Source organism: Haplochromis burtoni, unplaced genomic scaffold, assembly GCF_018398535.1.
Source record: "Haplochromis burtoni strain Fernald_Lab_line unplaced genomic scaffold, NCSU_Asbu1 Contig_439, whole genome shotgun sequence".
Taxonomy (NCBI): Eukaryota; Metazoa; Chordata; class Actinopteri; order Cichliformes; family Cichlidae; genus Haplochromis; species Haplochromis burtoni.
Window position 1 is genome coordinate 290,619 of NW_024582800.1, and position 72,089 is coordinate 362,707.

Sequence of the window (72,089 nt, forward strand, 5' to 3'; positions counted from 1 at the left end):
TTCAAGCGATATTAAAATATCATTTTTATCATATTTGCTTCAGTGGTTGTGCAATCATTCGTATGAGGCCCATTTGGCCCTGCTGTGGAAATTTGGCGAATGTTGCATATTGGAGGAGCTCTGCTGATATTAAAATCTGCAGATGCCCACCTGGTGTCAGAAGGGGTAGAAACAGAAGAGTGTGCTGTCTGGACTTGGAGGTGTGTATATCCATCTGTTCGTTTAAGTTCAAGGTTCAAGAAAATGAAATAAAAAGCATGTACACGTGTGCATACAGGTGATGGCCTGTGGTCTCTTTTTGTTAAAGGAGTGGGTTTTTTGTGCTTGTAGAAATCATAGATTTGCTCTTTCTGGTCTTTGATTTTTAGATGAAAAGGCTGTTTTTCTCCACAGAGGAAAGCGACAGCTTTACCGGTGTAAGGTCAGAGAGTCGTGAGAACTACAGGCAGACGGGCTAGAGATTCACTATATCGCCTCTGGCGGTGGTGGTGTGTGGGTGAGTGTGAGCTGTAAAGGTGCACTGGGTGTGTGTCTGTGTGGTTTGGATGTGGAGGTGGGTAGTTCACACCTGTTTCTTATCGTAGTCTGTATGTGTGAAGACTGTCTTTTTCTTAAAGGTGTGTATATGTCTGTGAGCTGGGTACCTGTTTCTTTGATTGAACAGGTGGGCCTTCTTTGCATGGGATCCAGACAGCCGATCCGCTGCACAGCTGACTGTGGTCAGGCTTACTGTGCGCAACACACAGGCTGTGGTTCAGGTACAGATACACTGTGGTTGGATGCTGACTTTCAGGAGTCGTTTTTCAATGATTTTGCTATGATTTTATTTCACAATTGCCACATGGTACAAATATTGTTTTAAAAACAAGTCTTACTGCTTGCATTAAAAATGTGTAGCCACTGTACATAGTTTGAGAGTACAGAAAAAAGCCCTGGCAGTTAAAACACACAAAACTAACAATGTAATTGTATTTGATGCAACATAGCTTACATAATAGTACGGTTTTTACAGCTTCAGCCTCTTAACCTACTTTACTTGGAAGACAGTCATCAGACAAACTGGGACGTTTATCTGAAGGTGTTTCTACAGTTATTTCATAATCATTTATTAAAACTGAATACGCCCTTTTCAAAGTTGACACGTTGGACTGCCAACAAGGGGAAGTACAGGTGTTACTCTGAAAATGGTCATTGCAATGACATCCCTGTAAAAGTCTTTTGTTTGTGTGATCCAAAAAAGGAGATTAGACACACGAAAAAAAGACACCACTATACAGGCAGGTTAAAAGAAACTAGGCCATTTTTATACATATTGCACAGTGCCATTGCTTTTTCAACAAAAAGTTAGCAAAACTGTAGAATCAGTGTGTAAAAAAAACTAAACACACTCCATGATTCAAATTCTCGTAGTAACACTTTCAGCAGGAATAACTGGAAATATGTTTTCTATATGACTTTCTCTGTCTCTCACTTCACTGCGGGGAAATTTTGGTCCATTTTTTGCTGCAGTTCACTGAAGTTTGCCAGCATTTGCTTATGCACAGCATTTCAATCTGGCAACATCTTGATTCTTTTCTTTTTCAACTAGTCTGTAATAGATTTGCTGATGTGCTTGCAATCATTTTTCTGTTGCATGAATTAATTTTTGCTAAGTTTTCACTGTCAGGCAGATGACCTCAGATTTGAGTTTTTGGTATACTTTGGTATGCAGAGGAGTTCCTGCTTGACTCAGTGACTGCAAGGTGCCCGGGTGACTACAAAACAAGCTTAAATCATCACCCTCCACCACCATGCTGACAGTTGGTATGAGGTGTTAGTGCTGTTGTGCTGTATTTGGTTTTCACCAAACATGGTACTGTGCATTACGGCCAAACAACTCCACTTTTTCTGTCCAAAGGGCATTGTTGTGGTTTGTTCAGATGCAATTTTGAAAAGCCAAACTGCGCTGCCATGTTATTTTTAGAGAGAAGAGGCTTTCTCCTGGCAAGCCTTCAAAACAAACCACACTTGTTCAGTCTTTTTTTAATTGTGCTGTCATGAACTTTAACATTTCGCATGCTGACTGAGGACTATAGAGTCTGAGATATAGCTCTTGGGGTTTGGTTTTTTTTGCAGTTTCTCTCAGCATTGCATTGTGTGATCTTGGGATGAATTTGCTGGGACATCTATATCTGAGAAGATAGTGTTTTCCACTTGTGAGTAATCTTTCTCACTGCAGAGTGAAGGACAGATGATTAGAAACAGCCTTATAACCCTTCCCAGATTTATGAGCAGTAACTGTTACTAAAATCATTACCGATATCTTTTCTCCTTTCTAATGTGTGAAAACACACCTGGCGAAAAAAACTGCCAAAACTGCTGTTAAAAGAGGTGCTTGCACTTGTTTATGATCAGTTAGTGAAGTGCATTTAATTACCCTCCATGGAGGCAGTAAGGGTTTCACAGGAAAAAAGAAGCGACTGCATCTTAATTTTGTTTCAATTTTTGTTAAATAAATAATGACACAGTGTAATATGCTACGTGTTGTAGTTCATTTGGGGTTGTATTTACCTCATTTAAGACCTGTTAAGGACCGAATTATATTTAATATGTTTAGAAATGTAAAAACTTACTGTATTTTTACCATAAATGTATATGGCTTTTTGACAGGCTTATGGAGTTTTAATGTTTATGATCTGTGGTCGCATTAGGGTCTAAAAGAAAGTGAAATTTATTTTTACAGTGCAAAATGTTAATTACGTAATTAGTTGTAAAATGTAAACATTTAATATCATCATATGATTAATTCTTAAAAACCAGCACATTACATAAATAAATTTTTTTTCTGCATGATATAACTTGCACACCGTTGTTTACAAAGAGCACTTACATGGAGCTTCACACTCCCAATAACTTCAATTTGTGAAAAAACAGAGAACGTAAAAGCTTTCGTTTCATCATTTATAACGAAAAGAAAGAAAATAAAACAGAAAAATAAGTGTTTTGAAGCTCTAAATGTATATAGTTCTGTTTTCTTCTTGTTTAAGGGTTTTGATTCCACCTCCCATCTAGACCGGCAACTTACTGTCGCTGGTACAATCACAATTAATCACAATTAATATTATTAGCATTACTAGTATTCCCTGAATCGCATTAGTGAATAAGAGATATTTCTAATAATAAAGGTTGTAACTGAGACTGTCTCTTTAATATGATAAAACATAAGAAACCCTTTTCCTCAGTCTTCCACAGAAATGAGCGTGAAGCTAAACCAGTAAGCATCACTCGGTCACCTGTAGCCTCCTGCTTCTCCGCCCAGAGTGACTCTGGGAATTGCAGTTTTTCAGGCCACCATACTACGACAGCGGAAGTGTTTTGAGCGTTCGCGAGCTAGGTCACATTGATTCAGTGGGGGTAATGTTTTAAGAAAAATCATCGCAATGGAGGCAACAAATACAGGTATTAGTCCGTAATGCTCTCAAATGCTTTTCGTGTATTTCGTGGCATACTTTTAATCAAAGCTGTCCGAGTTAGCTCGTTCTTTATTGGCTGTATTGAACTGTAATGGACCTGAGACGCTATAATAACGTTACCTAAATGCACTTAATGTCGCCACTCTAAAGGAAAATGCTGAGTTAATTACTCATAAAGGAGAACTTCTGTGTCCAGCGTCTCAGTTAATGGTCCTAAACATGCCTCGCCTTTAGCTGCGTGCGGTAATCCGCGTTTAACGACAGTTGAGCACAAGCACGCATGTCTCCCACGTACACCTATGATAATTAAGGGAAATCATATTCAGTAGGCTTGATGCGGTTGATGCTTATTGTGATGCTTATTTGTGATACTCACATTTGCTTTGCTCTGCCGTGTCAGAGGAAGCCCATCTGAGGCATGTGGAGAAGGATGTGCTGATCCCCAAGAAGATGAGGGAGAAAGCCAAGGAGCTCTGTGCTGACAAGGTTGAAGGTGGGATTTTCTCCTGTCCACACTAAAGTGTCGCTCAGGAATCGACTTTACACAGCAGGGTCACTTTTTAAGGAGGCCGTTTTGAACTGTCACAGTCAAGAAACATATGCCAGTTCACCTATTGTTCCAGTAAGCCATTAGAGTCAACCAGCATACAACTGAACCCAAATAGAAAGCAGCCATCATTAAAACGTGTGTTTGTGCACTGCCTTATGTCAAACTGCTTTTAGTTTTAAAAAAGCAGAGATCTTGGTTAAATCTGTGCCTCAAAGAGACTTTTCTTTGGTCTTCAGTAAGAATCAGAGTACCCAGAGCTTTGATTGGGATTGACTAGAAAAGTTTGAAAATTCAAGTTGCTAACTATAGCACTGTGATGCTAGTCAACAAAACGAGGGCGAACATCAACATTTGCCTAATTTCACAATTGGCAGTAAGATGGAAATGGAAGTAATTGAATCTAACTTGTCTACTTTGTTTGTTTTTTTTTAAATTATTTTTGATTTGCCACAGTTGGAAAGGTATGGGTTAAAAATAGAAATGTATTGTAACCAATGGATGTACTGGTAGCTGCTTTATCTTCAGGCCCTGGGTATATCCTGGTTCATGGTGACACTACAGTGATTCAGCTGCACAGTGATCATAGGTACCTAAATATCTCAAGTTCTATCAAAACCAAAGTAAAAAAAACAAAACTGACCACTGACCACTGACTTGAGTACATGCCATTGACAGGCTAATTAGCTTAGTGTCCTGTACATCCATCACGTAAACAAACTTTTTCTGTTTTTTCTTCTTTTTTTTTTAAGGCTGGAGCCTATCCCAGCTGTCCCTGCGTGAGAGCCCAGTTATACCATGTGTAGGTCACCGGTCTTTTAGATGGTTAGCACAGAGAGATACATTCACACCAATGGCAAATTTACAATACTTGGAAAGAGGGAAGGGTGTAACATTGCTGTTCTTAATTTGTCTTTTAATGCAGGGTTGTGAAAAATGTGGCCCACAACACAATTTTATATGTCAAGAGAGACTTTATTTTATTGGACAAACCATGCAGCCAGTCACACGCAAAGGCAGATTGGGATCATAGCATTAAATGAAAGAAAGGAGGAGGGCAAGTTCTGAAGACAGCAAGTGTAGTGGTTCAGGCCAGGTACACAGAGACGCAGGGAAGCTGGATTTAAATGCAAGAATGTCAGGAAAAAGTGAAGAAATGAGTGAAAACGTGAAGTGAGCAGCATCTGGCTGCATTTCAATGATCTTGGGTTTCACAGGCCTGAATGTGCGCTTGAAGCCATTTATAATTCTTAACTTGTTTGATCTGCTGCTCACCACAATCAAGCACAAGCAGGAATTTTGGACTTTTAACTGTATTTTCAAAAGTTTTACAGCTTTTCATACTGATAAAAACCTCCCTTATGGCCATTCATACTACACAAAGTAATAGGCAATAAACAATTAACCTCTTAAACCGCAATGCTCCCAGTAACAGAGGCAAGAAGGAGAGCATCTGCTTTAATGGGATTTGCCACCAGATCTGTTATTTTAATATAGACCCGTGTGGTATCCACAGAAATGTTAAAATCTCAGCTAAAAGCTTACAAAACAATTTCAACAATCACCAAACAGCTAAAATAGTAAACGATTAAACAGCAGGTAAATAGATTCGGAAAAAAGATGTAAAACCAAAGGGTGAATCCCCCCGTTCACCCGACGACATGTACATGGACATGCCGTCAGGTGCTGAAAGCCAACATCTCCCAGATTCCAGAACCCACAGGTCTCATCACTCTCCAAACAAAATTCAGCTGAACGGCAGCAAAACAGACCAAAATCCTGCTTTATGTTTAAAGAAACACTTTAATGAATCCTCACTTACTTTTGCCGTCTTGCTTCCACCACGATAAAATCGCACTTCCTGCACAGCTCTATCTCTCTGTGTGCTTCAAGACTAGTTTCTCATCAGAAGTCTCTACTTTCTGCTTTATTTCCTTGCTAATAAGGCACCAGTCTGCCATTGCATACAGCGCTGTTGGCCACTGTTTTGGGGTCCCCCCCCCCAAAAAAAATGACCCCTGACAAGAAAGCCCAACTCCTCCTACAATTTAAGTCCAAAGACTCATGCTGACAGCATATCACAGCAGCCTTTTCTTTATCATGTAGAAAAACATTTAAATATGTAGTTTCTTTGCACTGATAGAAAAAGGCGTTTCACCTGTCCGGTCCACTTAAGATCAAAGTGAGCTATATGTGGCCCTCGTGTAAAATGAGTTTGTGTTCACATTAAAGCAGGGGTGTCAATCTATCAATCTTTTAGAGAAATGACTTGATGTCATTGCAGACACTGAGGGTGAGGTAAAATGTTGTAGTTAATGCTGTTCATGTTATACAGTGGTTAGCTTAGCAACTCAGCAGTATGCACAGGAGACATGCCGGGGCTGACATGCTGGTGTTTGCTGGTGTTTCATTGTTTACACAGAATTGATCTGTATGAAGCATGATTTGGGCTGGTTCAAGTAACTTCAAGGTTAACATTGGGTTTTCTGTTTTATGAAGGCGATCATTCCTTACTTGGGTGCATCACATGGTTAGGGAATCTATCCAAACCTACCTGGCCCTGTGCGAAACATAATTAAACTTTTAATTTTTTGAGCCCTGTTATATTTGGTGTAAAAATGAACACATCGTTTCATAAAAAGTACCAGCCATCGAACATGGTCTGCGCCTGCTGCTGTTTTAGCACCTGGATGAGTTGCTGCGATTGATGGAGTCATGAATTGTGCTCTCTAACAAATCTTAAAGGCTCTTAAGTTCAATTCAAATTTCTCCAAAGAAGAGTGGGTCAAAATTCTTCTACACCCACAAGTCAGCTATTCACCTGCTAGTCATGCTCTCCATTTTTATTGGTCAGATGCTGTCAGCGCCACACCTTTAGTGTGAATGCGCTCGTTGTTAAAACCTGGCTTTCCTCCCTGACTTAATATCAATAATCACCTTCGTCTTGATGGATGCTCAATCATCCAGGTAAGTAAATCTCCAAAAGTTTATTCTGTTCATCTGGACTTAGCGGGTTTTTTTTAATCAATTTTATATCCATCCATCCATCCATCCATTCGCTTCCGCTTATCCTTTTCAGGGTCACGGGGGGCGCTGGAGCCTATCCCAGCTGTCATAGGGCGAAAGGCGGGGTACACCCTGGACAGGTCGCCAGTCTGTCACAGGGCTAACACATAGGGACAGACAACCATTCGCACACCTAGTGGCAATTTGGATTATCCAATTAACCTATCCCCACAAGCTGCATGTCTTTGGACGGTGGGAGGAAGCCGGAGTACCCGGAGAGAACCCACGCAAATACGGGGAGAACATGCAAACTCCACACAGAAAGACCCCGGCCTGATGGTGGAATTGAACTCAGGACCTTCTTGTTGTGCGGCAACAGTGCTAACCACCGTGCCACCGTGCTGCTTTTTATTTGTTTTTGTTCTTTAATGTCTCTGTAAAGCACTTTGAATCACCTTGTTGTTGAATTGTGCTATATAAATAAACTTGCCTTGGCTTCAGTGGGAGAAACGTTTCGCTGACTTCCTAGCGCATTGTTCCTTCAGTGGGCTGGTTTCAGTCATTATGCAAATGTACTGTTTATAAGATTGGGGAAACCTGCAGTCAGCTGAGACTGAAGAAGTCACTTGGATGAGTGACGAAACGTTTCTCGCACTGAAAACGCTCCGTCCCAATGAACAGAATCAACTTTTGGAGAATAATCACCTTTGCGTGACCACTTAGCCTTGTTGCTTATGTTAAGTAAAGCCAGATGAGAGGGGTATGTTGCTTTATATTTCAGGCCTTGGGGAGCTCATTGAAACATGACAGCAAAATAATTAGACGCCATCAGACTGATAGAAGAGTCTAAGAGAGGCTTCAGGAATGGAAGCATAAACTTAAAGCGTTATCAAAACGTTGTTCTTCAAAATGGGGACTGCATGTGGCGCTGCATGTTGCTGCCCCCATTTTTGTGTCATATTGCAACACTGCATCTTTCCTTCCTCAGGAATTTACTTTACTCTTGACCTTCTTGAATCAGACCCTTCTACTTCTTCTTCTTTTCAGTATTGAGTAGCAGGCTAATTGGCATTACAGCAGTTGCCTCTTTATCTACACAGACGCACGCACGCACTTGGCTACACCTCTGCTCCAGTGTGCCCCGTTTACTGCAGCAACACATCAGCCCGACAGTCACGGTTTTATGTGGTTTTTAGAAATCTGATGACAGCTTCTATGAGCTAGGGTGTACTGCTCACACGAGGAGGCAGACAGAGGTGATGGGACATACATGGCTGGGCTGTGGGTAGTGGAAACCCCCCTCACATTACAAGTTTCTCGTCCCACTCATTTTCACACCTTCATCCTCCGCCCTCAATCATCTATTCTGTCTGTTTGTGTCTGCACTACTGGGCTCCTGTGTGTGTGTGTGCGTCTGTGATTGTGTTTTACAAAGACAGTGCCAAAAAAAAAAGAACCAACACAATCTACAAGTATGTTTTCCTGTGTTATTGGTATCTGCATATATGCCTCTGCACACCCCACAGTTGTGTATTGTAGGCTTTGTTGTTCACGCAGATATGTAGCACTGACCTGTACAGAACTCCTTTTGTAGTTTCACCTGATGAGTTTTCCTACTACGCTGATGATTCATGTCAGGACTCACATGCCTTTCAGAGTCTTAAGTTTTTGAACAACCCCCACACGTTCATTTTGATTACTGTTGTGTTTTTGCAGAAAAGCGATTGGCTGCTAATTGAATTCCTTAAATTTAAGGTCCAGATCACAAAATCAAAAATGTGGACAAAAGGTGGGGAAACAAGAATGAATGAATGAATGGATTTTTCAGTTTGTCGGTTAGAAATGAATAAATCCTGCTCAAGATCCTAACATTTATTTTCTACCATAACTAATTATGTATAAGGTCTTTTTACACCACATCTTCCTCTAAAGTACCAAATCTCCCGAAATGTTCAAGCCTCATGCTTCTGCTTTCCACTAACTGCCACTTCTGCGTCGGTAAAAATGGCAAACCGAACGACCTCAAAGCGAAGGTGGCATCACACTTTTCTTCAGAAGGGCCTCTTTTCGCATGAAACCAGTCTCGTAGATTCGTCTCCTTATCCTAACTATTCATGTGCGATCAGAAACGCAGCCTCTATTAGTGCCGTGGGACAGGGATGAGGCGCTCTTTGATTAGATTAGTCGCACAGTTCTGCTTCTCTAAATTGGTTTTGCAGTTAGTCTGCATCCTCGTGAAAGAGTGTGTGATAACCATACTGATGCCGCAGATGAAGGTAATTACGATGTCAGCTGTTTGAAGGGGACACAGGGGCAGCGGTTTTAATTAAAGCCTCGAGAAAGAGCTTGCTAACAAGGTGAAGACTCACTCGTCGACACCTTGTTCAGTGCCTTTAATGTGGAAAATACCACTAACAGGGGCATGAAGTCACTGTTGCATCTTTATAGAAGAAGGGCTTCTCGTTTTGGGCTCCAGTTTTATTTTCCGGGCACAGGCACCAGCAATTGATGTTGGCCAGAGAAGAAGGAAGGCAGCAAAGGTTGAACATATCTAGTAAAACTGCAACCATTAGCAGCAATTCTTAAGTTTAACATTTCTGATAATATCTAGTCTGATTTCTGGAAAAGCTCCACTTGTTCAGTTATTGTAAATAACCTCGTCTATCTCCAGGCCTCACTGGGCACCGTGTTCAGTGTAGCATTACCTATATTTAATTCTTGGGGGCATAGACGTGTGTATATTTGAGGATGGTGGGATGACTGTTACAGGGCTAATGTGGGAGCAGTGCGACCACAGATATAACCACTCTGTGGATAGTACGGTTAAGTTCAGTCCTCATATGAACAAGGAAACATGGGTTTCGGTTTGATAAGAGGCTTGGCAGGGTGACTTCTGACTGGGTTCCTTCTCGTGGAGATGGGACCCGTCTCGGTTTGCTCGTAGCTATTCGTTTTCTTGTTTGCGGTAAAAAGGTAGGCTCTTAATTGTGATTTTTGCTTTGAGGTTACTGTACGCATTGAGCCAGTTTCCCTTTTTCTTTTTTTCTTTTTTTTGTTGATTTGTCCTTTCTGACTTCTACACTCCTCTCTCCCTCCCTCCAGCCTTCAGCCACTGCTGTAAAGAGTCTGGTTTCTTCATGGTGTTTAAGTGTCGAGGGGAGAACGCAGCCCTGAAGGAATGTCTGACACGACAGTGAGTATTGTGCGACAACACTCATATAGAAAGGTGGCTCCCCATGTGTTATAACAGAATCACGCCAGTAGCTTTTACACACGCTTGCCTACTCTCTCCCACTCCTGTTGACTCTCTGAATTGCCGCCTGTAAAGTCTTAGTAATCTCAAAACCTATCAGAGTGATGAAGGTCTACCTTTTGTGTTCCACCAGCTACCAGGACCCCGCGTTTTTCGAAGAGTGCAAGCAGGAGTACATTCGAGAGAAGCTGGAATTTGAGAGGACGGGGATTCCAGCCAAGAACATGAAACAAAAACTTCCGACTAGCATGTAAAATAACAACACAACAAGCTTTATTTTTAAAGTGTACACAGACTTACACTCTGCCCAGAACTGCAGGATTACGTGGCAGTGCTATGGACAAGTGGTTGTATTTCTTGTAAAGCTACATGCTTATGCGTGAAAGGTGAGTGAAATTATTTGGATCATAAAGAGTGATCAAAATGTCACAAATATGTGATTGTACTGTGATATAGCAGCCACCTGGAAGAGTTTCAGTGCAGGGCAGCACATGGTGCGCAGCTGTAAACTGAGGGATGCTTTGCACCTGTTGAACCACTTGAACATGTGTCTATTGCTCCTGCAGTGACGGCACGAGTGACGAATCTGCACAGTTGCCTTTGGCTGGACCCACAGCTTTGAAATTCACCTGCAGAAGTTGTTGTGTAATAACTTACAAAGGATTTGATTTAAAAAAAAAGTAGTAATGGAAATCAGAGATGGAGATTTGTACACTATAACTTGGAGGTAATAATAAAACCCTGTGTGATCATGTGATTGTTGAAAATATTAGAAAATTTTAAGGGCAGTCAACATGAAATGTTTCTGAATAAAGGTTTAATATCTGTTTAACTCCATCAGACTTAAAAGATGTGTTTTTTATGATGGTTTGCATTTTTCAGCAGTGGGACTAAAGAGTCACACGGTGAAAATTTCCTTTCTGTTTATTTAGTGTATTCGAAAGCAGGATCAACAGAACTGTAAAAATTGTAAAAAGGAAAAAAAAGCTACAGCTGACTCAGTTTGTTCTTTTACATGTTCAGGACTTTTACCTCCAGTGGCTAAATTAAGCTAAATGCATACTTTTTTTGCATTAATAATTTTTTTGTTATGGTTATAATAAGAACCAATTTACCATTAGCAACCAGCATAAGTATGTATTGTATATAATCTAGAACTGCTTATGTACTAATGGCACAGATGGAAAGAGTTGCTATAGAGGTCCTATATTACTACTGCTTTAAATAATAAGCTACAAAATTACAAATTATAAAATTAGATCATTACAAACATTAGCATGTTTAACATGACAATAGCCTGGGATTAAGGTTGATAGTGTAAAATTTTCTCTTATTTTTTTTAAACAATTTTCCCCCTCTACAATTTTGTTTCTAGAAACTAAAATTGTGTTTGAAATTGTGAAACAGGATTTAAAATTTAAGATAATTTAGGAAAAACAACTTTTTTTTTTTTTTTTTTAACATGGATGTGTCAATTCATCATTTAGGCTTTGTGGTACAGAGAAGGGCTTGCTGTCCCCTTTGCAGATATTTAGCTTTAAAAAAATGATTTAATCATCGTGGCTTTGTGTTCAGTGTTCAGTTTTAACAAACCACATAACATCATGCTTGAAGTGAAAACAGCGCAACCTCACGGTGTTGATTCCTTTCATTCATTTATTCGATCATATTTACAAACAGCCGGAAGTGCAGTAAATCTAAAATATAATCCATATCTACTGTACATTGCATTTTGGTTTGCAAATTGTTTACAGAAGTATGAAACTACTGCTGTAAAATAACATTTCTTAGAAATTAAGAACAAAAGACCACAATCATGATACAGATAAGAAAAAACTAAAACAAAGAAACTTACCCATGGGCCTTTGTGCTTTGTGCACCTATTTGTTAAGTCACATCTCATATTTAATCAGGTTATTACATTATTGTGTTGCCCCCAGGACAGGTAGCTCTTAGACATATCAGGCATCTTGGGGGAGAAAAAGCAAAAGCTAAGTTTTGGAGTGTATAACCATGTTTGGCAGAGTACTGAAGCCCACCATATACATTTATACAGATATGCACATTTTTCTCTCAGTTTCTTCTGTTTATTTGGTCTAAGATTCTTCAGTGCCCTTAGTTTATACTTTGTCACTACTGGGAGACCAGAGAGAGACTACCCTCAGTCCTAAACAGCAGGATTAACAATCAGCACAGTGCATAGTTCACATTTTCTAATGTTCAAAATGATGTGCCTAGTGTATGCGGTGCATTCTGCGAGTCCTTCAAAATAAATGGCGTGCTAAGAAACCAGCAATTCACAGCCTTACATCTACATGTCACTTCAGAGGTGAAAAAAGAAAGCAACACAATAGATGGTGTTGTCAGATACCAGACAGACTTGAGTTGTGAAGGTTATGAGAAATCATTGAACCTTCTCTGCCACCTATGATGGGTCATAGTTAAGAAAGCATTAGATTAAGATTTTATATGTTTAGAAATTTCTAAAGGAAAGGAGGATTCAGTAAGCATGGGTAGATTACTTTGATATTAATCCACTTCAGTTAAAAGAAAACTTAATTAGCATTTCAAATTTGGAGCCAAAACCTGTAATTATCCTACAGTCAGTGTATGTATGTCTGTCTTCACCGTACAAAAACAAACACATCAACTCCTTCTACCAACACATCTCCTTCACATGACCATTAGACAAACATGGAACTACATACCCTCTGTAATTTACAGTGATCAAATGTAAAAAGACTTGCATTGGAGGAAGTACAGTTATACAAATTCTAGCACTATGCTGTGGCTCCAGTGATCAACAGCCACAGTTTATGGTGGAAGAGGCCCTATGATGAGATACAGATACAGGCACACTGTTGGATGTGAATATACACACACACATGCACGCACGTGCATGTGCTCACACACAAATTAAACTGCTTGTATGCATACTTGCACACAGTTATGCATGCGCATACAAGGACACAAACATGGACAAACTATTCTGTTGAGGATTTCTCATCAACTTTTTCTCTGCAAAGTCAGAAATGTTCACCGATGCGGTGAGCAGAGATGGCAGATTAATGAGTTTAAAGTCTTTACCTCAGAAAAAAAAGAAAAAGGCCTCATCTGGCCTCGTTTAGTTCCCACAACCAGGAGGTCCAGTCTCATCCGCCCCACAAAAGTGGTCTTATCACATTAAGGCAGGTAAGGTGGTAGCTATGTGGCAGGGTTGGAGAGTTTATTCACTGTTCCATTTGTTTATGTTCCATCAAATTTCTAACAAATATTTATCTTCCAATAAATTATTAATCATCTGTTCTCCCACTGTAACTTAATAAGGCTTGGCCCAATCTGTATGGGGAGGGCTCCTGGGGCTGCAGTTACCCATTGAGGACGAGGAGTTGGACGCAGCGGAGTGTCCCTCCCAGAACATGGCGTCACTGGGTTTTGGGGGACTGGGGAAGGATCGTGAACTGTCATCCAGAGAGGCCTGGTTCAGGGGAGGCGGGGGAAGTACAACGGAGCAGGCGTCGCTCCCAACCAGACCCTCTCCCGAACAACTCTGGGGGGGCCATGGGCCGTTGTACCAGCAGTCCTCCCTCAGACTATCTGGCAGCAGGGTGCCTGACGGACAGCCGGTGGGGGGGCAGGGGCGGCCAGAGCATGAGGGCAGTGGGGGGGCACTGGGGGGACGAGGCACTGATGGCCGAGGAACTGGGGGGTGGTTGTTCTTTTCCACGTCATCCAGACACTGGACGGGAACTGTTGAGGCAGCTGCAGGAAGAGAGGAGGGTGAGTGCAAGAAAAAAAAAGGATGAGGAAAAACGAGGGTAAAAGACAATCAAACGTTAGATGTGGTTGCACAAAACTGCATTTTTCTAGTGAGACCTGCACAGACAAGCACAAATATTAGAGGCAATTGTTCAATTACCTTTTCTATCATTTTGGTGATACTTCAGTGACAAATTTCACTGTTGATTTATTGACACTACTAGCTTTCAGTCATCACTGCCAAGTACTGAAAGCCTTACATAACGAATAAACAAATGCTGCCTGCCTTCATGTTAGACATGTTTACAAGCGATATGTCACTTAGACCAATGGTTCTTAATATTTAGAATGGTGAGCCTTTCATGACGTTGGAAATATTAAATAAAGATTGATCAATCTGACAGATCTTAAGTGGTGATTTTTGGCTGAATGCTATAACTTTGCAAAACCCTGCACGACTCCAAGATGGGTTTTTTAGTAAATCTGGAAACTTTAAAAAGAATAATAATTTTATTGCACTTATTAGCAGTGTTTTACTAGACAGTAAAGGTGTTTGTTTTAATGAATTTCTCTAGCAAATAAAAATAGCGTGTTTTCTGTCATTTTAACTAAATGATGTCGGCAGCACAAATGAAATGCTCTTTCCTCACCCAGCTAAACACGTCTTTTTTTCTTTTCTTTTTTATTTAGCACTGAGATAACAACTCTGTATTTCTTTTCTTTTTTTTAACAAGTGGATTAAACTTTGGTTTCTAAAGCGGTTAAAAAAAAAAAAAAAATCTAAGCTCTGATCTCTAACTGTATAATAGACCTCAGTGTAAAAACAGAACCGGAGTAAAAATCGCACCCTGTGCAGCGGGCGGCGAGTTCCACAATGAAACCTTTGCACCATGTAAAAGTCACCGCTTGGGAATCAGTAAATAACAAAAGCAATAATTAGATTTTGTCCTCGAGAACAAAACCTAATCAGACCTGAACGCACAAACACATTTTCTTTCATTTCATACAAAGCATATCCTTACACAAATCACATGTCCTAATCTCACACAGACACATCATTGCTTTGCTTTCAAATCATCATCTTGAGCGAATAATAAAGTTTAAATGAGAGTATCTGCTCCTGCTTTTTTTTTTCCATACCTCTCTCCATCCACACATCTATCCATCCATCCCTCCCTGCTATGCTTCCATGAGATGGTCTCCTGAGTCTAGGATTTGAATAAAAGTGATTCCAAAGGAGGAACATTAGAAGAATACAGATACACAGTATGACTGAATAAATACATAGCACACCCCCCTCCTCCCTCTGCCCCGCTCCATTTCTTTTGCCGCTCCTGCTTTCCTCATTTCACTCCATCTGCTTCATCTAAGTTACAGGATTACCCTCTTATTCAGTGGAATAAATAGGGCAAGATTTATTTTCTTGCCATATTTCGTTCTAATTTTCACCTCCTGGTCTCCTCTTCTGACACTCCGAGGGAATCGACAACAGAGGTAATCCCTCCTAGGGTAGCATACATCATCACAGAGGGAGGGGAATGGAAGGATAGACCATTTCATGATGTCCTTTATCAAAGTGTTGGAGGACTTTGATAATATCCACAGTCTTATCACACTCTTATACAAACTGCAAAAAGAAGCAGGAGGAGAAAACTTCTTGGGAGGGGGAAAAAAACACTCCCGTTACTGAACAGAAGCAGTTCATTAGTTTCCCTGTTGTAATTACTTCAAGTACTCATTAACAGTGTTAGATCAGCTAAATGTGTTTGTCTCTCTATTAATTAACTCTGTAGTTACATCTACATACAATTGTTGCAATTTGTTTTCTTAATCTTTCATCATTTGTCCTCACTTCTTTAATAAGTTGCAAGCTTTTTTCAGGGGCTTGGGTAAGAACTGCATGTGTGTGCAGATGTGACGTACAACAACAACAACGTAGGGTTTGAGTTTTTCTTTTTAAGAGCCCTCTATGGGAGGTGGACTCTGCTTTGCTAATATAATGGCATGGGGAAAAGAATGAAAACCACACTGAGGTTAAATCAGATGTAAAGCAGATCAAATGCAAAAGCTTAAATAAAATATATAAATATTGGGGAAAAAATGAAATATGATGAGAACAGGATAAACATTCAAGAAAATGTCAAATAAAACAAACAAAAATATTACCTGGTTCCTAAAGGGAATGATATAAATGTCAATTATTTTTAGGGTAAAGACATGAAGAGACTGAATACATTTTGTATGGTTGCTTTTAGGAGGTTCATTTAGGTGGCGACCTACACAACAATGCATTAATGCTATAAAGGAGACTGCTCACTGTACAGGAGCTGAGGTGGTGTGAAAAGGACACAGTGGAGCACAGTTGATTATCACACGCACTAAAACAAACATTAAGCATGGGATGATTTGTATTCAGACACCAACTGTGGCGCAATCCTGAGCTCACTCACATTTCTGCAGATGTGCCTCACCTTGTCGCGTCTCACTGATCAGTGGCCTGAGTTTCCTAATCAGGCCTGTTTGGTGCTTCAGCTCTGAATGGAGACGGCCGACCTCAGAACACAGAGCTTTGTATGTCTGCTGCATGCTCTTCTCCCTACACAATAAACAAAGCATTTCACTTAAATGCAAGTTTCCTCAAAGCTGGTGTTAGAAACACCCAACTGTCAGACAGGATCTTGTGGTAAATATCATGAGCAGCTATAGAGTACGCTCAGGAAAAGGAAATATTTTAGAACAATCTTATTCTGAAGTCAAATTCACCTGTTCACTGAAATTTCACAATGCCAAAATGCCACCCATTATGTCAATTTTAGTCAAAAATTAGTGGATTAAATGTACATATAAGATTAATCTATTAAATAAATTATAGACATACCAAGGTGATCATGTGCTTCTTTGCTGACACAATTAATATCAGTGACTACAGTCAGACAATACTTAAGAGGAAAAACAACAACAAAACTGCTTCAGACAGTACTGGTTGATTTGATGCTTAATCAGCCAATAACATTATCTGTATTACAAACAAGAAGACAAAATAAATAAAAACAGTGATGTATTTAAGGATGGCAACACCTACAAAACAAAGATGCAAAATGTATCAGCACTTGTTTTGAGTCCTAACACCCACCTCACACAGCAAAAAACATGAACAGAAAGCCTATGGTGGAAAAACTAGGTTTTTGTGGTGCTTAAAATAATTAAAAAGGTAGACAAATTATAACATTTTCTTTCTTAATAAATGTTAATAAATAAATTCCATACAGACGTTATGCATGTCAAAATTCTGGACTTAAATTTGACTTGTGTTGAGCACCCAAGTTTAGGGTCTAGCTCTTCATATACTTTTGAGGTTACCTCCATATCATGCTGCAGACATGCATGCAGTCTATGATGAGCAGATTCATAACGCTGCACCCTCCTCTAGTGGCCAAACAGGACAAGTACAATTGAAACTGTGGCCATACAGAGCACTGCATTCACAAGCTTTAGCTTTCAAAGCAAAGACATAAAAACAGTATATTCTGTAGTTTCGTGTAAACAGTGTTCCTACCTGATTCTCTGTAGTTTCATCAGGGCGGATCATTTAAAACTGATTTTTTTGCTTAAGACTGTGCTTTAGGCAAGACTTCCCATCTATTTACAGTTGCTTCGTAACTACAGGTTACAGAAATTATGGTTGGGCACTTTTTAATGATATTCATAAAACACTATACCTTGCATTATACTTTGCATCACAGGTCTGGTCCAAGTCTGGTCCGTTAAGGCCATGCGGCTCCCCCTAAAACAGAGTTAAGTTATGCAAAACAGAGAGTGGAGGTGCAGTCTCTTGGTTGTTTCGGACAACCCTCCCCCCCAAAAAACCAAACAAATCTGCATCCTCCACTCCACAACAACTCACACTTATGTCCGTCTGTCTTTTAAGAGTTCATCTCCCAACTGTTAAAGATGTAGCATACCCACCCTGGCTTTGTCTTCACTACTGTGTTTCCCAGTGTCACCCTGTCTCTCTCTGCCCTAACACCTCTACCGATTTCTCCTCCTTTTGTTATGCGACAAGAGCGTCTCTCATCTCAAGCGCCCCCTCTATCCTGTTCTCTGAAACTCCTTCTTCCCTGTTTCACTCACCGCACTTCTCTCTAGTAGCCGATTGTTCTCCAGTGTCACCCTCTCCAGCTCTTCCTGCAGTTTGTGGATCTTTAGCTCAGTGTTGATCCTTTCCACCTGCCAGGAGTCCTGAGAGCTGTTCAGGCTCTTCATCACTGTGGACAAGCACGCAGAAAAACAGATGAAATTTGTGTTACAAATGGTACAAAAGGCATAATTAATTAAAGACACTGACTTTTACACTTTTAGCAACCAAATATTTCAACATCAGTTTAATCATAGAGCAACATTTTACATTTACATTTTCATAGAAAATCATAGGTAGTATGGAAGTAAAGGAGAATGGCACATGAGTCAAAATACTCGAGCCTGTCCTGTATTTAAATTGTACTTGAATCAACATATATGTTATATATAACCACAAAAAAGCCAAATGTACTTAAGAGTATTGCAACATAAAAATGTGATCATATCATATAAATCAGGTTGCTGGATTTTTTCCCCTACTGACTATATGACACTATTTATTCTTCTAGTACTGTATTAGATAAAAGTGTTGAAATAAATGTAATTGTTACTCTGTTACTAATCACATTCTGGATGTCAAGGGTTCCTCTCAGCTTTAGGAGGATGTAAGTGTACCCTTTGGGATATTACAATTAGTTCCCATTATTTGAAAATGATACGATTTTGCTGGTTTCGTCAGACCTTCGACATTGTCTGCAATGGTTTTCAGTGTGAAGTGGGTAGGATAAGAGGCTACCAAAACAACTGGTGTTTGAGTAAAGAATCTGAGAACCGTGCCATGTTCATGACTGAGCATAAAATAGATTGACAGAAGGGCTGGTGCTGTGTCAGATGTAATGCAGGGGATGCTGGAATATGAATGACTGTTAACGCGCTTTAATGGCCGCAAGCTTCCGTTACAGAATAAGAGAAGTTACTTTCCTCTGAAGGGTGGCTGGTTAAGCAGGTGGGACATCCAGATCGAGAACAGACTGGAGTATCTGCAACTCTACTCCAAACAGGTGCCAGCTGAGATTTTTCAAACTTCTCATCAGGTTGTCGCTTTGAGGTATAATGGGCACACCCAACTAGTAGGTGATCCCAAGGTAGACCAAGAGCTCATAGAAGAGATTATATAGTTTCTATGGTCTGAAAACATGTGGGAGAGAGGGACGTCTGAACTAGCTCAAATACTCTACTGCTACCATGGTTTAACTCATGAAAATGGATGGATGGAGATATTTTAAAGAGTAGATTATTACTTCGATTGTCCGACATAGCTAATTATCAAACAATTTCAGTCCTTGAATTTAATATGATTAAAATTCAGGAACAGGATTCTTTTCCTTGTATTTCATCCAAATCTCATGTGCTCTAAATGTCCACTATCTGTTTCATCAGAGGACAGAACCATTTCCACTGAACAGTTCAGAGACAGCAGGCCTGTGTACTCTACCTGTACCTTGGCTGGTGTCCATTTCTGTCCTCAGCTGAAGCAGCTCCACCTCTTTTGTGTGAAGCTGCTCCATCAGAATCCTTTCTCTCTCACTTGTCTCCCTTTTCTGAAAGAGGAAAAAAAACAAAAAAACAAAACAGACAGTGAGCCAAAGAGCATGAAGGTAGAGTCAGTGTATTTAAAACAATGTTTCAAACTCTTACTTTTGCAGTCCCAGGTGGGCAAAAAAAACCAAACTCTCTTTATTATCCTTATACTTGAAAATAAGCTACTGTCAGGTTTGGAAGACATTAAGCCTTTAAGCTTGGCTGCACTGTTAGTTTATGAGATGTTCAGATTAATCAGTAAAACGCACCAGTTTGTTAAGCTCCATCTGCAGGTCCTCCTTCTCTATATAGATACCTCGGTAAGCACTGAAGGCCTTGTTCACGTACTGGGGCCCCTCTGATGAATGAGCATCTGGCCTGAAAAGCTACAGTGGTGAAAGAAGAAATAACAGAGAAGAAAGTAGAGGAGAAAAAAAAATGTTCAATTTAAAATGTTGCGGTAGGAAGTCACTTTCCTCCCACCACATCCTATCTTGATGGACCAAGTGCTGCAGCACATAAAACTAAAACTGACAGATTTTAAACAAACAAGCTCGTGCTCTGCCCACATGTTGTGCCCAACTTTCGCTTCGGTCTGCAATCGGCATTAAGACCTTTGCTGTTCAAATAACTCACTCTCTCACTATATCCGTTTACTGGATCCTTTGTTCTTAATTCCAATTTCAAGAGCCTTCTTCTCTGCTGAATATGAGCACAGTGTTTGCCAAAGACACACTTCTCCAGACCTCCTTTCTTTTTTAAACAGAGCACATTTATTTCTCATTGTTGGGTTTTTTCTGTTTTGACAACAGACAAACAATATTAATGATGCTGACATGCATACACTCCAAGAGGTTATTTTTCCTTTTTTTTTTTTTTTTTTTGCAGTGAGGTATTAGTATTTTGTGTTTGTCCATCATTCTGAAGTCGTGCACAATAGAAAAATCGTTCATCTTTGTTCATAGGTCACCCTTTGTAAACATTGCTCTCTGGTTGTTTAGACAGCATGATAAGCTCTATGTTCTTAAATTTTGTCTCTCTCTCTCTTTTCTATCCCCATCTTCCCTTTGTTGTGCCATCCTCCTACTCTTTCCTACTCTATTCTTCCATCTATACCTTGTCTTCAAGCTGCTTCACTCTCTTCTTCAGCAGGGCATTGTCTCGCTCTGTCTCTCTCAGCCTCTTTTTGATGTCCTCGTATGCCGTGACCAGGGCAAAGTGGGAGGCGACCGATTCGTCACCGGCACACACCGACACAGGACTCTCAGCAGCAGTGGTGTAGGCTGTCTCATGTTTAAGGATGCAAATGTCATCATCCACTGCTGGGGAATCCATACCTACACAGGCCATATTCTGAGGCAGATAGAAGACCTGGGGGATACATGAAGAACTTCTTTAAATATCCTATATTTGTGTGAAGAAAAACAAAGTCAAACTATATTAGATTTATTATCATATTAAGAAATAAATATTTTCTATATTATCCAACAAACAGTCTACACTGTCAACTTGTTCTATTCATTCATAAGGCATTTAATGTCTGTAAGTAGAATTCTCCTAACAGTCAATGGTCTTTTTAAACCACAGTTTCACAAAAGAAGAAAGCCCCGCCAGAGGTTGACATCAGAAAAGCCCTAAAAACAACGAGAGGTTTTTAGCATCCAAAATCAGTTTGTTCACATATTGCATGCAATTTTGTGCTGGTGCTTCCTATTACCCTTGGGCACTTGACACTGGAATTACATGATTTTGATTTAACACCAGGGATGAATGTACTTGGAAGGTAGGTCCTCTTCAATTACCAACACTGAACAATAAAGGAGTCAGATGTGTAATAGTCTACAAAAGATCTACCCCCCAAAAAAGGCAATTTGCAATGTGTGATTTCCATAACATGTACATAACATTGTGTACACTAAGTTTCTGGCCTATGGCTTTGAATGAGAAGCTGAAAAAGAATTTATCAAAAAGAAACTTTAACTCTGCACATTTACAAAGAAATATCTCACACTGACTTGAATGCCTTTGTTAAAGGAAGTGCCAGCAGAGCTGACTTCCAGGAACGATATGAGTGTTTCAGTAAAGCTACTTGACATATCCCCCACACCCTCCTGGATAATTTCTGCTCGGAGTAGCTCGGTTTCAGAGACGGTGCAGCTTCTTGATGATGTCAGCATGCAATGATGCAGCAAACACACAGGAGCCAAGTTTTTATCACTAAAGGCCTAAGCCTTTAGAAAAATAAGTTTAAGCAGAGTTACCGAATAGTTTGATAGACCCGCGGAGATGAATAGAAACGGAGAAATAGAGAGAAAAAGGAAAACTGCTGACTTTGACGACAGTCGGCATGAAAGCGAAAGCGACCCACAACAAGTACTTAAAAACGAAAGTGGACGTGAATCCAAAACAAGGCAAGAAGAGCGACGTAATTCCGTTAAGACTTCTCCACTTAAAACAGGAAAGCTAACAGCTAAAAAGCTTATCTCAGCTGAAAAAACACAATCTTCCACACAAAGCGACAGCAGGAAACATCTATAATCGTTCTGAAAACAATCAATGAATTTCGCGTGTATACAAAGCTAATGTTACGCCGTTAGCTTCCGCGAACAGTGCTGATAAACACCAAACAACCCTGACGTCCGGTTGTGAAACAGCCAACAATAAGAATAACACAACAATTAAGCAACGGTCTTTAGAGAAACATAAATACATATCGACAGCTACGCGCATCAAAATGATTGATCTATTATGATGATAACGGCTAGCTATGCTTGGCTAACGTCTCCTGGCTAGGTGCAGAAAAAGGAGACGATTATTTTTTATTCTCGACTTTCAGTTACCGTGTTAAACGCTGTCCTCAGTTAGGTATCGACTGACCACATAGGACTGTCATTTAATTTGGAAAAAACAAGAGCTGGTTCAAGGAGAAAACAAAGAGACAAGGCTCGGCACTGGTGCCGTGTCTCGACCGAACTGACAGGTGAGAAAAACAAAAACTTCCGGGAGTCACTCCGCTGCTCAAGTCCTTTCAAAGTAAAAGCACAGTCTTAAAGAGCGTGTGCACTTTCTCACACACTGTTACGATCAAATGATGAAGTATTTGCTGCAAGTATCTGAAAAACTGAGATTTAGGGCTTGGTCTAGAGGTGCTTTGCCGCTTCAGGACCTGGGCATCTTGCTGTAATTAATGGAAGCATGAATTCTGTTCTCTACCAGAAAATCCCGAAGAAGAATGTCTGTCCATCAGTTCATGTGCTGATGCTCAAGTACAAATGTATTACGTGTTTAAAAGTTGAATACAAATTTAATGCCACAAACTTGAGTTGTCATATACATCTGTGAGTTTATGTGTACAACAGTATGCACATGTGGTCTATGCATACACACACTTTAATCTCAAAAATTTGCTGAAATTAAAGTCATAATCTTTCTCAGAATGCTGACTTTTTCCCCAGAATTTGTTTTTCTCAGAATTCTGATGGAACTTTGACTTTAATCTCAGAATTTTAACCTTACTTAGAATTCTGACTTTTTTCCCCCACAGAATTCTGGAAAAGAAGAAAAAAAAGACCTGCCCACTTTTTTCCCCCAGTGGCTCCTCCTCTTCTTCTTCTTCTTCTTCTTCTTCTTCTTCTTCTTCTTCTTCTTCTTCTTCTTCTAAAATCACTCTTTAAAAAATGTGGTTTGTATTTGCTCCAGGTACCTTTTGTTGTAATATGCAATATATATAATCTGAAACAGGTAAGTGTCACAGATATGTCAAAAAAGGAAAGAAAGAAATCAGGTAGTGTGTGTATATTTTTCATGGCACTATATTAATAGATAAAGCTAAAACTTGGCACATATTTTTACTTGTAAATGGTAAATGGCCTGTATTTATATAGCGCTTTACTAGTCCCTAAGGACCCCAAAGCGCTTTACATATCCAGTCATCCACCCATTCACGCACACATTCACACACTGGTGATGGCAAGCTATGTTGTTGTTGTGGTCCTTATATTGATTAAAAATTAGCTCTCTATTGTGTGTGTGTTTTTGTGTTAAATGGACAAAAGAGTACAGGGACTACTTGTTAAGCTAAAGAATGACTTAAGAAACAGGCAAGAAAACAAGTAATGCCCTGAACCATGTTTAAAGGTAATAGTGAACAGGCAATTATTTCACGAGTAGCACGAGTGTTATAGCTAGGGTTGCCGAATCTTTAACTATCAAATAGCACAATGCACAGTCAGCTGGGCATAGCGTAAATATGCACTGTCCATCCATAATCTTATAACAAAAATACTGTAAAATGTTGGTTTTCAGTTTAATCAATACCTCATGTAAAACAATAAAGACAAATACAGTAAATTATAACAGAAGTCACAAGGCCATTTCCTTTGAAAAATAAGCAAAAAGGAAACAAATACTGTAAATACAGTCTTCATTTACCCAGCTTATTCTACTACGCAGACCAAACAAACGACCCCTTCTTTTCACTAATCACGTATTACTCCACACTTGTATGCGGGACAGGCCGTCACTGTATGGAACGCGAAGTACGATTGCGGTCAAATCAGATTTGGTATTTGTAAGAGTGCCATCTGTTGGTCAGAAAGTGACATTGCAGTAACGGTCCGGGGCATTTAAGGTCGAGTAAGGGACAAACCAATGACAGTATAGAAATCAGTTTTGCGCATTATACTGTGGTATACCTTAGTTGCCACTTGCCTAAATTAGGATTATCTTCCAGTGACAATTCCCAAATATAACGGGTAAGCAAGAAAATGAAATAGTTATAATACTAATAATAAATATTTAATGTTAACAAAAACACAGGTTTGGTTCATTTTTTGTCACAGTACCTAAAACTGATTAGCTGCTAGCGCTAATGTAGCCCTTACCATTAGCTTATTGCTCAGGTTCTTGATAACCTTTTGTTAAGTTTTCGTTTGTGACATACATCATGTTTTTATATGTGGGTGTTTCTTTTAATTATAGCGATATTTACTTCTTTATAAAGTGATGTCTTTACAAGCAGTTAACCTAGTAAAAAGCAATTCCCTAATGCCTAGCAGCCCGTCCTTACTGATGTTTGTATTTTGTCAGTGCAGTTGATGGTAACTTGATGGTAAGTTGATGGTGTAGTCCTGAAGGTATCTTAAATATTAGTCATTCTCTATAGGTTTAGTGCAGCTAATTAAAAGTTTTACATAACAAGCCTTAACAGGTTGATATTCATAATCCCTTCACATGATACTTTTAAAGCAGTAGATCTAGTTAGTCTGCATACCGAAAGACTAAGCCAAGCTGATCAAGAGGTTTTAACCTTAAATAGGTCCATAGTAAACATTGAAATTGCTTTATGGAAAGTGAGAGAAGCATTGGTTTTAGCCCTCATGAGTTTTATCTAAAGCTAGTAGCAGTATATGTGTATGTTTGATTAAAATAAGAATTTGATCAACATATTGTATGGGCAGCTGTGGCTCAGATGGTAGAGCGCACCATCTATCAGTTGGAAAGCTGATTGCTCAATTCCTGATTTCTGTAGCCCACATGCTGAAGTATCCTTGGGCAAGATACTGAACCCCAAGTTACCTCTGATTCATGATCAGAGTGTGTTTGTGAATGTTATAAAGTGCTTAGGCATATATAAAATTGCTGTACGAATGTGTGAGTGATTAGGTGGATGAGACTTGCAGTAGTACTTGAAGTGTTGAGTAGAAAGGTGCTTTTTAAGTACCAGTCCATTTATTTATTTATTTCTAACTGATTTGTTTTCATGATTTCTGAAGTTGGGCGTACTCCACTGTGCATTATCCTATTAACTATTAAGGTGTATATTTTTCTCTGTTCACTGTATCAGCTCAGTTGTATCACAGATGTCCTAAAAGTGCTATGTTGTCTTTTGCAGTGTAAGAGAAGCTGCAAAGATCACTGACATGACATGTGAAGAGAAATCTGAGATCTCCATGGCAAAGACACGTCAGCGTAAGCCCAGCATATATTAGCAGTATTTTTTACTCGCTTTCAGAAAAACATCCGTTTAGATTTGGGGTTTTTTTGTGATTTGAAGAAGAAAATGTTCTCAAGATTCATTTAACTGTCATAATGCAACACAAGTGTTGTTTGTAACTGCGTGAGTGGAGGTGGTATCATAAATACATCTCACAATTAGAGTTCTCTTTATTACAGGCCACTAGATTGAAATAAAGATTTCTTTGCTGTCCATGAGATCAGGATTTATTTGAGGCTAACACAGTTACATATTTTTTTCTTTGTGGCGTTTGAATGTTATCCCTATTCCTGGGTGGGTTTCCTCACATACTCCAACTTGCTCCCACAGTTCAAAGACTTGTGTGTCAGGTTAATTGATGAGCCTAAATTAGACAGAGATGAATGGCAGATAATATGCTTAAAGTGTACAGAACAAAGAGCATTGCATGATTGTATGATTAAATGTGGCTTGTAGTCTAAAGTGCTCTGAGTGGTCAGTAAGACTAGAAAGACTTCCGAAGTGAAATTGTTAAAAATCAACTAGTAAAAGCATTGTGGGTATTAGTAGTGGTATCTATTATTGAGTATTTGCATCAATGTCATTACAGTGTTGTCAGAAGCTCAGTTACTTATGAGAGACATTGAAGAGATGATGAATTGGTGTGCATCGTTAGATCTCTCCAACCAGAGACAGCAAAGAATGGTATGTTTACAGTGAACCACGTGACTGTGCTGCAGACCACAGTCAGCCCAGAATCAAGTATTTTTATTTGTCAAATCTCAACCATATTCCTTTGAGGAAACTTACCCGGCTGAGTTTACATAATGTTTGTCTTCTTTGTTTCTAACCCACTGTCTTTCTGTTTTTAAATGGGTTTATTTGTTTAATTAATTTAATCCTGTCTCTATCATACTTAATGAAGCTGATACTATACTTCTGTTATAACAAGGTCACAAGTGGTCAGGTTATGAGTTCCCTATAGTTGCATAGCAACCCAGTTAATTTCTCTTCTTAGCTGCAAGAAAAGGATATGCAAAGTAAATCTGAATTGCCATTAATATAAAATATATTTGACACAGACGTTAACCGTTTCAGTCCATTTAGTTTCACTTTAGGCTTAGCCTCTGGACATCTCTTACATTGTCTTCCATCCATGCACTCTAAGCACTAGACTAGACCCTCCTGACCTCTTTCCCAAAGTGCCACAGGGGGTGACGGATAAATAAAACTTTTTGCCAGAACCACTGGGCAGAATCAGAAAAAGAATTCTATTTGCTAAACCATAATATCTTTAATGCATGTCGTTCTGATTTAGGAGCTGTTATTTCAGTGAGTAGATTTACAGCAGCCTTGACAGCTGCATCAATTTCATCCGCACGTGTTGCCAGCCTCAGCCCCACCTACAAATGTAACGATTGGCCCAATCGTTTCAGGAAACAAGACGACCAGCGATCCATGAGAGACTGTTCAGTCTCACAAAAATAAAATTTGAGCTCCAGGGTTCTACCTCTAGAACCTAATTAGCAGGAGTGAGGACTCCCTATAAATAATTTTTCTCACAGGACAGATATAATAGTGTGTGTACGCACGCACACACACACTAGAAAACACATAAATGAATGCGCAGCTTCTGTCTATTGCAGCTGTTAACAAAGCACAAAGGATGCACAAATGACCTTGTTATTATTTTATGTGCTGAGGCATAGTGTGCACAGCACAGCCTTGTGTGCATGTTGTTGTTGTTGTGACAGAATCAGCAGGAGTGTCGGGCCAGCATAGAGGAGGACGGAGAGACCTTGGTCATAGAGGGCTTCAGGTTTGAGAGTGCAGCAAGCAGGCAGGAGCTGAAGAGGCTGAGTTCACAGGCTGCTGCAGGAGGATGCCAGGGTGACACGTGACTGACTTCCAACTTTGTGAGTCCATTATGCAGGCTGATCAAGGTCGCATGACTGACAGCGGTAGAGGAAAAAAACCAACATAACACATGTTTACTCTTATATATATCTCTGAAGCCATATATATGATCTAGTATAAAGAATACTTACTATTTTAAGGAAAAGTGTTTCTAAATATTTTCTGTAAGACTATAAATTTCCATTTATTGTTGGTTTTTTAAAAAATATCTTTTATTAGTAGTTTGTCTGCTTGTTGTATTCAACTGTGGTGCATTTAATTATAGTGCTGGACATTTTCCCCGGTATGCAACAACACGCTGTGAATGAGAGCTGAGGGGAGGACATGGTCTGCTCTCTGATTACACGGAGCTTTTAGGCTGTTCAGTGTCTTTCCTGTTTATACTATAGTGTAGCTTGTGAGTGCTTTTATTATAGTGAAGTTTCATAGCTCACTGTGCTTGCTAGTACAGCTGGCTTAACAAAGTACTGTATTATAAATAAAATATTACATTGCCTTTCTTGGACATCTAAGAGTCATATTTTTGTGTGTTTTTAATCCATGGTGAAACTAGTATTTACAAACCTTTATGATGAGTTTATAAACTTGTTTTACTACTTTTTGTCTGTAATAATTTAAAATATATATTAACATCATTGTATTCATTTCAAAAGGGAAAGGGCTGTAAAGATAATTGTTAAAATTAGTTTATTCACTTGGTTATTCTTAAATATTTGTGTTATCTATGTTTTACCTTACAGTTACCTTAGTATTCTTGCAGAAGCAAATGAGGTTACAGCTCAGGTCATTATATATTGTTTGACTGTACTGCGTCGGACAAACCAGAGCGCAGTGTCCTGCAGAACAATACGCTTCAGCCATTTATTATCTTGTCAAATCCCTTAAAATGTTGAGGGCTTTAGGATTGCAGTCCGGCCTCGTAACTTCTTTCAAAAGAAGCACCATCACTATGCTGACATTGAATTAAACATGAAAATCTGTAGTTTGTCAAATATATTCTGAAGCTGGTGAATCCATTGCTCTGTTCGTGGTCGAGAAGGACTAGAGCAGGGGTGGGCAATCTCAGTCCACGAGGGCCGGTGTCCCTGCAGGTTTTAGATGTGTCCTCGAACCAACACAGCTGATTTAAATGGCTAAATTAGCTCCTCAACATGTCCTGAAGTTCTCCAGAGGCCTGGTAACGAACTAATCATGTGATTCAGGTGTGTTGACCCAAGGTGAGATCTAAAACCTGCAGGGACACCGGCCCTCGTGGACTGAGATTGCCCACCCCTGGACTAGAGGCTGTTTGGCTGCGACGTGAACCAACAAGACCTGGCAGAAGAATAAAAAGTGTGAGAGCATCAATGTAACCAATTCACAAACTCCCAATTAGAATGTCAGATGAACGATTAAGCCCAGAAGTTTACCAAGCATTAACATACTAAACAGACTGACATAATATATGCAAATAAGGTCATTATTATGCATGTGCTAGTTCAGTGCCCAAATTAAGTCCTCTTTTGGAGCACTCGGGATATGTTTGCAAGCACCAGCTCTATGACAACATGTTATAGAAATAATGGTCACTTGAAAAATCTAATTAGCTCTACATTTGATTGTAAGCTGTATTAGTCACTGGAACATGAAGAAAGCTTGAATTAAAATTAGCAACTGAAGCTAGGGAGAGGAATAGAAGACAGAATCTAATCGTGGATTGTTTGGACATGCGATGCGCCGACATGCTGACGAAAGCATCCTGTAATCAGACTGAGTGGCATAAGAAGTGGTGAAAAAGCATTTAGCAGATGCTGAATTAGTGATGACTGAAGTTGCTTTGTTGTTTATCAGTCTTGTGTTTTCATCCTTAAGTGCTGCATGAATTATTTATGTTTCAGCCCACGTAATTGGTGGGAAAACAAACAACAACAGCAGAAAGAATGGGGAAAAAATACCAGACCAGGAGAACACAAGTATTAATCAGTTGTGTGGTCCTTAATAAATTTTTCTAACTCTCGGGACTTTGAACCTCTTCAAACTGTTGCTGCAGCTGCTGCAGTCCCTTCTTTAAAACGTCTTGTAAAGGAGCCATGGTGCTTTATTGCTCCGTGTCTTTTTGATTGCAGTTGCGGTTTGTTGTCGGCTGATCTTCTCATGTCTGTTTTTCATATAAACATCTGCTCTCAATAAATCTGCACTGATGAAACCACGAGGTCTGAACCAACAGCAGTTGCCTGCTATGCACACTTTCTGCCAGAAGGGGATGCTGTTTCTTGTGATTTTATGTCATTTGTCCCCGTGCGTTAGGCACTCGAGTGATTACAGCGAATGGCAGCATCTGTGGAGGTAATGTGCCTGAAGGCTGGGCCCTTAATCAGTTGTCTTTTACAGTCTTTATGCCTGATATAGAAATAGTAGAGAGTAAGGTATGCAGAATACATTCATCTTTGTCTCTTGGCAAAAAAGAACAATTTCACCTATTATTAATCACCAGTGAAACGTGTGTGGATGGTAGGTCACAGTAGACTCTCTCTGATCTTTTTCTCTGCAATATAACACCCCATCAAGTACCACTGCACTACTGCAGTTAAAGTTAAGATCTATGATACCAGCAGTACAGTCATATTTCACAGTGCTGAACTAAACTGCACCAACACTTACCCCGCTTATTCTTTTCTCTCTCTGTGTTTCACAACACTGAGGAAGTTTGACAGCTGTGGATTGCATGCAGTGAAGGCTTATCGCCCATCAGCTATGTGTGAAGCTGCACTGGCAGAACTGGTGTAAACTTTTTGGGGGCGAGATCTGAGCAGGAGTTCTGGATTTTGACAAACACACTTGATGAGAAAATGGCTTGACCAAACATTGCGTATTCTGTGATGTGATGCTCAGCCTCCAAATCGCCATTTGCATGTAGCGTTCAGGGGACCTCGATTGTTTGGAGCATTCTTGGCAACCCACAGGGTGTTTTCATATTGTGTTTCAAAAGTGCACTGAACTGAAGTGTACTTGCCTGCTTACTGATTCATCACAGACCCTGAAACTGTGCCATGTAATCAGAAACTGGCCTTCTTTACACAGCGCAGAGGTCAGCCATATCCAAGGACCCTGTATGTGTGTTGGTCCAGCAGAGGACATCCCTGTAGACTGGAAGAGCATAGCTGCAGCGGGGCATCCAAGGCCCTTCCTTTGTTTTTGCTGAGCCAATTAGAGAGAGATAGCATCTGCTGTGAAAGGAGAACAATGGCTTGTTCACTGTGTTTGAGTTTATGTGTGGGAATAAAGTTTGTGTGGGTGTATCTGTAGGCTAGTTAGTGCGTGTGTGTGTTTGTGTAGCTACACTATATGAGCATGTGGCGTGCTGAATAGTAATGAGAGAGGAGTATTGTATACAGCAGACGAGAGGAAACAAGAAAGTGACTGCCTACAAAGTATGACAGACAGCATATGGCTTCATCTGCTTTGATTCAGTTAACACACACACACACACACACACACACACACACACACACACACACACACACACACACACACACACAGCAAATCACCAGAGAAGCACATATAAATTGAGAAGACTTCCTGCATTTATGAGTGAGGCACATACAATGCTTGTAATTAAAAAGTCACTGCTGCTGAGTGACAGTCTGCCTCACGCGCAGTCAGTTTGTGTCCTCGCTCGAATTTCTGTAAAACTTTTTGACAGGAAGTGCGGTGATGATTTCACAGTCGGCCGTAACACCCCCATCTATCCAAAGAGCCTAGAGGTCCTTAACCCCTACCTGCTGCTATCTTGAGTTATGCAGTTTGATGGCTCTTCAATTCTAGGTACGGATTAACAAGCGAGATATTTGAGGATGTGTGAATGTGTGCGTGTTTAGCTTGCTAGCACCCCTGTCTTGGCCAGCCGGCTCCACCATATGGCCACATTTATCATTTATCTCGCTATTCATTAAGACTGCCCTTGCTGGGTGCAGAAGCACTGCTGGGTGCCTCAGCCTCACCTGCCTCACCTCTACAGTGCTGTGGACAATTGACCGCAGTCCACTCTAATTTTGGATGTGAATGCTGTAAAATGAAATGTCCAACCCCTTTTAACTTAAGCTTTTTTTCCACTACAAGCAAGCTGTTTATCCATCAGAGGAGAGGGCTCATTAAAGGGCTGCATCAATATAAAAATAAATAATCTAAATACACAATTTTATTGCGCTCAAACGTCGAAGGATGCAACAACAAGCGAACATTTGTGGACAGTTTAACACAGGAGTATGTTATGAGCTTGAAAGTCAATATTTGGTATGATCAGGCACAGCCTGAGCTCTCTTAGGCAAGATTTCTTGTCTTAAAGTAATCTGTAGGAATAGTTCTGCAGGCTTCTTGAACCTCTGGGGAGACCAATCCATGACTAATGGTGTTCCTTTGTGTGTGTGTTTTTAATGCATTTATGCTTTTCCTGCATTGACAGTGTGTTTAGGGACATGGTGAAAAATGAAGCCATTGTCAGACAGATGCTTTCCTAGTGGTTTTGCATGGTGGCTCAAAATCTGATGGTACTTTTTGTTCATAATTCCATCAATCTGGACAAGATTTCCAACACCACTGGCTGAAATGCTGCCCCAAACCACGAGAGAGCCCACACTATGTTTTACAGATGATTCCAGACTCTCACTGTTTTATCTCTCCCCTGACCTCTTCTGCACAAATTTAACCTAAAAATTTCAAATTTCGATTCATCACTTCGTAAGACCTGTTGCCACTGATTTTCAGTCAAGTTCTTGTGCAATTTTGCATATCTCAACCTTTTCTCCCTACCCTAAGAATGGCTTCTTGATAGCCACCCTCCCACTGAGACCATTTCTGTTCACTGGCTTCAGTGAACACTAGATGGATCAACTGAAGGGCCAGATACATCTCTCAGTTCCTGTGCCAGGTCTATGATCTTTTTTCCCCCCTATTTCTCCAGAACATGACTTTCAGATACTGTTATGCCAAACAGTCAGCTAATAGCTTTTTTTAGAAATAACCTGTTAGTACAAAAATATTATGTTATGGCTGTCAAACTGTGTTATCTTTGTCATTTTTCATAGATTCAGCTAAAGAAATTGGAACAAATTACCACTTTTTGCAACAGGCTGTTAGTAACGAAGCGCCTGAAGATACAACTTAAAATTGGTTCTTTGCTAAGAGGTCTGTCATGTGTAGACACAACGCTGGTTCATCTCTTAAGGTGGGTGCCTTTTTTATGCATGAATGATTCATAAGTCATTGTTAAAAGACTTAACACGAAAAACAAACACACAGAGAAACCCTTAATCCTCTCAGAATGGTCAGATAGAAGGACTGGACTGGAAATAAGCAGCCAATGTCCATGAGAGGCAGTAAACTACTGCTCTAGACTATTTTGAAAAAACACACAATCTGGCTTCTTAGAAGCAAAATAAAGAAATGAGAGGTGGCTCAACACTTTTGCAAACAAACAACAGCAAACATGTTGGTCAAAAATAATTGCGAAACTGCACATTTCTTTGGGCCTGTAATGTTTATGCTTTCAGTTTCCTGTGTAAGAAATGCATCATTCATTGTTACATAAAAGAAAAGGAAAGTGTACATTTCTGACATGATGTATCATTAAGAAATGCTCTCCTGCATCAGCAACACATAACACTCTGATTAACATATGAGTTTTGTTTCCTGAGCTAAGTGTGTCAGTGTGAAATAATTACCTGTGTGGGGGGATTTGTTCTGTTTTGTTTTACTTTCTCTTCACTCAGTGCAGCATATGAAGTGATATTTTTCCAATGCAATCATCATCTTTCAGTTTCAGATTTTGATTGCAGTAATTTTGTTAGAATAAATTAGAAAAGAAAGAAAAAAATGCAAAAAATCATCTCAGCATTGCAGAAAAATCCTGATCTGGTCTAGACACAGCCTGCGCTAAGCCTGGCTAAAGATCTGCATGGATGAAATGGAGAGGGATTTGTGATCTCATTGAATGGACCCATTTGATAGCTGGCTGTGGTGAAAATTGAACTGAAAGGGCGGAGGTAAGCGGAGGTTGTTTTTTTTTGACAGAACCAAGGTTATTCATAGTTGGGCCAAAATCCGGTTGATTGAAATGAGTCACTCCTCCTTTAAAGTAGCTGGAGATAAATGAGGGAAAAAGTATAAAATATACCAGGGGAGTAGGTCTGAGCACTGTAAGAAGGAAAAATAATCTGTAAATAGTAGTTTATGTGTGCTTTTGTGTTAGTTATGCACAATTCTGAGGGGTCCAGTGTGCATCTCACTGTTATTCATTAGTATGCATTCTACACCATTTTCTCCAGATACCAAGTAGGTGATTCATCCTAAAACAGCAGGACTATTTCACTTGCTGCAGCCTGTGTAGGGACTGTGAGGCCAGCTGTTGTTTTAGCGCGTCCCCGTTAAGCATCAAAACATCAAACAGCAAGCATGACTTAACTGCCCTCAGAAGATCACAGACTGTTGTTGTGCTTGTCATTTTTATCTCAGGAAGAAGTCTTTGCATTTCTCCCCTTCTCTGTAGTGCACTCTTGATTTTTCTCTTATCCTGCCTGTCTGTCTTCCTCTGTCTCTTCTTGATGGTTTGACAGTGTGACAGCGGTTCATCTTCAGTCTTGTGTGGGGATGTCAGCAGGAGAGAGATGTCTGTCTTGGCACCACTGATTGCTCAGTGTGTGGGTGTGTGTCAGTGGTTGTGTGATTTAGACACTTGCGTGTGGATACCGGAGGTGTGCTTATGTGTTGTGTATGAAATATGTTCTGGTGCATACTCACTTTTGCTTATGAGAGTTTGGGTATTGACAGTCTCCAGTAATTTGTCTCTTTGTGAGATGGATAAGTATTTGTTATGACGTAGTACTCCGCATAAGCTGGTTTCAGTGTGTAATTGTACACTCACTGGTCACTTTATTAGGTACACCTTATTACTTGTACCAGGTTGGATTGTCTTTTTCCTTCGTAACTGTCTTAATTCTTTGTAGTATAGATTTAACGAGGTGCTGGAAACAATCAGAAATATCTGTCTGCATTGATGTGACAGCGTCGCACAGTTGCAGGAGATTTGTCAGCTACGCATCCATCACGTGACGCTCCCATTCCACACATCCCAACATCACATCCAAAGTTGCTCTACTGGATTGAGATCTGGTGACTGTGGAGGCCACTTGAATGCAGTGAACTCACTGTCATGTTCAAGAAACCAGTCTGAAATGTTTTGAGGCTCACTTTCTTGTTCTTAGCTGACAGGAGTGACAAGTGTGCTCTTCTGCTGGTGTACCCGAGTATTCAAGGCTTGACAGTTTGTGCATTCAGAGATTTTCTCCCGCATGTTGTTGTAGCAAGTGATTATTTGAGCTACCATTCTCCTCTGACCTCTGACATCAGCAGGGTATTTTCTTCCAGAGAACTGCTGCTCACTGGATATTTTCTGTCTTCTTCTGTTTTTTTGGACCATTCCCTCTACACCAGAGTGATAGTTGTATTTGGCTGGTCTACTGGAATTTTCAATCTTCCACCAACAACCATATCAGGTTCAAAGTAATCTTCCTCATTCTGATGCTCATCTTCACCATGTCTACAGGCATGGAGTTGCTACAACTTCATTAGCTCATTAGATATTTGCATTAACAAGCAGTTGAATTAAGTTTCTGGTGAGTGTATCTGACACATGAAAGGAGGGAGTTTCATTGTCTTTAATTGAGGTTAAAGTTGTCTGGCAGAGCTTCGTCTAGGTTGGAGCACTTTCCTCTATGATGCCAGTGATGTTGAAGATGCTTCAAGTCTGAGGCAAGCTAAACTGCCTGACACAACAGCAACTCAGACTCAGGTTTTTTTTTGGAATGTCAGCCACATAGATGCCACATATACAAATGATATATGGTATAAATGATTGACAATAATTTACTATTACTGGAAGACCACATTAGAATTATGGCATTATTCGTCAAGAAAACAATAATTCTAGTTAATTACTTGAGAGCTTCTTAACTCTGCTTGGCTATTCACAAAAAAAAATCTATATAAGTGCTTATTGTGTGGTTTCTTGCTTTCATCCTTCTTCTCACATTTGCAGGTAATATGATCTTATATGCATTTTAAAACCCAGCAGGACTGGTAGAAATAAGGAGGAAAGTAGTGCCTTTTGACAGTTTGTAAAATCTCATTGCTGTGCATTCCACAGTGGATTTGTTAGGATAGATGTTATGAAAGAAGGCCTAATAAACTACATGACAGTCTTGTCTCTTTTATTCAGACGTTAAAGTCTCTGTTTTTAGTTCTCTGAAATGCAATTACAGCTTTTCTCTTTTAGTTGACAGACTGTTTGCATGAAATAATGTGGGCAGATTATAGGTATCAAAGTATAAACTCCTGCTATTTGTGCTCTGCCTCTCATTGTTATGCAGCATGCATCTATGGACTGATGTTTATTCAGAGACTTATATATTTAGGACTTTAGAGTCTTCTAAAATCTTTTCTTTGTCCAAGCCTCCTTTTAAAATCCCCTTTAGATTCCCAGCACCAAAAAGCAAACACAATAAACAATGCTCTTGGCTCCTGTGGGTATACCTTAAATAGTGACTTGCCAAGAGGTCAGGAAACTGTGTTGAAGAAATGTATTTTCAAAGCAGCTTTACGGTGTTAAATGGCAGGTCGTATTTTTTCTTAAATTTTTTTGTTTGTTTTATTAAGGTTATGTTTATTAGTTAGCCAACCGTAGCTTATATTTTACAGTGCTTTGTTTATGCTCAGCTGTTCCACTACTGGATTTACGGGAGATGGGTTTCAAATACACCCTTAAATCAGTTTTATTTGACATATAAAAGTAAAAAAGAACAACAAAGTTGCACTTTTTGGATCTTTTTTATGCCACCTTACTGGCAGCGCCCATAACAGAAGGCTGTCAGTGTGTCCATCTCCATTCTCAGTAGTTTTAAGTCATTTTTAAAAAAAAAAAGTGCTTCAAACTTCATTTTAACACATAAATGAATAAGGTGTGACCTGATAAAATATATATATATATATTTTTTTTTTTAGTGGGATATGGTATTTACGATCAAATTTCCTGTAGGATAAACTTGTAAAGTGGTGGATATTTTATATCCAAAAGGTCAAAGGTTACCTTGACTAATCACAATGTTCTGAACCCAGGACAAAGAGGAAGACAGTGATCACAATTTAGTTTCAAATACTGAATTTTAGGCATCCACTGTGATGGCTTGTGCTAAAAAGCTAAGCTGGAGCTGCTGGGGCTCAGGAGGTAAAGTGGGTCGTCTACTAATTGGAAGGTCGGAGGTTTGCTTCCTGTCTCCTCCAGTCTGCATGAAAGGCTGGAGGAGTGTTGAAAGGAAAGTATCCTTGGGCTAAATACTGAACCCTGAGTTGAACACGTTTATTCATCAAGTGTGTGATTATTAGACAAGTTCCTTGTGTATTTGGGGAAAAAAGTAGTAGTATGAATGTGTTTGATTAGGTGAAAGCGCTTGTATTGCTTTGAATGCTCAGTTAGAGCAGAATAGTACTATATAAATACCAGTCCATTTACCATGCAAAACATTTGTGTACATGTTTTCCACTTTGTGACCCGTTATAAGCAAACGTATACTTACATAAATGCCTTTTATTATTGCTTCAGAATCTTCTCCACATAAATGAATCTGGACAGACATGGATGTAAGCTGCACCTTGACTGGTATTCAGAGCATTCAACTGTGAGGAGTTACTGTAATTGTAGTTATTGCAGGCAGGCACAAAGCAACGATGATGTCAAGTGGATACGTTTGCAAAAGAAACAACAAGATTTCAATGTGAAATGCTGAAATAAAGCAGCTGGCAGAAAGACACGCCGAGGCACATGAACCCAGTGGAATGAGAGGGTGGCCACAGATAAGAGTGAAAACCATGACATTAGCATAGTATTGATGACATATTTGGTCACATATAATCTTTGATGACAAAAGAGGCCTTCATTGCTGCACGGTGGGGAACTCCTATGTGGGCGATGTTGGCATTCTGAAAATGAAAAACTAATCCGTTTTATTGTGTATGTGGGGTTTTTTTTTCTTATCTGTGATGGAGTATGCAATGGAATTTCCCCATTCCTTCTATTCCTGTCTATGGAATTACCCCTCAGGACACCTGATGCTTCTTAACATGTCTAACAGTCACACACTCAGCAGGCCTTGTCAAAGTGACAGGGATTTATTTGTCTGGTGTCTCTTTGGGTGTTGATAGGTCACCGCCGTTCTCTCATGTGTCATACCTATATGACATATTGCACTAATATGAAGCAATATAGAGGGGAGAACCTGCTGTTAGTCTACTGGCTTTACTCTCTTCTTATAAGAAGTTTTCTGATTTCTTTTAGATCATGCAGGTGAGGGGAAAAAACATTATAATGATAATCCTGTAAATAGACTTACACTACCTCTAAAAGCAGTAGCTTTTAGCATGGCACCACTTCTTTGTAATTTTTGCCTTCATACAACATCATGGGTTTTTTTAAATGAAACATTTAAGATGTGATTGAAGTGACTTTAACAAAATCAAATTGAACTTTGACAAAATGATTGCATGAACATGAAGTGATGTAGTATTTTCAAAATGATATCACAGGTGCATCTATTCAAAATCTCGGACGAGCTTCAAGACGAGTTTGAGGTTTTCTGAAAATCTGGTAAATTGGCAGCAGCTACCAAGTAAGGTCCACTAATGAGCTAATGACCTGAAGGTCCACAGAAGACAACTGAAGTGGATGTCTAAGGAGCTTGGAAAGAAAAGCGATTGGACTTCTTTAAGTTTCTTGAAGACGTTTCACCACTCATCCGAGAAGCTTCGTCAGTTCTAAGCTTCCTCTAACTGACGAAGCTTCTTGGATGAGAGGTGGAACATCTTTCCAAGCTCCTTAGACTGCGATGACCTGGATGACTGAGAACCTTCGCAGACAACTGAAGTGGATGATGGCAGAATTCTTTCCAGTGTTAAGAAAAACCCTTCAATAAATCTAACAAAGTCAAGAAAACTCTCAAGGAGGTAGATGTACAATTTTCTACTATGAAAAAAATTGTCTTCATGAATGTAAAAATACAGAGTGTTTCAACCAAGGTGCTGGATTTTGAACTGTACAGGGCTATACTCTCTGCTTAGATCCAGCTAAATGCTGAAAACTGATTAGATGACACTTCATAAAGCAAATTGGCAATGATCCACAGCAAAATGTGAAATGGGATATTCTTCAATAGCCAAGTCAGTCACCTGATCTCCCCCAATACAGCATGCTTTACAGTTACTGAAGACAAAGCTGAAGGCAAAGAGACTCACAAACAAACAGCAACTGAAGATGTTTCCAGTAAAGGTGATGTCCAAAAAATGTTCATCCAATTACGAAAAACAATATTTAAAATATTCAAATATCAAAAAAATTGTGTTAGTTTGTCCAATAACTTTTGAGCTCCTGAAAACAGCATACTATAAAAATAAAATGCTCTATTGTCTGAAAAGTAAAGTAGTACTTTGTTAAATATCTTGAATTAAATCTAAAAGTCTGCACTCCAGTCACATTTTAATTATTTGATTTAAAATCCACTTTCGTGGTGTGCAGAGGCAAAACTACCAAAAAATGCGTAGTTCTCCAAAAACCTATGGACCCAAGTGCACACCAGTCTTAATAAGTTAGAGAAAGAAACTTTTGTAGTAGTGTTGCCTCTGCTGTGTTCAAAAGAGTCCTATTGTGAACACAGAAATATCGGCACATTCTTGTGCTGATTGTATGTCATTAAGTGCTCGGGCGCGTCAGTTCTTCATGTTTTCTATATGAGGCTCTAATCAAAGCCAGCTTCAGTCCTTCTGCCGGAACCCAGCACACACACAGAGACTTTGGACTGGAGTATGATGTTATTTTCCAGGCTGAGCTAATTGTCTCTGGGGCTCAGTTCTCTCTCTCTCTCTCTGGTTGCTGTCGGACTTTGCACTGTTACACGATGCAGCCGTGGATCCCTGGGAATGCTCTAATGAAGACTTATGAGAAGCTGGATGTCTCTTGGCTGTGGAGGGAGGGATGTAGGGAGGACACTGAAAGATGGAAGATGGGAGTGAAGCAGAAAAGGGTGAGGAGTGAAGCGTGAGAAGAAGGAGGGAGAGAGCATGCAGTGAGACAGAAAGATGGATGGATGGAAGGAAAGCTAGCAGGAGTGGCTGTGCGAGAGAGACTCAATACTGGTTGAAGGCTGTGCAAACCAAAAGCCTGTTAAAACTTTCTGGCTTTCCTTCACGTGTACATTACACATACTTTATATGCAGTGTAATGTGCCTATAGGGGACTTGATGTCTTTGGAAAAGTGCTGAATCAACTTATTGAAATCTTTTACTTAAATGGGAAGATTGTTGGTGTTTTCTGATGAGAATGTATGTATTTTAAGCTTCCTATTTTTCTGTATTTTGGAGTATATATGTGAGATATCCTCATTCAGGCTCATGTGTCACCCCAAAAAGCATATTTCTATCCATAGGCATGCTGCAGAAGTGCAATTAGAGGAAATCCACCTCCTTTAAAGCCACTCTGTTGAAGCTATTCTTCTCTACTTGTCTGAAAAATATGAGCTTGTATGGTGATTACATGTGTAATTTTTCAGAGTTCTAAGCTCTCTGCCTGTCTCTTTTCTTCTTGCTTACACTTTTGTGCCAAGCATCTTGTTTTCATGCAGACCCACTGCGGGCTTTTTCACAAACATCTGAAACATTTAAAAAGCAAATCTCAGGATTTATTCAGTCTGTTTTCACAATGTGCCCCTTTATTTTCTCGTGCGGTAATCAAAGTGTTGTCTTCAGGTTTTGTTTATCACATTTTGATAAAACCAAATGGTAACAAACTGGCAAAAGGGAGTACCTTGACTAAGAGTCTATTACTTTATCTTGCAATGCACTCAGATCTTTTTTTCTTTTTATGCTTGTTGGCAAGACAGGGCTAACACAGGTATTTGGTTTTCTGAGGCTAAAGCGGCTAAGATAAGCAAGCTCACGTGAAGATAAGGATGTGAGGCCTCAGTTAGCCATCTTAGTAGGCAGAGTAGAAAAACATCTAACAAAAAAAATGAAGATGTGCCTTTATAGCTAGAAACACCAGGTTGTGGATGTTAACAGTAACTGTGTCAGCATCTGAGCCACCTAAAACCACACACACAGGCCTAAAGACCAACTAGCAACCCCCAGGAACCTCTGGTTACTTGGGAAAAATGTGTGTTCCCTGACTGGTTGGTGAGTAGTTGTTGGTTGCTACTAGGTGTGATTGGTCACAAAGATGTATGTGGTGCTGCCCCAAAAACCTGTGGGTGGCTATAGGAGTCTGCTAGTGACCAAAACCGATCACAAGGAGGTTTTCAGCACAGCCCGATATGCCTTTTTGCAAAATACTTTACCTAGAAACTGTAAACAACCTCCTGCAGCCATCCACAAATCAGTAAGGGAATACATATTTTTCCCTAGCAACTGGTTACCATCACACATACATTCACAGGCATGTGTGACTGTGGCTCAGCGTAGAGTTCAGCCGACTGCTAGCGGCCTTCAGCAACCACTTGAAACCGGTTGGGGAATGCACATTTTCCCTAGCAACCAGTGGTTGCCAGGCAATTCCCTCCTGATCTCTAGGCCTGCGTGACTGGGATCTAATTAAGATCCTCTTGATTTTACTTTACTTTTCTCTGTTTTGGTCCAAGAAAAGCAGTAGAATGATAGTTATGTGCTGTTTACTTTTTCCTGTGATTTATCGAAACAACAGGAAACGCTGAAAAGATGAGAGCTTCAGCCTGCCTGGACTGCCAAACGACACCACATATTAATTAGTGTGAAATACATCACACAACACTCTGTCTCTTATCTTGATAAGCCGCAGTCATGCAGAGTACTTTATATTTCAAGTGCGTATAATTTCCCATAAGCTGCCATTTATTTTGAATGTTTCTTGCATACATAACAAAGACCCACTGCTTCTCCTGTGATTTAAATTGCCCCTCCTGTGAGTGATAGAGGAGCTTTGGCCGTTTTGATTTAAGATGGGGTTGACCGGGTTGAGCCCTTCGAGGGTAGAGAAGGCTCCTTCTGTCCCTTTTCAGGGGAGAATCCTTTCTTTAACTTCCTCTCCCTCTTCTGCCTTCACTCCAGTCTAAATGTCAGCCAGCCTGAGAGCGAGAGAGACAGAGAAAGAAAGAGGGAGAGCTGCGGTCTTCTGGGAAAAAGCCATTGAAAGCATACATGATGACACACTTCCTCCATTCAGTCTGATGAGCTATTGAAAAGCAAGATGACATTTTGCAATAATACACCATATAGCTCCAGAGTTTAGGGAGATTAAATATTATTCATAAATATGTGATGCCTGGCATTTATTGATGTTTGCGGCCAGATTTTCTGTCAAATCATTTTCTGTGTCAGCTCGCAGTTTCAGCTTTATACGTGAGGAAATATACCGCATCTAGTCAAGATGATGAACCATGACAGTGAGCTGTTATAATCAGCTATCCGACCAGATTGTTTAGCCAAAGGAACGTAAAGAGTTGCAGAGGATAATATAGAAAGATTTATAATACACCTCAAGCGTAATTATGAAAAATGAGCTATCGTGCGTGTTGTGCAAGCAAACCATGTGATCGTTGAGGTAACAGAACACCAAGAATCGAGTTCAGGCTTCAGCTTTGTGTCCTACTTACAGTAGAAAATTTTGCTACATCAGCTTGCACACCAGCCTGGAAAATCAGTTTTAGGTGATGAGAAAAATGATTTAGTTGACATGCTTTCCCACGAGAGTGTGTCTGAAAGCTTCTCGTTTTTTATGCTGAGAGGTGTGTGTGTGGGTTTGTGTAGCTGCATTTGCCAGCATGTGCAAGCACACGTCAGGTGGAAAACTAACAATATAGCAATTTTGGGAAATCAGTTTGCCTTTTTGGGAGCGGCAGGCGAGATCATGCTTTTATGTCTGTTCTCCCTCCTCCTCTGCCTCCCTCAATTTTTACCCTTTTCACCTTCCTCTGTGTTGCGTTCTTCTATCATTCCTCCTTCTGTGAGAAGAGGAATGCATGTTATTTCCTTTTATGTCCCCAAATCGGTGTGAAGTCCCCATGAAGGGTAGCAGATTAGTACCATTTTCATCCAGATAATTTCAACAGCTGCAGCGATGGCGGTGCTGCCGACATCTGTAGCCTCTTGTCTCCTGAGAGACACTCTGGCTGTTGGTTAAATTTCTGTCGCTTCAGATCAGCCCAGCTGGAGAAACACTAAACAGGCACATTTTATTCGCTCTGGGCCCCCACGGATGTTCTGGATTCACAATGCTGGAGCTGAAGTATCAATGAAGTATTGACTGTTGCATGCAGAGAAGGGAACAGCGAGGGTAGCAAGGGGACCTGAGTTAAATTTTACAGGGGAAAAAATGTTTGGTTGAAGACAGCAGAAGACTTTTAGAAGACTAGGGAAGTTTTTAAGTTTGGGTTAAATAAGTAAAACAGCGTAAATCTCATTAAAGGCTCATTAGACTTGCAGTCATGGGTATTCATATTTTGCAAATATGTGCTTTTTATGTCGTCTTGTTCTTTATTTGATCTAATAATCTTTCAGTTTTAGGGTTTTACCTTTGAGAACATCATAAAAATAATCCGACCCCTAAAATGAGGTTAATATGACCTCAGATCAACTACAAAACATGGCACGTCACACTGTGAAATATTTATTTAACAAAACATAAGCCAAAATACAGAAAGTACATTATTACTGCTTCCATAGGAAATATGAGGGTAAGAAGCAGCTTGGTGCTGCTAATCAAACGCATGTGGTTCACCGATTGTCAGTAAGTGTGGGCACTTCTATAAAAGCAGAACCTTTGGCAGTTTGCTGGTCTCAGAGCATTCAAGTGTTTGTTAAAACAATACAACAGAGGAAAGACATCAGCACTGATTTTAGAGAAGCAATTGTTGCTACCCGCCAATCTGGGAAGGGTTATAAGACCGTTTCCAAACAATTTGAAGTCCATCATTCTGCAGTGAAGATTATTATTTAGAAGTGGAAAATATTCAGAACACTTGCCCAGCAAAGTAACCCCAAGGTCAGACCGTACAAGGCTGAGAGAAACTGCAAAACACCCAAGAGCTATGTCTCGGCTCTTCGGGCCTCAGTTTGCATGTTAAATGTTAAACTGTCAATCCACAAAACCTCTGAAACAGTGTCTTTTGGACAGAGAAGACCAAAGTGGGGATGTTTGCTATAATGCACAGTACCATATTTGGCATTACGTCCGGATATGCAAAACCTTAGATATGACCGTGACAGTATATCGGGGAAACTCCGTCTTTCATCTAGCTTTATTTCATTTTGTTTTAATTACTTGAATGCTATCACTGTTAGTACACTTTTAATAATATTATAATGAATGCTTTTTTTTTTTTGCTTTCATCTCTTATTGAGTGCATCTGTTCAGATGTCTTGCTCTGACAGACTTACTCTCGAAAAACAGAAGCAATCTGGAAATGTTCAAGCTGTCATAACAACTGAGGGTCACAGATTGCTCTGGACCCTCAACATCCTTTACATGTTGAAATCCCTGATATTCTGGGTGCTTCAGTCATTTCTGACTGAAGCACCTAGAATATCAGGGATGCAGGTGCAATGAATAGATAGTCCCATCTCTTAAAACAAACTTTAACCTATAATCTCACAGCAACTCTTATATTGTATTACAAAAATGTAAATCAAATTGCCCTGCAGAGACACTAAAGTTTTACTCTCTTCTAATATGTTAATATCAGTGATCTATTTATGCACTACACAGCCAGCTTGCCTTGGACTCTGAATGCACTGAATAACAAGAACCCCATAAAACAAATATCACCAGTCATGTAGCTTTGTATTAAAAGGAAAACACTGTGTTTAGAGTACAACGAGTGAAGCATTTCTGATGGCTCTGACAGAAACAAAGGGTGGGTTTTTTTTCAGCTCTCTAATCACTAAACTCAGTTGCACAGCATGAGTGAGTGTCATTGGCAGATCTGCAGAACTGCCTGTGTGCTGTGTTTGCATTGGGTGGGTATTGATTTTGTGTTTGTCCTGGTAAATACTGTATTTTGGAACCTGCTGCTTCACTGAAATCTGGACAGAGTTGCTGGCTGGTAACAGAGGAGATGGAATGACACGCATGGGAGAGAGGTAAAAGAGTGCATGGCGCAACAGTAATACAGCCTGTGGCAAAGAGGGAGGGAAAGTGTGCGCTCGACGACTAACAAAGAGAAGGAGTGTGGAGAGCGGGGAAACAATAGGAGGTACAAAAGAAGGGGATAAAAAAAGAAATAAGACAATGGGGTAAAAACGCAAGATTTGAAGAAAAAGAATAATGAAGCGGAGGATGAAGGAGAATTTGTGGGCTGCTAATTCTCACTTGGAATACATATACTCCAATTCACTTCCAGTACAGACGGGATTTGTAGCCAAATCATCATTCGATCCTCCCACTCGTTCCCCTCGCTGTTCAAGAACTTAATTGCAGAGTTATTTTGGCCTTGTCTGTTGTTGTCGTTGTTGCATTCAGTCAGCTAATGAAAACAAAGACCACACATCAGAGATGAGATCAGGTCCTTTTCTAAAAAGTTAAAATGAAAGAAAAGAGAAAAGTTAAGAAAGAGTCGTCAGACTTTGTGTCAGCTTTCTGACAAGGATAATGAACGGCAAAGCTTTTCCTCTGCTCGCTGGTGCCAGGAGGCATGATTAAGAAAGAATCATCAGACAAAGAAAAGAATAAATAAAATAAAAATGAGTTTATACTTAATCTTGGCTGTTGACTGTCCTGTGTCATTTTTGGAAAATGAGACAGTGAGAGATAAATGATCCTCTTAATGCTTGCTTTGTCTTTAATTAAGTGAAATTACAGACTTTTTGTCATTTAAACATCAACTAAAAACACTTCAAGTTCCAGACAGGACTAATTACATAGAATAGCAGCATGCGCCAGAAATGCTGTTCCCCTTCAACTTCAGCAGTGCTTTAAATGGAGTGTTTTTTGGGCATAAAGAGATGGAACACAGACGAATGTAGACAAATAGAAGAAAAAGGCAGATGAGTAATCTGTGACAAAGAATTAAGCTTTGATTTGGGATTTGGCCTGGGATGTATTTGCTTAGGAATAAAAGTGAAATCTGAGAATTGTTTTAGTTTAATGGCTTTTTAATGCTAACATATAAATACATCCGGCTATGTTTAGCAAGAGTTGGCTACTTCTACAATCATATTTTTTTACTAATTTCAATGGCGGATTTAAAAGCAGCAAGGGTGACCAAAGTTTTTTAAAAGTTAGTTCAGAAAAATCAAAATGAGATAAATAAAACATGACAACAATCAAACACAACAAAATTGATTAAGAGCAGGCTAAAGCAAAAAGACAGCACATAATAAAAAATGTTAAAAAAAAAAACAAAAAAAACCTGACGGGGTTTAAACTGGACGAGGTATAAAATGGTAAATGGCCTGTATTTATATAGCGCTTTTCTAGTCACTAAGGACCCCAAAGCGCTTTACACAACCAGTCATCCACCCATTCACACACTGGTGATGGCAAGCTGCATTGTAGCCACAGCCACCCTGGGGCGCACTGACAGAGGCGAGGCTGCCGGACACTGGCGCCACCGGGCCCTCTGACCACCACCAGTAGGCAACAGGTGAAGTGTCTTGCCCAAGGACACAATGGCCGAGACTGTCCAAGCCGGGGCTCAAACCGGCAACCTTCCGATTACAAGGCAAACATCAACAAGAACCTCGATTAACAAGGAGCTCAACACCATTCAAGTGGATCAAACTATCTGGTAAGGAACAGACGACTGAACTACAAAGCAGGATTTCATCTTATCCAGGTAACTTCAGGGTTAACCCTCAGTTTTCTGTACTACAAAGGTGAACCACCATGGTAACTAAATGCAAACCTAACCTGCTCTGGAGTGGGTTATTTGCATTATATAAGCATGAAATCATTGCCTACTGACAGATCAGTTCTCCAGAAAATAGCGTCGCCAACCCTGGAAGATCCCACAGACCTCTGCAGGGAGAGTATGAGGGTCTAAAATTTTTCAGTAGTGTCTAATGCGTTTGTATAATTATTATTATTACACTTGATTCCCCCCCATTGGTTACAAACTACTTTACAACAATATTGTTGTATATGCATTAATATATCATGAAAACAGAGGATCAGTTTGTACTTGTTGACCTTGCATCAAACTTGCTATGTTTGAATTCTGTTTTTATGTTTATTCTTTATTCTCAGACCGTTAAACACCAGTGGACCTGCAGCTGACGTAATGAAAAATACAACTGTCTCACGCAGATTTAAACATCAATTTAATGAAATACTCAATTAGAATTGATCAAATCCTCCTACTAACTCACTGTACAGTGATCTTTCACGCACACTGATTTGTCTCCAGCAGTTGAGTTGATTTGCCAACAACACACCTTTCATGTGAATACACGAGGGAAACCCTGGTTTAATTTGGTGAGTTGATAACCTTATTAGTGGCGTAAGTAAATCCAGATAACATAAAGATTCCTGAGGTCGGTTGAACTCGCTCCACAGTACAGCCCTGGAAGAGCTGGCGCTTATAAGTGAGGGGAGACTGGCTGCAAGTGTGGGAGCCAGCAGAGTGCAGAGACCTGGAGAAAGACACACCTTCACTGAAAGGGAAAGGTGAAAGACAAAGAGAGATGGAGAAGGAAAGATAGAAAATGAGGTGCTGGAGGACAGGAGGGACCATGGTATGAAGTTGTATTTGCAGCTGATAAAACTTAAAAAATGAACTGCTGTATGTAGTTGTAGTCCTGAGATAGTAGTATTAAGAGTACAAGCCTGAGTAACAAACTGATCATCCAAAGTTGTTGCCATCAGCCTCAGTGACAGAAAAGAACCTGGCATGGCTGGTACTTTAACCAAGCGAACTTGTAAACCTTAATTAACCGAGTCTCTAAAGAAAGAGCGAAAATGCACCTTGATGGGAGGACTGACATGAAAAGAATGTGGTGACATGTAAATGCAAGGGGAGCACTGTTTCACTTACTGATTACTGTCAAGTACAGAAAAGGTTAAGTAAAATGTCAAATAGCATTTTCACTTTAAAACTGTTAAAACCTGCTTTTTCTTTTGGATTCTACTGACATGTAAATGTATTAAACTGGAGGAGTGTTTTTGTCCATTTCCACTGAATGTTTCCACTGAAGAGCAAGTTTTTGAAAATTGAATAAGAAATGTCTTTTCCATTTTTTAATGTCAGATTTCAACAAATAAAACTGCATTTTAAGATGAAGCTTTTTTGAATAAAATTTTCATTGTCATTTTAATATAGACTCTTACGGGTTTCTTTAATATATATAGTACAAATTAAATTACAATAATAAACAAATTGATTAGAGCAGCTAGTAATAACAAGATACACAAAGATTTTAGAAATCTGTCGGAAACTTGTTTAAGACTAAAAATTGCAGTTTACCTGGCAAATAACAAAATTAATTCACATTTTTATGCCTAAATTTGAGCCAGCACATTCTCAGACTCAAATCAAGTAAAACACATTTTTCTGTTCAGGAATGTATGTAAACAACTGTAATTTGACATCTTAATCACAAATATAATAATGTGCTTTACTATTTTTTCAGCTTTTTGGGGGGTAAAATAGTACATTTGAAAAATTTTGGATAACATTATTTATATTTTAGCATTAAATATATAATTTCAAGTAAATATTTTGCACATACTAGTAAATTAGCTATTACAGATTACATTAAATTACATATTTTTGTAATTACCGTTACTGTTAATTTAGGGCAGCTGTGATGTAAACCTTACATTGGGTGCTGTTCTAGTAAATTTCTTGAAGACCATACTGGTAGTCTCTCTAGTACATTTATATAATGTCAATTAGTATTTTCAAATATTTTCATTGATTCCAAGGACCAGAGTTCTTGCAAGGCTTTAGTGGAGAATTGTGTGAATTAGCAAATTGCTTCCACTAAGTTAAGGTTTGGATTTCCAACCCATACCAGATGCTTATAGATCAGCACAAGAAATACAACTGTGGAAATGGCCATCAGTGGAAGTGTGGATTTTAAGTGAGACAAAAGAACTGCCACAGTTGGAGACTGCATTAGTTGAAGTCCTGACTAGATAAATTGCAGACAAAGCTCGTCCTGAAGCACCACTCAGTCTCTAGAACCCTGAGGAGGTATTCAAGTCTGCAGGGATGCCCCCCTCCATTTATTAAATGATTTTGCCGCAGTTACATAGCTATATAAATGTCACTTGACATGTGGGCGAAACTCCATTTAAAGCTTGTCAGAGAGATTTATCAGGGTATTAAAAACTTTTAAATGTGGTCTCTCTCTGTCTCTGTCTCTCTCTCTCTTTTTTAAAGCTGTTTTGATGTACCGTATACTTTCACAGCTGTGCATCATTGCAGGAGGGTGAAATAAATTCGCTAGTAAATAAACAGCGTGTGTTTAACTCTCGCATGGACCACCATTGATCCATTCAAAGTACAGTTATTGTTTTTTATCCATTGTGCAGCATATAGCTCAACTGAACCGTAATGTATAAAATATTATTATAGGCTATTACATTTGCTTAAGTACTGTCGCACGGTCACTTTATTAAAAAGAGGTTATCGTGGGCTTTTTCTTTAAATTAATACAGTAAAATGAAAGATAACTAGTATAGCAGAAAGGATGTAGTATATCACTGGCCTAACTAGGATGTGTGCACTCCACTAGCCTGGAAATACATGGGTCACATGTCTGGCTTTGGCTCCCTGTGGTGTCAAATACATACCTTGACTAAGCACAAATGGGCCACAACGAGGCCACCACTGACCCCCACTTTCCAGATGAGACACACTCATATGTTCCACAGGCTGCATTGCTAGTCGCCTGGTGCATAACATGAAATTATGACAGCAGTGTCATTTTTATAATCCTTCTTCTGGAATTAGGGCTGATGCAACCAGGCCAACTGTGGGGTTTCCGTCATGGCGGCTGCTGTGCACCACATAAAAGTTCCCCTGGTGCTTTTACACGCATGCACACACACATACACACACAGAGACTGTGTGCACTGTCCCTTCTCATTTACTGATGCACAAAGCCACAGACTGTGGACCAGTGGATTTATGGTCTGTGAACAACACTCCCCCCCCTCCTTTTAAAAAAAAAGGGGGGGATTAGGTAAACAGTGTTTGGAGCCAACTGATCATTTTGCTGTACATTATCCCATTTGCTGGAACACAATTGCCGCTTTGCCAGTAACACTGGCTAGAACTTGGCAAAATGGGCCAGTGGACCAATTGCTTGTTGTTTCCTTAACAAAGGAGTTTAGACAATATATTTTTGAGCCAATTCTATTTTCTTTATATTGTCATCTACTTAACAGCTTTAATGGTATTTCTTACCACTACTATGGTGATGTGTAACTGTACTTTTCTGTTAAGCAAGACAACCTCAACAGCCTTTCTTACCTCATCGACGACTTCACTGCTATTACTAATCGGATGGCTTTAAATTAACCCTTAATTTAACCCTGGCAAAACAGGGGTTCCTGTTTTCAGCTCTGACAGCTTTTCCAAGAAGGTTCATCATTACATCAGCTTTCATGCCACCAATATCAAATGACCTGCTAAGAATCTGAGTTTTGACCAGCATTTTGGTTTCAATTTTTTCACCTGTCTAATGTCATTCAGTCTTGATGACCTTAGACAGACCTTATGTATCAAAATATCCTTAAATATCAAAGTGATGTCAGTGATGTCCTGTTTGATGTTCCATTATGAAACGTTATGCTGCAGCTAACATCATTAAAAAACAATAAAGGAAGCCTTTTGTTTTATAATCTGGTGCTTTATTGTAACACATATTACAGTTTAAAAAAAGAAGAAGCCTTTTTTTATGTGCCTTTACATAACAAAGGCACATAAAAAAGGCTTAACAAACTCAAACAGCAGACACGGTCCTTCTTGCTGGCAGGTGCTCTATGCAGTGTGGCGCTGGATCAGTCAGAATCCTGCAGAGGTGTTAAGAAGTCCCACAGCTATCTAAGGAGAGTAGAAAATGTCTGTAAGCAAGACTTCCAAATTTTTCACACAGCAATATTAGGTTTTTTAAAATAAAACAAAAAAATGGAAAGGAGCCATTTAAAGGGGAACAGCTTTGTTTTTGTTGTTGTCTCAAGATATACTGTATATAGGATCAACATGACTCCATAAAAGGAATATCAATCAATCTAACTTTTAGCAAGTGTTACATAGAGTATTTGATCATTTTTTCTGCAAAGTCAAAAAAGATACAATAATGCTTTTAGAAGTCATAAGGGGTGTTTGTTTTTTTAAATAGTTAATTGGTATTTTATTGATATTAATTAATTCACCTGAATAAAAGCCTAGGAGGGTGCCATGCAGTAATTGTGTTTTTCATTGGTAGCTTAATAACTAAACTCATAGATCTTAATCGAACAAGCATGTAACAACAGGAACAAGCAAGTGAACGAATAGGCCAGGTGTGACCAAAATGCTTGCTAAATATAAAATCAAAAAGCAAATCGAAAAAATCATCTTGGAAAAAAAAAATCATTCTTGCTAATTAAATTTGTTTTAAATTGTTTGTTGTCATCAGTAATTGTGAGGGGTTTTATGTAGAAAATTGTGTTTGAATGTCACTTCCTCATGACATGCAGATCAAGGAACTATTTGGCATGAGAGTCTAAAATTCTTTCAGCTTTCAGATGTTTTGTTTTCCTGCCACAATTCTGCACTTTCTTACTGATACAAGAGATTTGCTGATACTCAGAAGCAGCAGCCTCCCTCTACCCACTGTCTTTTCATGATGAGGAACAAGAATGCCTAAAGGACTTATGGATAATGCTCTGGGGAAGCTTGGGGAAAAGTTCGGTTTTAAAGTTCACACTGGTTCTTGCTACAAGGTACTGTTGATGTTCAAGTGATACTTGAGAAAAAGACATCATTTCTGTTACTGCTACATTAGTAGGTTTTGTCCATCTCTTTGGAAAAAATGCCATACTCAAAGTGGAGAAGACACCCTTACATCCAACTGGCTTGGCTAATTCAATTAAAGCAAAATTTGATTAAGTCCAAGCCTGAGAGCTTAATTAAATACTAAGGGTTAGGGGGATGCAGTTGTACGTGCATGTTTAGTATGCAATTACACATCTGGGGGAGTGGATGCACATGAATGGTGTGTGTGTGTCTGTGTGTGTGAGAGGCTGCAGGTGCATGTCTAATTCAGTTTGTGTGCTTATGCTTGCATTGCTGTTTGGGTGTGTGTGTTTTATAACTGGTTGCTAGGCAAGGGATGAGATAAACTGAGACACAAGAGATTTCCAACTTGCTCTTAAGCTGCTGAATACACAATAGGATGGAGTTCAGCAAAGTTCACATCAACCACTTCTGAATACTAAGTCAATGCTACATGAATATGAATTTGTGTTAGTTAGTCAGATTTTTTTCAAAGGGATAAAATTCAGAAAAACGCCTTGCAGCCAAAACAAACAGGCAAAGATGTTCACGCACAAGGTAAGGGCACGCACGCCCCCAAGACTTTGAACTATCAACTTGACATCAACAAAGACAGGGCATTAGCACAGGCACAAGGTAAATTATGTGTTTTGCATAGAAATATTCACAATCAGAATAGAACAAAACACTAGCTGAGGTTTTGACAAAAATGGTCTTCTTTATGGCTATGCACGCACCGTTGTTTTGGGTCAGAGCGAGTCTGATTTATGGGTCAGCCAGTATTATCAGACAAGTCTGGCCCATCACAGATAAATGGCTATGAGGATATACTGGAAAGTCTTTATCCTGGCAATTATTGGACAATAAATATGTTATCAGCACTGACTCCCAAAATGTAATCTCAGTCTATCTCTATAAAGCGCATGATAAGAAGTAATTCAAGAACATCTTTATTTATGTATAATTAAAAAGAATCCAGACAGCTTTATATTTATTATTTTAACATTTATTTGAAAGTTGAGTTAGGAAATCTGTAACAAAAAAGCTCATATTATCGAATAATCCAGTTTATGAATACAATGCACATCAAATGACGATCTTAAGTTAGTATTCATTTGAAGGTTGGCCTGTCACTTCTTCCTTTGTCCTCCTTCCTTTGTCCTCCACTTGTAGTCAAATGTTTTTAAACCCACATCACATACCATGCCATGATATGCCAGTTTTTGAGGCTAATGGCTCTATTGGGATCACCTTTTTGGTCCAAAAATACTATTTTATTCCTATCAAATTTGTTATCTTTGGCACTGATCAGAGACTTAACAAAAAAAAAAAAAAAGACACACTTCCCTTGAGTAAACAAAAAATTCAAGGACGTTTGGCTTCATTGAAGTATAAAGAAATGTAATGAAAGAAGCAGTACAGTGTGTCAGTGCTAGGCCTACAGGTTAACATCTAAAATTACTTTTCAGGACTAAAGTAGTGAACCAAGGTGGCTGTGTGATTCAAAGGTCAGTGTTAAGTGGCTTAACAAAGAAAGAGAACACTTCTCTGAAAATGATCAACCTCAAGGACTCAACTAAAATCGAATGAAAAAACAGCTAATATCCAAAACTAGTTCGGAAAATGATTTTAAAAAAGCCCAACTCCTTAGAAGCAAAATATACAGAAATGAGGGGTGGCTCAAGACCTTTACACAGTCCTGTACATAAACAGGTTTGATTGCTGTATTGGGATTAAAAATCAATGTTTTCTTTTGTTTTTCTGGGAACAGATTTGCATAGTTTTTCGCTGTAGGCAGGGATAAAGATTTTTGGTACTGGAAGTTTTTCTGGTTTTCTGCTTGTAGGCCAAGCAAAGTTTGTATTTTCTATACATCCAAATAATCACTTTTTAATTTCTTGGAAGCTTTATTTAGCAGGGGTCTAAGCCTACCAGATTATTCATTAGATTAGTCCTAATTTACAATTTTCATCCATTTAGATTCGATAAAGGTTTTAGGGGCGTGGCTTCTCTCACGGACAGGTTTGCCGCCACACCTGGGCTGATTGAAGTCACTGAAGCGGACCTGTGTCTTACCTGTGTGGTGCTGCTGCAGCTTTGGTGCATTCTTTTGGAATTATCTGAAAAATAATATGGCTTGTCATCTTCAACAGCTTGTCCAAGAAGTTTGTGCTTCGGTTTTGGTGAGTGAAATTCTAGTATTTTAGTAGCTGTTATGTTGCACTAATTAGCCAGTATATGCGACCATGCGTAGCAGGTGCTGCTCGCTAATAACACTATAGCCTTAGCTAAACTTAGCACTTCACACTCTCATTCAAATATTATTACTTCATATTCATATTACTTCAAATATTATTTACAAATAAAACATGGTGACGGCTAAAATGGTAACATTGAGACTTCAAAACGCAGTATCACACTGTGGCATTTCCATGTCGTTTATAGTTAATAGCTCAGTGTGCAAACTGCACTACAACACAACAACACACTATGATAGTGTGTTTTCAATAAGTGACAGCAGCAGTGTGTGCATGCAGTGTTGTTTGAAATGATGAAGACAGTGTATTTTCATTTGGCTACTAAATTCTCCTGCAGTATTTGTTTGGATAACTATTTTCTAACTATAAATTTTTCTTGTTTTTTATTTATTTATTTTTTAGAAAGAGGGGCAATACATATTAATGAACATTTTAACAAATGTAAATATGCCAGATTATAGCCTTGGGCTAATTTCCATCTGCAGACCCTCTGGCAGGTTGGTGTTAAACACAAGTTAGTAAAAACATACAGAGACACTATTTACAGGTTATGTGACAAGGACAAAAACAGTGATCACATTATACTAGAACAAACAATGACAAGGAGAGTGGACACAGAGGACAGTATATTTTTTATTTTGGACTGTTTAAAAGTTTTCCTTACATAACCTGATTTGAATCCTTCTCATTTATGCAACTAAGGAAATAGTCACCAGAACATCCCTAGAAGAATGCTTGGTTGTCCTCCTTTGAAACAGGGCTAAAAGCACAGTTTTGTGAAATCTTTGTGAAGTGAAGCAGCCAGTGTTAGGATAGTGGCTTTTTTGCCCTCTTTGACACAGGTGGGCAGTGATTGAGGTTGTAGACTCAAAGCCTCTGCACTGAAGAATCTCACTGTCTACCTCTAAAAAGTAATTTTTGGGAGCAACGCCACTTTGTCTGCAGCCATAGCTCTTGAAGAGACACACATGGTCATTTCAGCCATTAGCAGCAGGATACCCATTACTCTTGGGGCACACCTGGACATGTAGTTAACACTGAGCACATGCCTGTGTACTGTGGCCCCATTTCCATGCTTTACTTGGAATGGATTATCATCACCTTTATGGCCATTTAAATTCACACTTGGAAAACACTTAAAGTTCAGTTCACTTAGTTTATAAACAGTGAACTAAATTTTCAAAGACTGACTAGTTCAAATTATTATTATTCTTTATTGTTCCGTGTGAGCCCTTGCTTCACAGACAGGGGACTTTAAGTGTTTTTGTCTTTTAGCATTTAAACAATGTTGCATAAACCAGAACAACTGAAAGCAGGCCAGCCTACAAATGTAATTCAGCTCTATAAGAATGTCTGCAGCTGTTAGTTGTTTGCATGATCTTATCCTTTGGTAGTGATTACTTCTTATCATCAATCACTAGCCAGATGCTCCAACTCGGTGTTGCGTTTAAAATTGGTTGCTGATGTTCTGACTTTTGAAAATGTGAGATTTTTTTTTTTTGGTCACAATCTGAGGATCTGTACTGATGGCTTCCTTTAAATGTACATAAGGACTGACTTCAGCAGTTCCTTTGGGAGCTGCATTGTCTAAAATCTTTCACCTCTTTCTTTCTTCCTTTCCATTCAACAAGAACAGTCCACGTTAGTGGAGATAAAGTAAACAAATATGAACAATTTACCATACTAAAATAAGTTGAAAGTGATAACAGACTTTGTTTGACATGAGCCATTCTTTGAGATGTGCCTTTTAAAGTTTCATATGTTGAACTCTCCTCTAGGAAGTGGGCAAGTCTGTGGAAAATCTTTATCTATACATCTATACAGCAAAACAATCATACTAGAACTTGCCATGCTGACAGGCTGTATTTCTGTTTTGCAGCATCCTTTCATGGGTACCTGTTAACTCTTGAGAGAATGAGTGATGCTGACATCATGTTCTTTATTTGAAAACAATTGAAGCAATGCAAAGAAGTCTGTTTCTCACAGTCTTTTTTTATACAATGTCATAATGTGTATTTTTAAAGTTTTGGTCCCATTTACAGTAAACTTGATGATACAGCAGGATATGCTTTAGGACGTGGCTACCTTGTGGTTGACAAGTCACCGCTGTATGGGTGTGGAATCCTCTCATTCTTAGTCAGATCCACTCCTTGCTTGTCACAACTTTAGAACTTAAAGCCATGTTGGCTAAAATGCAAAACCCAAGACTTCGAAAGAGCACAAACCAAATGCTGACTTAGCATAGTGGTTACATCCATCTTTTGTGTACAGGCATGTGAAAAAGAGCATTTTCACAGCTTTACTACTTCCATAAGAATTAAGAGGGTGGCAATCAGGTGCTGTTAATCAAATACACTTGACAGAGCATCCACGAGTGTGATCACCTCTATTAAAGCAGATGTTTTGGGAATTTGCTGGTGTGGAGTATTCGAGTGTGAGTCAACACAATGCCAGTTTTCCCAAGAGTGGACATATCTCAGCAAATTTACACAAAGGTCAGACCATACAATAATTAGAAAATTAAATACAAAAACAAGAGCTAGCTACATCTCAAACTATAGACTTTGGTTAGCTTTTGAAATGTTTATGACATTAAAACTGGAAAAAGACTGAACAAATATGGCTTGTTTGAATGAGTTGTCATGAAAAAGCCTTTTCTAATTATTTTTTTTGGCCTTTTTTCAGCCTTTATTGGATAGGGACAGTGAAGATGGACAAGAAAGTGGGGGTGTAGAGGGCCACGGGTTTGGACTCGAACCCGGCCTACTGCTCTCCAGCCATTTTTTTTTTCCCACTTGTACAAGTGCTGTGTTGTGGTATACATTAATGCTCTCAGAAGATTATTTTTTTTTTTGACGGGGTGTGTGTGATAAGTCGAGCATATTAATTGATTAATTATTTTCTAGCTAATTGTACATGTTTTATCACCCTGATACAATCAGCTCCTAGCTGGGGCTACAGCGCCCCCATTCTGTTTGTCTGGTTGTTGGTAACTGCCAAATTGTAAACTTTATTTTTTGTTGTACAAGAACAAAAATAAATCCTCCAGTCTTGTTTTTCTCTCCCTTTCTGACTTGCTGTAAGGATATTAACCTAGGGTGTGTTCAGTCTTCTCAGAGAGCCTGCTGGGCTGTAAAAATAAAATTCAGTCCATCCATGTGACACAAACTGCATTCAGCAGGTCACATGACACAGGAGAATTGGCTCCAGGCACAGGGACATCAACAGAGTAACAAAGATGGTCACTGAGACAATTTTCAGCAGGATATAAAGTACTTGAATTGACCTCTATTTTCAGCTCTAAATGACTCACCCAGTGTCAGGGGGCCTTTTATGGTCACATGACAATTGGAGAATGTTTGTTTATGAGATACGCCTGAAGGAAAAAAAGGGAACCACTTCAAGTCATGCTAGTCTCCTTAGTCTTGCAGTGAAGCAGTGTAATACCTGTCTTTTTGATGAGACTGGAAAATGACAAAAATAAGTTCAGACTTGCTGTTACAAAATCATTTAAGCTTGACTTTGCTGTTTGTGATGACAATTTATCAAGAGACCAAAAAAAAAGATTTGGATGCTTTCGTGGATAGCACACATTCATCCAGCTCGTCAAAACAAAAGTAGGTATTGCAGTTTCTAGCCTAATTAATTTACACAGTAGCTTATGTACTGTAATAGCTGATGGCAGTATGTGGGGTGATCTGGGAGCCTTTGGTGAAGAAAGGAACTGGACTTGATATCAGATGAGTAGTTTTCAGCCTCCCATGCTGACTGAGAGCAGCCTCCTTCCTATAATTTACCTTTTTTGGAAATGATCTGCTAAGTAATTAAAAATTTATTTCCCCCTCAAATCCCATAAGGGCAGAATATCTGCAAGGCATGCAAAGAATATCTCGTGCCATCTGAGACACAAATTGCTGCAATATCCCCGCTCAGTACTGACTTACAGCATTGTGTAAACGATTACCTGCATCGGCTTTTGTAGTAATGATGCAGCAAGTGTGCACAGTAGGCAGATTCTGTGGTTCCCTCAGCATGAAAGAGCACTTTGTTTATAAGTAAGTAGTTGAGGAATACCCGTGCCTCTGTCAGGGTTCAGAGTTATGCTCCCATTGGAGCCACTAGTATTAAACACAAGAACACAGTTTGGCTGAGGCAAACAGCAAAAAAGGTTTGTTGTATTTGCCCGGGGTGTCTTAATACCCATGTGCACAGCTGCTTTTTTTTTTATTCAGAGTTAACTCTTCACCTGTCCCATTTTACTTTTGTAGTATTTTAAAATGCATCACTAAAAGTGAGTTTGCCTATGTGTGTCTATGGTCCAATTACAGTGCAGTTGTCAGTTATTTGATCATATTGATGCTACTTTTTGTCTGTTCTGTCAGGAGAGGGGTCCTCTGTCAGTTTTCCTACATCCCATCTGCCCTTCTGTCTCTCAGTACTTGTTTGTTCCACAAACATATATGTATAGCATTTTTCTATTTTATTACAGCTTCAAACCTTGTCCAATTCAGGAATACAAGCACAATATATATTGTTACGAAATCAGTTTCACCCCGGTTCTTTTATTCCTCGGGCATCCAGAGACGGCACTGGAACTCAGTAGTCATTTCACAAAACCTTTATTCATCTTCATTTAAGCATGCATCTTCTAGAAGGGAAGACGTGCAAGGCCGGTGTCCCTCTGCAGATCTTCCACTCCTTTGTTTGTTACAGCCAGCTTTATAGAAGTGACCCCGTCATAAAACCGCCATGGTGTGCTGCAAACTCTGTCTGTGTGTGTATGCACGAGCACGTGAGTGCCTGTGTGTGCGCGTACCCGTGTGTCTATGTGAGTGACTGTGCATGTAGGTGTGGGTGCGTCATAACAGTCAAAGCACTGTGTGTGTGTCTGTATACGTGACTTCCTGGGGGTGATAAAGGTAATCTCACCCAAGCTACACCAAATTCCTTTAGACAACATACAAAACAGAGTTAACATATTACAAACACTGAGACCCCCACTCTGCATCCACTGGGCCAGTGGCCTCTTGTTGTCTTACATTTACAGATCATGTGGAGAGTCTCCTGCGAACCTACTTCTAAGTTATAACAATTATGAGTTTCTATTAAAGGTACAAGCATCAGCAACCCCCAACTGTAGCTTCCTGTCTCCTTTTATGACAGCAGAACCCAGTGTCCATAAATTCCTTTCTCTCTAAACAATTACACACACTCTCAGGCTACAGCTAAGCCAAACTAAAACACACAAACAAATCCTTCCCTATTCCTCTGACCTATTGCTGGACCCTCTCATCTAAGCAAATTTAACACATTACATTCTAATAATTATTTTCGTGTGTGTGTGTGTGTGTGTGTGTGTGTGTGTGTGTGTGTGTCTTTATAATGAAACAAGGTCATTAAGACTTTGTGGTGCAATATGAGATTTAAAATGTTGTTTAGATCATGAGTTCCCACAGCTTGGGTCTCTCTTCTCCTCTCCTTCTAGGTCTTTCTTTCTCTCCTCAGGTGACAGAGTGATGGATTAATCCCAAATAAACTCGTTCATCTTTCAATTAGAGCCAGTGTTGAGGAGGTGCCAGGCATTATGAAGCTGTCTGGAAGACTGGGACTAAGGTAGTGATGGAGAGAAGAAGGGAGGAGGAGAAAAGGGTGAGAGTGAGTTATGGCATTGGTGTGAGGGACAGAGATAGGTGTTTGTAAAAGACTGAGTGGGGAAAAAAGTGAGCACAAAATAAGAGTTCTGTGTACATGGGGGAAGAAATGCATTGGTTGAGGGAGCACATCCAACTATTAAAACATCAATCAGATTAGAACTCCCATGCCTGGCTGACCATCCAAAGCCTGCCCCCTTCCATCATCCCCACCGTGGTTTGCACTTTTACACAACTTTGGATTTCACTGATTTTGTTTTTTTGTCCCCTTTTCTTGTGTGTGTGTGTGTGTGTGTGTGTGTGTGCGTTTTGTTTTTTTCCCCCACTTTAGATGTTTAGATTGTTATCTATCACATTAAAACTTCGTAAGCTATATAAATGCTAAAACCTTTTTTTTTTTTGAAAAAGTAGTAAAACAACTTGAGTCAAATGAGTACAAAAGTAGCTCTTGAGTTGAGTTCTCTATTCAATGGTTCATTCTTAATTTGGTGATAGACTGCCCAGCCAAATAACTTTAGCTTTGATCATGTTTTAATAAGCTTATGTAATGGCAGAACATTTATTTTCATCTAAAATTGCAATTTTTTTTTTCTTGCATTGATAGGGTCAAGTCTTCTCCTCCAGTGTATCCCACATGTTGTCAGTGGAGTTCAGACCCAGATTAATCACCAGATTAGTTATTTAAAGATATTAAATTGTCTTCGTATTGGTTTTATAGTATAGTGGTTAACATACATGTGTACTCAAAAGATCCTTGGATTGAGACCAGGAGGAGCCATAAATCTCTGAGAGGGTTGCGTAAAGGAAATGCATCTGCTGTTAAAAATCTGCCAGATCAAATATGCACTTGAATCTGCTGTGACTGCTCCATTATTGATAAGAAATTACAGAAGCTTAAATTGTATGCACATGGTTCTACAAAGCACTTTGTCATTCAGGTTGGACTTAAAATTTTTTAAATTGTATTGGCTTTGTGCAACACAGTTTTAAATCAATCTTTCAGCATTGTTGGTTTGGTCTAAACCATGGGTCGGCAACCCTAGGCACGCATGCCACAGTTGGCATGTGAAGGGTTAACTGATGGCACGACCATAGGATGGAAAAAGACACAAAGGTGGATTTATTCTGTCGTTACGCTGCACAGCTGCCTCTTCTTCTCCTCTTATTCTCTCCCCCTCCCTCTCCAGTTGCTACTTGACTGATCAATGATCAGCTGATCGGCTTTTCTCTCTTGTTTTTTATCGCCCACTTTGCGCCAGAAAGAGGAAACCGCCGGATGTCGCGCTAAACAACAGCAGCACGTTTAAGCTTGATCAGCTGTTGTTAGAATTTATTTAATATTAATTTCTAGTATCAGCTGATGTTTGCTGGAGCCACAGCTGTAAAGCTGCTGGTCATGATATCGGTTTGGATTATCTGGTGAGAGGGAAACATGAAGATGAAACCAGGAGATGTCCTTACTGAATCATCAGAGCTGCTGATGGAGAAACAGGTTTACCTTTTAGGTGACATGAATGAGTTGAAGGGAAGTTATGAACTGTTTCTGAGAGACAAATAACACCAGGATCCTTTTTTTAATGTAGCTGACAGCTGGTAACTGTGCAGGGGCGGGTCTAGAAAAGTTTTGCCAGGGGGCCAGGTAGGGCATTAACAGGGAAAGGGGGGCACAAGGAAATACTTTCTTATTCTCATTTAAAATGTCTAGTTTTTATTAAATAATTGTGTGAATCTTACAACCAAAGTTTTTATCTGACATAAAATGTATCATACATATACCAACAAGATTGTACATCACTGTCACAACAGCGTTTGTTTTTATTCAAAGGTTTTATGGCTTTAATACCCGGTGGGCCGGCCTTTAGTCAAAATGCCCGGGCCGATTTTTTTCGTCCCAGTACAGCCCTGGGCACGACATGCAGTGAATTAATCTGAGAAGGTGCATCAAAAAATAAATGGCCGCGCCAGTGGTGCACATCGCAAATCAGCTCGCATAGACACATTAGTTGTTCCTCTTCTTAATGATGGTATCTTAACTAACAACCCCAACTACCAGATTTAACTTGTAATTGGCTAAAAATAATAATAAAGCTAACAAAAAGGGACGTTGTTAGCTTTCCACATTCCGACACTTCAAAAGATACATCCGTAGACTCGAGACACAATGCATTTTTGGGACTTTCAGGTGTATGGACCAATGTTTTTTCTGATCAAACCAGAAATCTTTAATGAGTAGCTAGATTTGTCTCGCATTAACTGGCTGAGTTAATGCAACATCGAAGCAGCTGGAATCCACAGCTGTGCGTGTTCATGGAGCTTGCATTTTCACCTGCTGGACATCACTACCTGACAAGTTTAACTGTCTTCAGAACATTGCAGAGGCCTTATTGACAGTATTTGGCTCTACATATCTGTGTGAGCAGAATTCTTCTCACATGAAGAGATCAGTGTGTATTAACAAACATGCCATATTGGCTCAGTTTATTTTTCTTATCATTGTTGTGAGACCATAAATAGCATTTGCATTTTCTGTTGTACAGTTCATTTGCTGTTATGGATAAAAAGTGTCTTTCTTTTTCTTTTTTTTCCTTTTTCCCAAAATAGCTGATAACTATTCGCTGATAGCTGCCAACATCTGCCAACATAATTCTATAAAGTGGTTCTATATAGTGTGTAACTGTTCATATAGTGTTATTAAATTTATTGCTAATGCAATCATATGGCACACTGACTTCTGAGGAAATTTTAAATGGCACTCGCCATCAGAAAAGTTGCCTACCCCTGGTCTAAATGCTCTTAGGGTTTGAGTTTCAGAAACATTGCGCATGTTTTAACTAAATACAGCACTGTTAGTTTCATTGTGTTTATAAAAAAATTGAAATTCTAAATTGTCATAGATGGTGTTTGAAGACACTGGTTGAGTAGTCTTACACGGTCTGCTCTAGTATGTTTGTTCTCTAAAAGATGTTAAAGTGGAACAGCGAAAAGATTGCAAATCATTGTGGATACATCAGTTTTTGCACCATGCAACAGATGGGCACGGCCCCCCATATACCTGTAGTCCTGATCTTAACATCACTGAGTCTGTGTGGGATTACTAGAGACAGATGACACTCCAATATGATTCCAATATGTTTGCAGTAACCTACCTGCCAAGTAGCTAGAAATTGTACATTTTTCAAATCAACTTCAGCACCCAAATTGTTTGCACAGTTAAATGTAGGCGTAAGCATTGATATTAGTCTGCAAATTTGTGTACTTAATCACAGTGTGTGTGCTCATATCCTATTATTGTGTGTAAATACAGTATGTGTATTTATATACAGTAATAATGTGTGGGTACAAGAGGAAGAATAAGGCGGTGGTGTTTGAGGAGGCTGTTATGACTTTGTACCCTCACTTTCATTCTCACCTAGAAACCAATACCGAGCTGTTGGCATATTTTCATTTCTTCCATTTTACTTCTTCTGCTTCTTCAAGGAATATTATGTACTGTAGGCACACAGGGACGAGTTCTAATGAATTTGAATGAGCGTCTCAATTTATTTTCCATGTTTTATTTATTTTTTCAGGGTTTGGGGAGTAAATTGAATCGACGGCGGTGATGCGTGTGCTAGTCAGGAGCAATATAGGGACCTGCTGTTCTGATTAAGTTCCTGTTATGGAGCCGTTCATTATTGATTTCATTTCTCCTCACTTCTCCTCCCTCTCGCATTCACATTTACTCCATATCTCTTTCTTCTCAGCAGGGCTCTCCCTTGTTCTCTATGCCTCTTATTCTTCCCTGCTTCTTCGCAGTCAACTTTCGTCTAAAAGCAGTGACTTGTCATTTATAAAACTAAAAAAAATGTAAAATAAAACAATTTTTAAAAAAATGTATTACAGTATTTGATTTCTTTTTTTTCTACTAATCCCACTAATGTTTGGCTTTTGAGGTTACCAGTGTTGCTTAGTTCTTACAGGGACAAAACATGCATTCAGCGACATCTGTAATTCATTTATTTACCACATACAGAGATCCAGATACAGAGATCAAAATTTAATTATCATAGTTTGTGTTGATACACTGATTTAATTTTCTCTCTGTGCTCTTAGAGCTATGTTAGAACTTATGACAGGACAATATACAGCTAAAAAAAAGTAACAAGATTAATATTGAGTCATAAATTGTTCTTATACTGTTTTATATTGTGTTTGTGTAGATTACAACAGTTTTTTTTGTCTTATACACATGCCTGCATCACTGTAAATCACTAGTTGTTTGTTTTCCTTCTCGCAGAAGAGCTCTGTGGACCACACTCACACTGAGTCACTTACTGGCAGTCATACTCTTTGGGATTTCAAATCATTGTTTACCCTGCCTGTGGAGGTTCTGATACGTTCTTAGGTTTTCCAAATAATGTAGCTAGACATGCAGCCGAGAGTTTTCCAATAATCTCTCCAACCTTAAAATCCAACATTTCCAAACTTGATAGTATCAGCAGTGGCCAAGAAAACCATCTCACACACAACAAAGTCTTTGAATTTGGCAAATTTTGCAAATTTAAACTCAATGCAGATTTTGAGTTTTACATTTAATACAATTAGGACAGTCTCACTAGAATTAGCTGTATAAATAAATGTCTGACTTTTCAAGGTAAATGTTGTCAGTATGGAATAACTGATGGACAAACTGCTGCAGTGTAATGCTTCTGATGGAATTTGGTGCTCTAGTTTTTATGTTAAAAGTGCAAGTTTGACATATGACAATGATCTTTTGGTTGTTATTCTATACCGAACTTGGTAAAATTTCCCACCCAGCTGAATGGTTTGAGACAAATACACCCACTGAACCCCCTATTTGACCCTTTCTTTTCCCTTTAGCACCGCAGGAAAACATGGGTCTGAAGTGCTCATGGAGCTTTTAAGACATGGGTTCTTGAATAAAACAGAATTCCTTTTAGCGAGCCTGTGGTAAATCTCTTTTTTTTGCGATTAAGTAGTGCTAAATAGTCTGCAGCTGTGTTGAGACCGAGTTATGGTTAGGAGGCCATCTGAAGTCCTCTGTGTTGTTATGACTAACTTCCTATAACCTGACCTCTCCATGAGTCAAGAGCCAAGTCATAGAAAAAGGAATGCGGTGACAGGTTCCACGGAACAAAGAAGAGGACCTGTTGTTTTTAATGAGCCCCTGGCCTTTTCCACTGGCTGGCAGGTTCGTGTGCTGGCAGTGTGGATAGCAGTTTGGATCACAAATGGGCCAGTTACGGCTAAGGTTGTTTTTTTCTCCTCTGACTAATAATCTTAATTTGCCTGGCTTCCTGAGGCCTTCTTCATGGTTTCTGGTGTGCTGACTTCATGTGTGGCAGTTCTCATGCTAAGGTATTAAATTTTTACCATATACATCTGTCTGGTGTATTTATTTATACAGTTCATCACGTATAGGCATTTGTGAGCTAAGCTTTAAAGTAAGCTTTCACATGTAGTTTTGTCTGGCAGCCTAAGTCTGCCTTTTTAAAGAAACCACCCTGTCAAAAGTTTGGCCTTCATACCCCAAACTGTGAGAGCGGCGGGCTGAAACATCTGTGGTCTTGGCTGGGAATAAGAGGCTGCAGAGACTTGGATTTAGGATCTAATATGCAATCTCTGGGGTGGGGTAATGGGGAACTTGGCTTGGGGTTATGAACTAGGATTGTGAGGTGAGGTGAGGGGTAAGGGTGTTGGGCTGGGAAATTTTGGAGAGCTAAGAATTTAGCTCTCCAAATTTGAGAGTTCGGCATTAGGTGATGAGAGGATGGAGTGTATCAGGGTAGCCTGGATAGGGGGAAGGGCGTGGTGAATTTTGAGAAACTGGGGTTAAGGCTGGGACAAATGCTGTTGGAAAGACAAGGGGATCTTAATTTTGTAGCTGTACAGTGTTTTTAAAAATAGCAATAAATATGCCAAATAGACGTTTACTTAAACACTTCAAATACTGAACAGAATAAATTACTATAATGCTAAGTCAATGTTTTTACTAAGGGATTTTGTGTAAGGGAGACAATAAGAATTAGGTCGCCTACATGGTTAAGGAAGAGGCTTGTGTTTCTGTGATGTGGAAACCGTGGTGAAGCATAACTCTGGAGCTGGTTTAAGGTCCATGAATTGAGGTTTGTGGGCAGGGGATTGGGTGTTTTTTCTGTTTTTTGCTTTTCTTTTCTTTTTTTTTTTTTTTTTTTTTTTTTTTTAAGGACTGCAAAGGGAGGCTAATGTTGAAAAGTGTCCGCTAAAGCTGTAGCAAATGAATGGATGGATTACACATTAGTTGGAATACAAAGAATTCGGATGGAGTTGGAGCATGTGAGTGCTGTTGGCTTTCCGGCTGGGAAATTGGTCTGGAGGGTTGGGTGAGGGTCATTTGATGCTATTTTGGCTGTTCCCGGATTCAGTAACGGCTGGATAAGAAGAGGGTCTCTCTTTCTCTGACGCCCTCCCTCCCCTCACTCAAACGCATACATGCACATGCACACACTTCTTTCATGTTCGGCCAGTTGCATCCAGCACTGGGGAGACTTTTGGGAAGATGATATTATGGATGATACGGAGTGGAAGATGACTCAGCCACAGGAATCCCAGAAAACCCACAGTGGTTGGCTGGAGTACATAGACAGAGAGAGACAGTGAAACAGAGGGAGGCAGAGGAAGTGTGTGTGGTATAAAAGCCAAGGAGAAGTAAAGGAGAAAGGGAGTCATGGGAATGTGTCATTGGAGTTGTCATTTTTATTTTTGGCTGTTATTAATGTGACTTTCCTTTAGTTCAGTTTAGCAGTCCATTAAAATAAGTACTTTAATGTTTCATGTATTTGTGTGCATTAGATATTAATGTTCAATAATAACGTGTCAGATCTATATCACTGAGGAAGTATGGACGCCTTCATTTAAGCATGTGCTTTCTGCTGCTTTTTTCTGCAAAGTTACCGTAATGTAAAGGCTACCAAATGTAACATTAGCATCAGTGAATAATTTATGACCTTTCATGACTGACTGTAACAGTGAGCAACCCAGAATTATTCCAGCCTAAGCTTTAGATGTGTTTGTTAGGTTCTAGATGCATCATTTTGTTTTTCATAACTATAGTTTGTTTACTCGGGTCTGAATCAGTTGATGAGTTTGACATTTTTTTGCTTTTTCCTGTGGTTTGGTTTTCATTGACACAGAGAAAACCCCAAGTGAACTCCAAGCAAACCAAAACTCTGTCAGGAGCAACAAAAATACATGCATGAAGAGGGGGCCATGTTCTGGACTAGTGAATAACGTTCATGTTACAGCTAGTTGTCACAGTTTGTGTTCTGGGATGCTGGGAAATACACAAAGCATTAGGGCTGCTCAATTAATCGAATTTTAATCACGATTACGATCTGGGCTTTCAACGATCATTAAAAATGACTGAGCCGATTATTAGCCCCTCCCTCATTTATCCGCGACACCTTAAAGGCCGGTCCGTGAAAATATTGTCGGGCATAAACCGGTCCGTGGCGCAAAAAAGGTTGGAGACCGCTGATTAAGAGGACCCGAGGGAAGCTCGGAAAGCTAAGCAGAAGTTATTTGGAGAGGAGAGTGACTGCCGTTGGTTGAAAAGAGAGGTAAAAAAACTTCAGTGGTGTTGCACACTATTTTATATTATTTTTTAAAGTCATTGTTAACCCTTTAAAGCCGGTCAGAGCAGCACGCTCCGTTTTGTGTAACTATTTTTAAATCCCTGTAGAACCTGAACCGTGTAAGCTAGCGCAATAACATAACCGGAGGAGTTGTACTTACATCTGATGCCATCAGCTTGTCCTCGGTCACGGTTTCCTTCCACATAAAGCTTTGCAAAAATTGCATAAAAAGCGCTTGCAGCAACAAAAACATAATATTCCAGAAACACGCTTTGCCGATCCGATCAGCTGTTCGTAACACTTCCCACATGAAACAGACGTCAGCGCGAACTATCGCATGTCCGCCATTTCCTGGCCGAAACCGGAAGTGACGTCATTTTCGCGGAAATTGTAGTTTTTTACTTGTAGGCCTTAAAAGCCTATACTGGTCATGTTTGACTTTTCTGAATAGTTTCTGGGATGCTTAGAACTCGAATTGCACTGCTGGAAATAGTTTATTTTGATGCACATGCTGTTTTCTTTGCAAATTTGCATCATAGGATTGTTTTTTCGTTTTTCCTGCAGTATATAAAAATTGGTGTATCTCCAAAATAAAACTATGAAGACACTCAAAATAAATTTCCTGTTGTTGTAAACTATTTTTTGCAACTTTTTTGTATTTAAAGTTTTGAGGGATAAACCTCTTAAATTTCTCCAAGTAGAAATATATGTAAAAAAAAAGATTTTCAATTTTTTTTGTAGTTTATTGCACTTTTTTGCAATTAATGTAGTTACTATGGACTTAATGCATACATATTATTAAAATATGGGCTAATAGTTGAAATGCTCCCACAAATGGCACTACAACATGTAAAAAAATAATATAAGCTCTGGCGGACTTGGTTCTATAGTAGGTCTTAAAGGGTTAAATAAATATCGTCAAATAATCGAGATCTCAATTTCAGTGAAAATAATTGTGATTATCATTTTTGCCATAATCGAGCAGCCCTACAAAGCATACCTGGCTAGGTAAAGGCATTTATCTCACACCTGCAGCTTATGCCTGGTGTTTGGGTAGGATTGATGTTGCATCAAGTTCTCACCATAAACAAACCAGATTCAGGCACCCTCCTCTAAAGGAGCTTAGGGTTTGTTTGTTGTTGTTTTTTTTTTGGGGGGGGGGGCATGTTTACACCTGCAATTGAACAACTTTGGCTAAATGGACTAAACAGCACAGGAGTGAAAACACCCTTATGTCTCTGACTTTATTCATTATTTGGTAACCTAAAGAGTTTGTAAGTTTGTAAATTTTGTCATGTTCAGCTGTGCTCTTTGGTTTGGTTTCTAGCACAAAGAAGGAAAAGGCTGCAGCTATTCCAGTGCATATCTGGCTTTCTTTCAGTTAGTGATGGTAAAATGAGCAATTCCTAGTTGTGGAAGGACATACCAATACTTTCTTAATAAGCCAAAGACTTCTGGGGGATGTGGTTTTAATGTTTTGGAACACCAACAACATTTACAGTGTAATTTAGACATTATGGTCTTCTCTAGCAAGGACTTAAGGTCATTGTGCAACAAGACCGCAACTAATTTGAGAATGATGGCTTAAATGTTAAATATCCAACATGTAAGTCTTGTCTTTTTTTTTGCCTTTGACTCTGTGCTGTGATTGGAGCTGACATTGTGGCTTTTATCTGTTATCCTGCCAAGCTGAACTAGAGGCAGGCCTGGGATCAGCTCAAGTCCAATATGCTGTAAAAACGCTCCGTTTGTTGAACAGACACAAATGGAAGTTGAAATGTCCAGGTGAATGGGGTTTCAAGCTTTGTTTCTGGCTGCATGCCTACCCACAGACTAGTTTTGTGAATTTGTCAGTTGATTCTCATTAATGGTGATAAAGCGATCTGTAAAATCAGATCTGTTTTCTGCCAGCCCATTTTCTCAATATAAAAGCTTTCTAAAATGCAGAGAGGAAAGCTAAGAGAGACTCAAATTGTGAGTAAACACTTTAAGTGCGGATAGTAAAACTATAATTTGTGACAGTGCGGCACAGATTTATTTTTATTGAAAGCAGAATTAGAGGCAGTTTGTGTAAAAACTGGATGTGAACAAAAGAGCATGAAGTTACATGGCCAAAACATCTGTAAAGCTATGGTGCAACAGCAGATTTGACATTTTATTAACAAAGAATAGTTTTTACCCATAATGCCACCAGCAGTGTCATGCAATGGAGATACAATTTGATAATTAACAGCTTTTACACTTGCTCTTGTGCAATTTAAAATAAGCAGGAGTGGAAAAGTGCTGTCTCACCACTGAGCTCTTGGTATCGCGTGCCTTCCAAACTTTCACTGTGTTGCAGTGACCTTGAGCGCTGCAGAAAACAGCCTGTGAGTAACTCAGGAAAATGAGGAGTGGAAAAGAGAGAGGGAACCCTCCAGCTTGCTTGTCGACAGATAATCTGTCAACCCCCCACTGGTCCCCAGACTCACGGTACATGTGGCATACACACACACACACACACATGCTATGCAGAACACACACACACACACCTCTCACCAGCCACCTACTCATGCTGCACAGCTGAGTGTCTGACAGTGAGGTAGCTGGTGGAGAACGTACTTACCTCCCTCCTCTCCTCATCTGTTTCAGCTTCATCCATCACACCCTACACACACCTTTCTCTCCCTATCTTTAACTTTCTGCCCTCTCTCTTCTGTTGTCTCTCTTCTCTATCATAACCTTTCTCTTTCTTCCTGTGGGTCTATCATGGTTTGTCCCTCCCTCGGTTTCTGCTCCTTCTCTCCAATTTATCTTCTCTTATTTGTCTTTGCCTGAACTCCCTGAGATGGTTGCAAAAAGAGAAGGCGAAAAAGTCATCAGTGAAAAATGGACACTGTGGAGAACACACACTGGTCTGTAATCTAAGTACATGCTGGAACACTCTTGATTATATTAGCCCTGTGATGTGCTGGAGCTAAGATGTAAAACAAGGCTCGCCATGAATGGTGGCTGTTAATAAACTCAGAATTGCAAACTATTGATTGGCTCACTCAGTGTTAATCGTGCATGTGTGTGTGAAATGCACATCCGTGCATACTTCAGCAGTGATAGCCCAGTAGTTTTGAAAATAATGGTATCAAGATCTGTACACAGTTCTGCTCAGTGATTGCCTCCAGGCCTTTAATACCCTACAACTGACCCCTGCCTTGGGTCAGAACAAAGCATAGTCTTTAGTAAATGCTTCACTACTACCTACTAAGAATGCCTAAGGATCAAACCTTTGAATGAATGCCAACCATTTGCATAGACCATGAACACACAGGCATTGTAGAAACAGTGCTGCTGTAGCAATCATCATTTCATTTAGGTATAATCTGAAATAATACGCCAAATCAACGCAATGCACCATATTTTTTTGATGGATATCTCAGGGTGTTTTTTGTGCTACAGAAAACGCTCCCAGAACGTGCTGATCATCTACAAATAAGAGAGAATCTCAAAGCGTGTAACAAAATGTCAACAGAGCTGAGGTTTTGTTTGTTGCTTCCTGCTGTCTAATGGTCTTCCTTCCAAGTTTATTAAGCACCAGCATCACACACATGAAAGTTGTCCTTTCATTAATAATTTAAAATTATATAACATCTGTGACGTGATGACAGGATTAGGCAGGATCTAAAAGTGAAAGATTGTTTGGTATGATCACAACTGGGAGAAGAAAAGGTCTTGACATTTGCACATCTTGACTGTTGGGTAAAGTGTGCATATACACATCTAAGCATGTAGCTTTTAGACACATAACATGAAGGCACTGTGCATCAGTTGGCTTACATGTTTGACACCTCGTTCATGCATACACGTGTAGAATTGGTGCCGTCTTTGCACGTAAAAATAAAACTGCAACTTCTAAGTCAGTCAGCTACATTATCTTGTATGCATTGAACTTAGTCAGTGGGCAAACATGTGAAAGCTACCCATGAGAGTTGTCATATAACATGGAACTGGATACAGCAGTTAAATCTTTTTTTCTTTTCCCCGTGAGTGGGTAGAGTGCAGAATGAGTCAGTGGGTTGACATTAACTGGCAGTTGTGCAAAGTGCGCAGATGTATTGCAAAAAACTCAGATGAGTCACTCCTCACTTCAGAGATGGTAATTGCACTTAATGACTCAATGACCACATTTGGATTGGAATTATTTCTTTGGAAGTTGTAGAACAAACTAAAGTGATATCATGGGCAGAAAGACAGGCAGGAAGGCAAATGGGAGAAATGAGTTGGATGGAAAGTGAGTGAAAGAAACTGATGAGAAAGATGGATTTAGAGTGGCAAAATATCCTCCACCACGTGGAGTTGTTTAGGTCATTACTGGCTATGTTGTTTGTTCTTAACATCTTCACTGTTCTTGTGCATCTTGCTGCCAACTTAGTGTCAGGGTAATGTGATGGTTAGATTTATAGATGTGTCCCCCTCTCTGGGCTGCCACAGGAGTTTGGGCAGCACAGATGTGATGAAGCACTGTCCAGAATCCAACAGCTACAGTTAAGTTCCCAGTCTGTGCCAAGAGCCACGTGAATTTGGGTGGGGATGGTGGAAGCGGATGGAACTTCTGGAGTTGCTGTGAACTAAATTCAATTTAACAGCTGTGGAGGGAAATGTCCACATGCTCATCATCTGGGTGGGTAAAGAGATGAGGTTGGGTTATGGATTGAATCCAAAACGTGTATTTTTTCTTTCTTTTTTGTATATACACAGGTCTGCGTTAGATGTAGTCATGTATTTGTCTATGACCCAACATTACTGAAACCTCCCAATCTCACCTAAAGGTCATATAAACCATTTCTACAACCATCAAACACAGCAAAAACAACAATTGAAAGCACAATTGCGACATTTTTGCATAATTTGCATAAACACAAACAACCAAAACCCTGTGTTAACATCACTGTGTCTAACCAGGCAAACGACACATTTTCTAAATGCCGAGATAAAAGTT

The 72,089-nt window shown here is 39.5% G+C and overlaps 2 protein-coding genes and 1 long non-coding RNA gene across 5 annotated transcripts; 2 read left to right on the top strand and 1 right to left on the bottom strand.

Moving 5' to 3' along the window:
• Positions 1 to 3,309: 3,309 nt before the first annotated feature.
• On the top strand, positions 3,310 to 11,095 carry cmc1 (C-x(9)-C motif containing 1). The gene is made up of 4 exons (XM_005949391.3): positions 3,310 to 3,438; positions 3,853 to 3,945; positions 10,108 to 10,198; positions 10,392 to 11,095. The coding sequence occupies exons 1-4, from the start codon at positions 3,420 to 3,422 to the stop codon at positions 10,510 to 10,512; spliced, it is 324 nt and encodes a 107-aa protein (XP_005949453.1). The 5' UTR covers positions 3,310 to 3,419; the 3' UTR covers positions 10,513 to 11,095.
• An 801-nt stretch (positions 11,096 to 11,896) lies between these two features.
• Positions 11,897 to 22,676, bottom strand: azi2 (5-azacytidine induced 2). 2 transcript variants are annotated; one of them, XM_005949387.3, is made up of 8 exons: positions 22,516 to 22,676; positions 20,792 to 21,046; positions 19,945 to 20,061; positions 19,590 to 19,695; positions 18,149 to 18,282; positions 17,737 to 17,801; positions 16,489 to 16,613; positions 11,897 to 14,020 (listed from the first exon to the last, which is right to left on the bottom strand). In XM_005949387.3, exons 2-8 carry the CDS (start codon positions 21,023 to 21,025, stop codon positions 13,578 to 13,580), a joined length of 1,224 nt encoding a protein of 407 aa, XP_005949449.1. In that variant the 5' UTR covers positions 21,026 to 21,046; positions 22,516 to 22,676; the 3' UTR covers positions 11,897 to 13,577. The 2 variants fall into 2 exon arrangements, with proteins under 2 accessions (XP_005949449.1, XP_005949450.1); XM_005949388.3 differs by having other exon boundaries at positions 19,596 to 19,695; positions 22,516 to 22,675.
• A 998-nt stretch (positions 22,677 to 23,674) lies between these two features.
• LOC121812118 lies at positions 23,675 to 28,071 on the top strand. 2 transcript variants are annotated; one of them, XR_006052875.1, is made up of 5 exons: positions 23,675 to 24,429; positions 25,569 to 25,645; positions 26,260 to 26,354; positions 27,404 to 27,565; positions 27,832 to 28,071. It is a non-coding gene; the product is annotated as an uncharacterized LOC121812118 (long non-coding RNA). The 2 variants fall into 2 exon arrangements; XR_006052876.1 differs by having other exon boundaries at positions 27,404 to 28,071.
• Positions 28,072 to 72,089: the final 44,018 nt, after the last annotated feature.

Excerpts from the sequence above, each read along its gene's own strand:
- azi2 (XM_005949387.3), bottom strand. The coding sequence starts at position 21,025 with ATGGCCTGTGTAGGTATGGATTCCCCAGCAGTGGATGATGACATTTGC. Across the intron at positions 18,283-19,589 it reads GGACACCAGCCAAGGTACAG|TGATGAAGAGCCTGAACAGC; the intron begins GTAGAGTACACA and ends GCTTGTCCACAG. Across the intron at positions 14,021-16,488 it reads GATCAGTGAGACGCGACAAG|CTGCCTCAACAGTTCCCGTC; the intron begins GTGAGGCACATC and ends CTCTTCCTGCAG.
- cmc1 (XM_005949391.3), top strand. Across the intron at positions 3,946-10,107 it reads CTGTGCTGACAAGGTTGAAG|CCTTCAGCCACTGCTGTAAA; the intron begins GTGGGATTTTCT and ends CCCTCCCTCCAG. Across the intron at positions 10,199-10,391 it reads AAGGAATGTCTGACACGACA|CTACCAGGACCCCGCGTTTT; the intron begins GTGAGTATTGTG and ends GTGTTCCACCAG.